Source organism: Arachis hypogaea, chromosome 2, assembly GCF_003086295.3.
Source record: "Arachis hypogaea cultivar Tifrunner chromosome 2, arahy.Tifrunner.gnm2.J5K5, whole genome shotgun sequence".
NCBI classification, from domain to species: Eukaryota; Viridiplantae; Streptophyta; class Magnoliopsida; order Fabales; family Fabaceae; genus Arachis; species Arachis hypogaea.
The window spans coordinates 11,875,969-11,948,057 of NC_092037.1; the positions used below are offsets into that span (position 1 = coordinate 11,875,969).

General features: G+C 29.8%; 3 protein-coding genes across 3 annotated transcripts; 1 reads left to right on the forward strand and 2 right to left on the reverse strand.

The window, feature by feature from the left end:
• Window positions 1–10,088: 10,088 nt before the first annotated feature.
• On the forward strand, window positions 10,089–11,371 carry LOC112737737 (uncharacterized). The gene is made up of 2 exons (XM_025787801.3): window positions 10,089–10,464; window positions 10,565–11,371. The coding sequence occupies exons 1-2, from the start codon at window positions 10,246–10,248 to the stop codon at window positions 11,210–11,212; spliced, it is 867 nt and encodes a 288-aa protein (XP_025643586.1). The 5' UTR covers window positions 10,089–10,245; the 3' UTR covers window positions 11,213–11,371.
• Window positions 11,372–18,635: 7,264 nt separating this feature from the next.
• On the reverse strand, window positions 18,636–25,541 carry LOC112737745 (calmodulin calcium-dependent NAD kinase). The gene is made up of 9 exons (XM_025787809.3): window positions 25,391–25,541; window positions 25,112–25,297; window positions 23,669–23,892; window positions 23,489–23,550; window positions 23,173–23,394; window positions 22,833–22,959; window positions 21,869–22,191; window positions 21,100–21,244; window positions 18,636–19,082 (listed from the first exon to the last, which is right to left on the reverse strand). Exons 1-9 carry the CDS (start codon window positions 25,539–25,541, stop codon window positions 18,828–18,830), a joined length of 1,695 nt encoding a protein of 564 aa, XP_025643594.2. The 3' UTR covers window positions 18,636–18,827.
• A 1,055-nt stretch (window positions 25,542–26,596) lies between these two features.
• Window positions 26,597–59,514, reverse strand: LOC112737753 (probable aquaporin NIP7-1). The gene is made up of 7 exons (XM_025787820.3): window positions 59,270–59,514; window positions 31,816–32,000; window positions 30,046–30,270; window positions 28,870–29,064; window positions 28,706–28,767; window positions 26,972–27,171; window positions 26,597–26,878 (listed from the first exon to the last, which is right to left on the reverse strand). Exons 1-7 carry the CDS (start codon window positions 59,307–59,309, stop codon window positions 26,760–26,762), a joined length of 1,026 nt encoding a protein of 341 aa, XP_025643605.2. The 5' UTR covers window positions 59,310–59,514; the 3' UTR covers window positions 26,597–26,759.
• Between the last annotated feature and the right edge of the window lie 12,575 nt (window positions 59,515–72,089).

The window sequence follows — 72,089 nt, forward strand, 5'->3', positions numbered from 1 at the left end:
TGTCTAAGACCCCTCTGTGGCTTGATCTTCTTAGACAACTCACCATTGACCTTTACTTTATAGTTGGCACTTCTGACACATTTAATTACCATTTCAATTCATTTTTCGATAAACCCAAGTTTCAAAAGCACCTTCTCGAGAAAATCCCACTCTAATATGTCATTTGCCTTGTTCATATGCAACTTGATTGCTATGTTCTAGAATCCCCCTCTTCCTTTCTTGTTTAGGCTGTGATAAATTTCTTGGACAATTGCTATATTATCTTGTATAAGCTTCCTTCCCATAAATGTACTTTAAGTTGGTGATATTATATACTCCATTAGCTCTTTCAATCTTAGCACTATAACCCTTGTTATAATCTTGTAAATAAAATTACAACAACTGATCGGTCTTAACTGATTAAGTTTTTTCGGATTCTTGACCTTTGGAATTAAAACTGTTATGGTTTCGCTAATATCTTTTCACAAACTCCCATTTCGAAAAAAATTCTTTACACCTTTTTCTTAATTATCTCCTAATATTTTTGGTAGAATAGCCCATTTAAATTATCTGGCTCTGGAGCCTTGAGACTGTCCATACTGAAGACTGCTTTTCTAATCTTCTCTTCTGTGACTTCTGAGATCAGCCCCCTGTTCATATCTTTTGTGACTCTCACTGGAATTTTGTTTAGGACTGTTTTAAAATTCTTTTGCTGTTGGAAGTAAACAAAGCTTCAAATCGTTCCTTATTGTGGTTCATGATATCTTTCCTATCCTCCATCCATGAGCCTTGCTTCATTCTTCAGCTTAGCTATTCAGTTCCTTTCTCTTCTTTGAATAGTTGTGGCATGAAAGAAAGCTGTATTCTTGTCTCCCCATTTCAACCACTTAAACCTGACTCTTTGTCCCAAAAATTTATCCTCTTGATTCTATAAAATTGTTATATTCTCCTTTATCACCTATATCCTCTCCTGCTTCCCTTGTGTTAAGTTTGAATCTTATAACTTCTTCATTTCTCCTTCAATTTATGGATTTCTTTATCAGCATGTTTAAAGGTTTTCTTGCTCCAATTCTTAATCTCCTCTTTGCAATTTTTCATTTTCTTGTCATTATTCTCCAATCACATCCGTGGACATCTTCTTTATCCCATCCTTTTCTAACTGTATTTTTGCACTCATCATGATCTGCCAAAAACGCCTCAAATTTGAAACTTTTCTCCATTCTTTGAACTTGATTTATGTCCAAAACTAATGAACAATGGTTAGAGTTAATTGCTGGCAGAGTCGTGAGTGACGCATGCTAGTATAAAACCCTCTATTCCCAATTCACTAACACCCTGTCTATCTTCTCCCTAGTGATAAATCCATTCTTCAGGTTACTAAACTACGTGAATCTTCCTCACTTTAGGTCTAAGTCCATAAGATAATTCGTATTTACAAATTGTCTGAATTCTCTTACTTGAATTTGTGGCTTTGGATGTAAACCAATTTTCTCCTGTTGGCTCAAAATATCGTTGAAGTCTCATATGAATAGTTGTGGCTCTCCCTTATTGCAATTATTCGCTATAATAGCTCTCCATTGCTCTTTTCTTCTTCCAAAGCATGGGTTCCCATAAATAAAATTGCATACCCATATCTTTCCTTTCCTATCATCAATTTGGGCTTTTATATGATTATCACACCAAAAATAAATATCAACATCATATATTTTATTCCACAAAAGGCATAGTCCTCCAAACAATCTCCAGGGTTCTATGTGAAATACATTCTCAAAATGTAGCCTTCTTTTCAACTTCTTAATCATTCCTTCTCTAGCTCTAGTATCAATTAGAAATACTATTGCAGGCTTTATTTGTCTGCACATGCTGTGCAGTTCAAAAAATTGTCGCAGGAGTCACAACCCCGCGGTAATTTCAGCTTATGACACTCATGGTTGAGTTGGGGGTATGTGTAGGCTCGCCTCCTCAACTATTGAGTTTTCTAAATCGCCTCCTCTGATTTGTGAGTGCTCCTCATGAGCTATCACTTCCATTGAACCTCTGCACAATTTTTCTTCTTGCTAGCCCTCCATATATGTGCAGCTCCCCCTTCCCCTTCTAGAAAATTTTCAATCTGCCCCTGCTGGTCCTGTTCTCTTCTTCTTTGAAGTTTCAGTTTTTTCTCTAATCTTTGAGTAAGTTCTATTTGATATTCACTTACCAATATAATTGCTTTCCTGTTTTTATGCTCTAGCTCCTCTTCTTCTTCTGCTAGTTCTACATAATAGAAACATCCATCGCTTTATGTGACTAGCTGCTTGCTATGCTGTTCTGGCTCTTTCTCTTTGATCTTATACTGTTTGATTATCCTATCAATGTCCATATTATTTCTGTTTTAGGACTCCTCTTCAACTTTTCTTTCTGTGTTTCTCTTCCTTTTTTCTTCAACCATGTTTTGGTTGAATTCCTTTAATAGTTGTCCAATAGTTAGGTTCTTCTTTTCTTCAATTGGCCCACTTTTAATTTGTTGTCTATTTTTATGGGGCTTTTGGTTGATGAAAGCTCATGCCTCTTTTTTGTACTGTCCATTCTTCTCATACTTGGACCACCTTTCTTTTTACTCCTCCTAGGAATCTTGTTGCTGTCCTTCCAATTTTCTCCTGCCTTTTCTAATTTTCTGACATTTTTCTCGTTTTCTGTTGCTATTAATTCACTGACTTGCTGCTTTTCTGAAATGACCTTTTTCTTTTTTCTTTTCCTGGTTTGCTGTCCCATTGCCTAAATTCAAGATATTGTTGCTCCCATCACCGTTCAATTTTCCTACGTCAGCCCCTTCATTTTGACCTTAAACTTCCTGTATTACCATCTGTCTCCCTCCCATTTACTCTTGTGGATTTACTAATCTGTCCAAAGATTTTGCAAAGGCATTATCTTGAGAGCTTTTTACATCCCCTAGACTTAACTCTCTTTCATCTCTTTGTGATTGTCTTTTTAGCCACTCTTTCCCCTGCAAACTTCTTTCACGCGCCTCCCATAGTTTCTCCACTCAATTGTTGTGTTCCTCCTTTCTCCTCCTGATTTCTGCCTTTCTTGCCTCACTCTCTACTGACCTCAACCCCAAAGTTGTGAGTTCTGGTCCATATATAGGAATATCTAGATTTACTAATGACATAACTAGCTCCTCAACACATGTTCTTTTATCTTGCCCGATTCTCTTACACTTATAACAATAATCATACAGTGAAGCTGATTGTAGTTTACCTCATAAATGAACAGGTTTGAGCTCCATCATTGAAGACTCAGCATATGACCTTATATTTTTCATGGTCCATCATCATATACTCTTCTTGCTTCTTCCTAACTTTTGAAGTTTAAGATGAAGAAGTTTGGTCCTGCATTGGTGATCACTAGTCTTTGTGGATCTCCCCACATATTGAGAATTGTTTTGCGCATTGTGATCGTATTGAGCACTTTTTCTGTTAACACTCGGCCAACAAGTTTCCGGTCTGTGTTATCTCCTTGTTGAGTTGGAGACTCCTCCAGATCTAGAATATCCCCTTCCAAACCTACATCTTCTGTACCTTCCATGACTTGCCTTGTTGAATTGTATCTCTTATATTATTATGTCTCCCTTAACTGTTTTGTGATTGTCATCATATTTATAATTGAACTAGGCTTGAGAAATAGATATGATTACTAGTTCCGCTTGTCGAAGCAGTAAAGCTCCACTCCTGGAGAGCGTGAAGCTCCACTTTTGGAGAATCAAAGATGAACGAAACTATAAAATGGATGCTATGGGACGTTGATGGGTTTCAAGATGAGATAATTGTGAGATTGAACCCATAATGCCTATAAATTGGGTTTGGACTAACCGACCGAATTCGATTTTAGTTTTTACATTATATAAGCCTAATTGGTTTCATCTAAAAATAGAAAATTTACACCATTGTTGCAAAATTGAGAAGCTTAAGCTATCACTGAGGGTTTTGGTGTAGTTAGAGTGGGTAGAGATAGGAATTGTTATTTTGGTGTCGGGTTGGGTTTTGGTCCGAGTGGGTTTCTTGGTCTGGATCTCATCCAAAAAAAAAAAAGAAACTGTCACTGAGGGTTCACTCGTTGTATGTATGCCAGTTCTGTGAGTTTGTGCGGATGAATTGGTAGCCAGGATTTTTGTATAATAGTAAACTTTTTATATAAATTGCTCCATCAGTTTTTTTTTATCTAGGCCAAGTATCAACAAATATCCAATCCAAATATAAACAGATACCCAAAATTCCATCCGACCTAGTGCAAGACAGAAGGTTTTGACATTTTGTATTGTGAGATTGAACCAATAATATTTACAAAATTAGGTTTAAACTGACGGACCCAATTAAATTTTAATTTTCACATTATATAAATTTAATTGAGTTGAACTTTAAAAATTAAGAAAATATAAAATTATAACGTCCTTCAATCTTTTGATATTACAAATATGAAAACGCACTTTCTAAGTTTCATTTTTTATTTAAATATTACACTAGTTTTTCTAAATCTTATTATAATTATATATGATTAAAAGAGAAATATCGAGAAAAAACTAACATAAGATAATTATAAAGTAATTAGCTATTTATATATTTATAGATTCATAAAAAAATAGTAATACAAAATAATTCTGATATAAATATATAAAATATTAACTATCAGATTAATTATTCAAATAGAACATATATTAAAATATAAAATATACATTAAAATTAAATTAAATAACATATATTTAACAACTAATTTTTTATATTCACACGACGTTTTTTAAAAATTAATAAAGGATTATATTATTATAATAAATAAGTAAATGAATATTTATATATTATTTATGATTGTAAATATATTCAGAATATTAACAAATCTAATAAAAAATAAACTCACGTTTTATAATAATGAAAAATAGACTTTTATTAATAATACTATTGAAATATTAAAAAAATTACTTAAAATTTTTAAACTACCTCTTTTAGCTTAATCGAAAATTCTCAATCATGACTCTAAGTTCCATTCCAACTCACCCAATCTATAATCCTAACTTTTCACCATTATCGTAAACTTTAAAGAAATTTTAGAACAATAGATTTTGAACGAGAGAGAGCAGAACACAAAAAAAAAGAAAGAAAGAATAGAGAAAAGAAAAAATAGAAAACAGAAACTAAAATTGAAAAATAGAGAGAGAACTAATACACACACTTCTAAAGTTACAGCAATAACGTGTAATATATATATATACACACACAAAACAAAGATATATATGACTGTCCTACACCAAGACTCACTCAAAACAGAATATACCACTAAATAAAGTCAAACTAACTACTTCTCTAATCCTGTTATGAATAAAGATTTAGAATTTTTATCTTTTCTCCTTTACACCCCCTCAAACTCAAGTATGGTCAAAGAGCAACTCACAGTTTGATCCTCAATCTCTCAAAGAAAGTAGTAAGGATATCTACAATTTGCTCAGCACCTAAAATGTGTACAATATGTAGAGAGTTGTTCCTCAACTTATCTCTAATAAAGAGGACTATGCTCAGGTTATCACAGAAAATTGTAGGAGGAATCTCCAGAGGGACATTTAGTTCATGAAAATTTTTTACAGCCAGACCAATTCACTTTCACAAGCCGCCAAGCTCTTGAATTCCGCCTCTGTAAAACTCCTACTTATAATAAACTGCTTCTTACATGACCAAGATACTAGATTAATCCCAAAATAGACACAAAATTCAGACACTGACCTTCTATCCTCAATGTCAATAATCTAGTCTGAGTCTGAAAACGCATAAAACCTTGTATCAGTGCTTTTGTGAAAGAACAAGCCAAGTTCCTTCGTTCCTTGCAAGTATCTGAGGATCCTTTTGCATCTTTCTAGTGAGGAAGAAGAGGAACATGTATGAATTGACTAATTTTTTTAACTGCAAAGGAGAGATCCAGTCGAATAATGGTAAGATATTACAAGGAACCAATCATAGTTCTAAACAATTTTGAATCTTCAAAAGCTTCAACACCTGAAGATAAAAGCTGCAAAGAAGAAATCATTAGAGTTGGCATAGGAAAAGCCTCTCCCATGCCTTCTTTGGACAATAAATTTGTTATATATTTTGTTTGAGACAAATGTAAGACTCCATTACTTGTATGTTGGACTTCAACACCCAAAAAATAATTTAGAGTTCTTAAATCCTTCAATGAGAAAATATTATCAAATTACTTAATCATAGAATTTATATGAGTAAAATTATTTCCAGTTATAACAAGATATAATCAAAGAATCTATAGTTATTCGAATAAATAAAGAATTATCAAAATTAGCACTTTTAAAACCAAACTGATTCAAAGTCTTACTTAACTTCAGAAACCATTTTCTTAAGACTTGTTTTAAGCCATAAAGGGACTTGTTCAACCTACAAATATGAATATCACTCTGTTGTTCAAAACCAATAAGTTGGGACATGTAAATAATATGTTGTAAATCTCCATTTAAAAGAGTGTTGTTGAAATTAAATTATCTAATGACCCCATTTTTAGAGAGAGCTATACTTAAAACTAATCTAATGGTAGTAAGTCAAATAACTGAGCTAAAAATTTGTTTAAAATCAAATCCCTCTTGCTAATAAAATCCTTGAGCAACTAACCTAGCTTTATACTTTTGAATAGACCCATTAGATAGTCTTTTAATAGGGTAAACTCATTTGCAACCAATAATTTTGGTATTTTATGGTATGGAAACTAAATTTCAGGTTTTTGTTCTCATAAGAGCATTATACTCTTCAATAATAGCTCTATACCAATGTGAAATACTAAGAGCAACCTTGGGAGTTTTTGGTATATAATCTGCATGAGAAATACTGTTAACAGTAGCAGTATAAGTCTTTGATTTAGAATGTTCAATTTTAGACCTAGTAGCCATAAGATGAATATTATGAGATTCTTTAATTTGACTTAACTTAGTATGTTGAGTTTTACTTTGCTCAAGAGATGGAAGTATAGGAGAATCAGTAGCTAAAGGGAAGAATTAAAATGCTGACTGTTAATGTTAGTATCAAAATTTTGATGATTGTAAGTATCAAAAGCATTAGAATTATGATTGGCAATGACAATATCATTTTGGGAAGTAAAATTAATAGCACAATTATCAATAGAAGTAGTAGTATTAGTATTATTTTGTAATAATGAAACAGGAATCATTGAAGGATAAATAATGCTTAATACTTGATCATTACTATCAGGAACTTACGAAGAATTCTCAAAAAAAGATTTGTGAAATAATTCAAGATATGAAAAGTCAAATTTACTAAACTTCACATGCCTAAATGCATAAATCCTACCAGTAGAATCAAGGCATTTGTAGCATTTATAATTTATGGCATAGCCTAAAAATAAATATTTTGTGGGATCTAGATTCAAGTTTATTGTTAGAATAAAGTTGCAGGATAACAAGAACATAAAAAATTATTATATGATTTCTGATATAATAAAACTTCATATGATGATTTATTTGTCAAAACAGAAGTGAGTAATCTATTAATTAAATATATTGAGGTAATAATAGCTTCATCCTAATAGATTAAAGGCATAGAAGTAATGGATAGCACAAACAAATTCATTTCAATGAAATATTTATGTTTCCTCTCTACACAGCTATTTTGCTTAGGAACATAGGGACATGAAAAACAATGTGAAATGCCTTCTTGTACCATGAAATTAGCAAAAACAAGAGATTTGTATTCACCTACTTTATCAGATTAGAGTTCCTTGATTTTACAATTAGTAAGGTTTCCATGAAATTTTTATATTGTTTAAAAATATATAACACCTGAAATTTGTTAACAAGTAAAAAAGTATAAGTATACCTACTAAATACATCTTTAGAAGTCATATAGTATCGATAACTAAGATAAGAGACAATAAGACATGATTTCAAACATCACTATAAATAAGTTATAAAGATGCATCATACGATGTATTAAAATCAGAAAAAGACTGTTTATAAATTTTAGTTTCAGCATAATTTTTATTAATCTTAAAAATTGAATCAAAACTGAAACTATTATAAGTTATATTACATTGATCGAGAACTAATTAAACTATTTTAATTACAGAATAACTTAAATATTTGTGTCACATATCAAAATTAGAATAAAAAATAAAAAAACATAAAAAATATTAGGAACCAATGAAGATTAAGGCACATCAACATTTACAAACTAATAAAGACCTCCTCTTCTCTAGCTAACAACAGAGAAGAATATAGTGTTACATTGACATAAGAACACAATGGTAATTGGGGTTAAAAAAAACACCCTAACATTATGGATATGTCGTAATTTAATTTGTCTTTATCTTAAATTATAACAGTTTGCTCCATCTAATATTGACTATGTATGTACAATGATATTGTATATGTCATTTGTAAACTCTAGAAAGCAGAAGATTTGCATCCCTTTTAACTTGCAAAAATATATAGACTGTAAGACAAGTCGGTGCTAATCCTTTTGTATTAATTTAATTAATTTGGAATAAGTATTATCAAGTCACCGACTATGTCAGTGCTTCAAAAATTTCTAATAAATCAATATTATAAAATAAACTTACTTCATGATAAACATAAGACACAAGCCAACAAATTTGTGAGTATATCATGTCATACGGTATGGTAAGAATATAAGATTATATTACACAATCCTTTTGATATATCATGAAGTCTATTCCATTGTGGGAAGCACGAATGAACTTTCGAGTTAATTATATTTTTGGAATTTTGTTGGAGTCAAAACTTTATTAAGAAGAGAGAGTTATAATTTAGATCAAGTCATCAAGAACCTGGACAAGAAGTGTGTATCCCATTTTTATAAATGAATAATTTGGAATTTAACCTCAATCCTTGTCATATGATCCCATTATTTTATATTTCGAAGAACAAAATTCTGAATTTATAATGGGAAGCTTACTTTTTCATATGAACATTATTATTGCAATAATCCAATAGTCCTTGGTGGGTCTCTAAGCTATGAGCTGTTCTAACGTGCACAAATGATTTGATATTTCAACTATGTAGAGAACTAATGAGAACTCAAAAAAAAAAAAAAAACAGTGATCAATGTTAGTTTCAATGAATCTCCTTGAACTCTTAATCCAAACCAATCTAAAAATGTTTTAAGTGTTACTTTTGGTAGGATGTGTCACACCACTTTCATCATTCATATTAAGTGATTCATATTATACTTAAAACTAATTGAGAATAACAATTTGTGTCTAATTCAACTGTAAATTGAATCAAATTTGTGGAATAATGTCATGAAAATAATACCTTGGCACCCAAACTACAAGAAAGTTCTGTAGAACAAAGACTTGTTACTTGCACTTTGAATTTGATACACATAAGATGGACAAATAAGAGCTATAAAACCTTTCTTGTGAATTATAATGTTTTAGGATTAAGCATAAGCTGAAATTAATCATCATTTGTTTGCTACAACCTTGGATTTTTGGAAGCCAATGAAATTTCAACCATAATAAATGTGAAAACCACACAGTGATACACATAAGTGAATACATGTTCTTTGGTAGGAGTTGTTCAACTTGACTAACATTCTAATTACAAGTTCCTTACTCAAATCTAATCAGATTTTCATGATTCTTGATGCATTAGAATCCTCTGTTAACCTATTATTACATGGTGTAAATTGATCTCACCTATTACCAAATCATGGACCTTAATTTTGTTTAAAACCATAATAACATCATGAGAAACACTAGTCATGACCATTGTGCCTTCAAACCCAAAATTCTCCAACACCACACAACCATTCAATACGCTAAGATATTCATTAGAAAGCTCATAAAATTTTCTACAATGCTCAAAAAACTTCATTTGAATCCGAAAACTATACCCCAAGTTATGATCAAATAAATCAAGGTGAAAAACACACCTAAACCAACCAATAGCACCTTTAGAACCTCATTCAACTTTCCATCTTAGCTTCCTTCACGACTCATCTTCAACCGTTAATAAATCCCCATCGAACGGTTCAGATTCAAACCCAAACTAGCCACCGATCCATGTGAAGTGAAATTCCACCAATCAAAATCAAGTATTCGGATCCTCTCCTACACACTCATAACTATAAAACCCATCAAATTTCCACCGCTTTTTATCACAGGGAAAAAAAAAGAATTTCTCACAGACCGATCCATTTCTTCATAATTTCCCCAAATTTCTCTCCTAACCCTAATCAACTTCTGAATTCCCAAATTTCGACCATGTCGTCGGAAGAGCCCACTGTTGTAGTAGCACCACCAGCTTCGGAGCCAGCACCCGAACCAACCACCAACACCGAGCCTCCTCAAGAAGACAAAACTGAACCCGAACCTGCTGCCGAAGCAACAGAAGAAGCCACTAAAGCTAAGAAAACCAAGGAGCCCAAACCTAAGAAGGCTTCCAAGCCTAGAAGCCCACCGACTCACCCTCCTTACCAAGAGGTTCGGTTGCGATCCTGAAATTCTCTTCAATCATGCAATTTGATCTGAAATTTAGATTTAATTTTGATTTTGATCCTGACGTTTTTGTTGTTAATTACAGATGATCAAGGACGCTATTGTTACGTTGAAGGAGAAAAACGGTTCGAGCCAATACGCGATTCAGAAGTTTCTCGAAGAAAAGCATAAGCAGTTTCCAACGAACTTCAGAAAGCTTCTTTTGTTCAATTTGAAGAAGCTCGTAGCTTCTGGAAAGCTCGTTAAGGTTAAAGGTTCCTTCAAGCTTCCGGCATCAAAGGCGCCAGCATCATCAGCGCCTTCGCAGGCAAAGAAGCCCGCGGCTACTAAGACCAAGACCAAGTCCAAGCCTAAGCCTAAGCCTAAGCCTAAGCCCGCTGTCAAGGTGAAGGCAACAAAAGCAAAGACAACCAAGACTAAATCGGTGAAATCAGTTTCAGCTAAGTCTAAGCCCAAGCCCGCTCCAAAGCCCAAGGCTGTGGCGAAGCCTAAAGCAGCTGCAGCAGCGAAGCCCAAGGCTGCTGCAGCTAAGACCAAAGCAAAGCCCAAGGCAGCTGCTAAGCCACCGGCAAAAGTGTCGAGGATGTCGACTAGGGCTTCGCCAGGAAAGAAGGCTGCACCTGCCGCAAAGCCTGTAGCAAAGAAGGTTGCGGCAGCGAAGAAGAGCGTGAAGCCCAAGAGCGTAAGGTCTCCGGCGAAGAGGGCTTCGGTGAAGAGGGGCGGAAGGAAGTGAAATAGATATATAGATAGATGAGGAGGCCCTAGTGGGCTTTTTGTTTTCTCTCTTTGTTGTGTAATCTTTAGTTTTGTATATGTTTTTTTAAAATCTTAATAGTTGAGGTGTCCTGTTTACAACTACATATCAATAATAATAGTATTAATTAATAAGTAATAGTAGCATATATATGGGCTTTCGGAATTTCTCATTTTAAGATTTTGAAGAAAACTGGTTTATGTCGGTGATAGTAATGTCATATAAGTTATAACCTTTAATTTGTTTATTAAATAATTTAATTTGGCATGATATTATATATAAACTAAAATTCGGTTTAGGGAAAGGAATCGATGATCTTTTGTAATTTTTGAAGCTTAGGGAAAGGGTCTTTTCGTATTCATGTTAGATTGCTTACCATATAAGCCAGTTTTCATTCATCTATGAACATTATGTCAACTAATTGGACAATCATAATTTGTCGCTTGTTATCTTCAAATGTAATTTACTGATTTTGAGAGAAAATTTTGCTTTAAATTGTTCTTTGCTTTCATTTATCTACTGGAATATCAACGTGCCTGAATTTAAAAATAGTTATCCAAGTTTAATTAACACTCGCTAGTTGTGATTTGAAAAATATTTTTTTCGATGCTTTTTTTATAATTTGAAAATCTAAAATATCTTGTATCAAAATTTTGCTTTTATTTTATACATAAAATATATTATCAAAATAATATCTAAAAATTTATATTGCTGACAAAAATAATTTTAAAAAATATTAATAAGTAAGTTTTTAAAAAATTTAAAATACAATTAAATATATTATATATTAAATATATATGCTAAATAAAATTTTAAAAAAATTTAATATAATTTTTTTATAAACATTATAAAAAAAAGTTTTTTTATTTTAAAATTTTGATAATTTTATGTTAATTGATTTTTTTTAAAAAATTTTATTGTAAATAATCATATTATTTTAAAATATTAAAAAATATATAGATCAAATTTTTTTTTCTGAATTTTGTGTGTATTTTTTAAATATTATTCAAATGTTATCATAAAATTCAGATTAAATTAATAAATTTTTTGTTAAATAAAAAAGTTCTTTTTATTATTTATAAAAATTAAAAATTATAATATTTATTGATTATTTTATGATATTTTAAAATTATTCAATAATTATTTTACTGATAATATTTTTTAAAATTTGTGTGAGGGTCTAAATTTTTTGGATATTAATTAGTAATTAATTCTTATACATAAGTTATTTTAATTTAATAAATTATTTTATTGTTTATTCAATTATAAAATTGTTTTTATTTAAGATTGTTATTAAGACTTCCAAGTAATAAGTTAATGTAAGTACTTTGTTAGAATTAGAATTGATAGTAGAAAAAATAATTTTTGTAGCATTTCTATTAGTTTGAAGTGGAATATATACACATACACATGCACATATTAGGTTAACAAACTAATAAAATACTAACTAAATCTAATAGAAAATATTTTTTTATTTAAATAAGGTTAACTAACAAACTGCAGTAAATAAATAACAATCTTAACAAGTAAAGCAAGATATCTGCTAATACTCTATCTCAAGTTGGAGAAAAAATATTAATGATTTTCAAATTGCTGATTAAGTTCTTAAACAAAGTAGGCTGCACAGTTTTTGTTAAAATATCGGTAAGCTGATGTTTTGACTTCACATGCATCAACTTCATAATACCTTCTTGTACATATTCCCAAGCAAAGTGACAATTCATTTCAATATGCTTGATACGCTTATGGAATGTGGGATTCTCAGCAATGTGGATTGCAGCTTTGCTATAACAGAAAATGAAAGGCGAATCAACTTATATCTCAATCCCGAAGCAACCTCATAAACCGCACAACTTTAGCACTGACATTGGTAAGTGCTCGATACTCTGCTTCAGCCATGGACCTCGAAACAGTGTCTTGTTTCTTCGACTTCCATGAGATTAGAGAATCGTCATGGAAGACGCAATAGCCGGTAGTGGATCGTTTGGTTTTGGCACAGCTTCCCCAATCAGCATCCCCATATGCCTTGACCGATAAAGGGAAAGAAACCGAAAAAAGCAAGCCCTACCCAAGTGCAGCCTTCAAATATCTCAAAACGTGATAGACAGCATCCAAATGAGTAGTGCGAGGAGAAGACATGTATTGGCTCAGCTTGTTCACAACAAAGCAAATTCGGGTCTTGAAATAGTGAGGTAAAGCAACCTGCCAATCAACCTCCTATATTGTCCTGTATCCTCGAGCAAAATCCCATCAGTGATAGTAAGTTTTATGTTTGGATCCAGGGATATAGAGGCAGGTTTACAATTTAAAAAATCAGTATCTTCAAGCAAAGAAAGGGTGTAACTTTGTTGAGACAAACAAATGCCTTCCTTAGATTTTGTTATCTTCAATCTAAAGAAATATTTTAAAGGGCCAAGCACCTTAAGTTTGGAAAGACCTTACAAAGTTCGCTGAGTTTGGACAACTATATCATCAAGTTTACTAGCAACAATGATGTCGTCGACATATACAAGCACCATGACAAGTGAATCACATGTTCCTCTATAAAATAGAGAATAATCTAATTTGGACTAAGTGAAACCAGCATCAAGTAAAGCAGTGGAGAACTTGGTAAAGCATTTTCTCGAAGCCTGTCTCAAGCCATAGATTGACCTGTTTAGTTGGTATACAAGCTTCTTCCCCTGCTCCCCTTTGCTGGCATATCCCTGAGGTAGTTGCATATACACCTCTTCATCAAGATCACCATTCAAAAAGGCATTATTAATATTCAGCTGCAACAATTTCGAATTCTTCACAATAGCAACAATAAGGAGTAAACAAACAGTGGTGAGTTTGGCAACGGGTGAAAAAGTATTCTTATAGTCTACACCAATTTGTTGAGTGTTTCCTCTAGCAACCAAATGAACTTTGCATCTATCAACTGACCTATCTTGCTTGCACTTCACCTTATACACCCATTGAAAACTAATGCAATGTTTTTCGATCGGAAGCGGAACCACCTCCCATATACGGTTATTCTCCATAGCTTATAATTCCATAGCCATAGCTTGTTGCCATTGAGGATATTTGGAAGTTTGAGATAAAATTGGGGTTCATAAAAATCATAAACTTACCTACAATAATCCTTGTATGCTGGACTCAATCTCTCATAAGAACAAAAATGCACCATCGCCAAAGGATTCACCACATTGTTGCAATGGTAGTCTGCAAGATAAGTAGGCATCCTATGGAGTTTCTGACTTCTTCTCAAAGGCTGTGGGGTCTCAGTTTGTGGCTGTGTCATAATAGGAACAGGTGCAACTGGAGTAACGAGTTGAGGTGTAATAAGGGAAATGTTAAGTGGTTTAGGAAGGACATGATCATCAAAAGGATCAGGTAAGGAAAAATAAGTGTTACCAAGTTTGAAGGGGAAATTCAATTCGTGAAAAATCACATCCCTTGAAATAAATAACTTTCTATTCTTGAGATCGTAGAGTTTGTATCTTTGTAACCTTGAGGATAGCCAAGGAAAACTGTTGAAATGCTCTTGGTGAGAACTTGTTTCCAGAAGAAGGTAAATTCGAAGCATAGGCAAGGCATTCGAACACTTTCAAGTCATCATATGCAGATGCCTTATTGTAAAGTAATTGATAAGGGAGAGGAGGGAGATCTATTGATCAAAATGGCTACTGTAGCAACACATTCACTTCAAAAATAAATTGAAAAGCCGGATTGATAATAAAGTTCCTTGCCACATTCAAAAGGTGTTGATGCTTCCGTTCCACCATCGAGTTTTGTTGCGGTCGCTCAACACAACTGAATTTGTGGAGAGAACATCTTGATTTTAAAAAATCAGTAAGGGATAACTCAGGTGCATTGTCAGACCGAATCTTCTTAATCACATAGCTAAACTGAGTGTAAACCGTTGCAAAAAGTTCTTTAATGATGGTAGCAGCATCAGATTTGGTCTTCAACAAATAAATCCAGGTATATCGACTATGATCATCTACTAAAGTGAGAAAATACCGCTCCCCTAAATGTGTAGCAACGTGGTAAGGACCCCAAGTGTCGCAGTGTATCAATAAGAAGCATTCAGACCCCTGATTATTGTTGGAAACAAAAGGCAAATGTTTTTGCTTGGAGAAAGAGCATACGTCACACAGTGAATTTTTATTAGAAGCTGAAGAATTATAATTCAAAGGCAAATGCTGCAAAGCAGAAAAAGAAAGATGGCCTAATCTATAGTGCCACAATTTTGCACTTATTGCATTAGAAGAATCATAAATGGCTAACGTATTGTCACAATCGGCATTATTACATGTTGGTTCATTAACATTGACACCCTTAGTCATAGAAACTGGTATGTGTGTATAAACATACAATCTGTGTTTCAATTCACCTTTTCCAATCATCTTGGAGGTCAGGTGGTCTTGAATAACAAAACCAACATCAAAAAGAAGAATATAAAAATGCTGCTTTAACAACAAGGAACTCACTGAAATCAGGTTAATTTTGAATGACGACACATACAAAACTTCAGTGAATGTGAGAGTTTGAGATAAGAAAACAGAATCAGAAGCAAGTATAGGTATGCAAGTATGATTAGGGAGAACCACAAATTTATTTGCAAACCAAATTGAAGGTTTGAAATTGTCCAAAGTACAAGTCACATGACAAGTAGCACCAAAATCTAAGATCCAAGATCTAACTTCAAGTGCAAAAATTAAAGCAGCAGCGAAGAGTGTACCTTCCCCTGTGCTTGAAGCTTCAGTAGTGATAATAGGGGGCATTGTGGATGGAACTTGTACAGATACGAGTGATATTAATTGTTGATACTGTTAAGAAGTGAACTGAAGAGAAATGTCCTGACTTGTGTCCACATGGTTGACCTGAATTGTGGTTGAACTTTGCTTCTTGTAATTAGGTGGATAACCATGTAATTTCTAGCATTTATCCTTGGTGTGGCCGAGTAAACCGCAGTGAGCACAGAACGGCTTATCTTTCTTCCCTAGCCGGGTCTTGGAGTTATAATGTGTGTTCTTTACAGTGAAATCCAGCTGCGTCTCATTGCTTGTTGGAGGAGCAAGAGTCAATCCTCGTTGCCACTCTTCTTGAACGATTAGCGAGAAAACTTCAGAGATGCTAGGCAAAGGTTTCATTAACAGAATTTGGCTCCGAACTTGATAGTACACATCATTAATCCCATTAAAAAAATGAGAACATATTCCTCATCAGCATAAACTAAAAATTCACGAATACCACTACAATTACAGCGCACTGAAGGTTGAAAATAGCATAATTCCTCCCACACACAGTTTAGCTTAGTAAAAAAATTGGGAGACGGAGAGAGAATCTTATTTTAGATTGATTAACTCATTTTGCAGTTCATAGATTCAAGGACTGTTCTTTTGCTGAAATTGGTGACCTAGATTTGTCCAAATCTCATGAGCAGAACCAGCAAAGATCAAGCTTGATGCAATCTCTTTGGAAACATAGTTGAGAATCTAAGTGCTAACGATGTCATTTAGACGACGCCAGCAGAGCTTGGAAGAGTGAGACGCACCTTCCTCAGGTGGAAAAATCGTGCCGTCAATGAATCCAAGTTTGTTTTTGCCATTAAGCGCCATTTCCATTGATCTCTTCCATGAAGGATAATTGTCGCCGGCGAGCACTTGTGTGACCAAGACAAGGTTCCGTTGATCGGAGGAATGGAGCAGAAAAGGATCGGCTTCATCGATCGTCGCCATTGCAGAAAAAAATTAAAGGTTGAGGAGAAGGGAGAAGAGAATAAATAGAAGAAGGTTCGAGAAAAGATGAAAAGAGAAAGAGTCAAAGAAGGTTTGAGAAAGAGGGAAGAGAATTAGAGAAGAACATAGAGAAGTATGAGAAATTCTTCTGATTCTCTTTCCTCTTTCTACTAACCATGTTAGAACTAGAATTGGTACTAAAAAAAATGATTTTCTATTGCATTTCTATTAGCTGGGGGTAGAATATATATACATACACATATCAAGCTAACAAATTAACAAAACACTAACCAAACCTAAGAGAAAAGATTCCTCTCTAAATAAGACTAACTAACTAACTGCAGTAAATAAATAACAATTTTAACAAGCAAAGCAAAATATCTGCTAATACTCTCCTCAAGTTGGAGAAAAATGTTAATGATTCCCAACTTGCTGATCCAGTTCTTAAATAAAGTAGACTGCACAACTTTTGTTAAAACATCGACAAGCTGATGTCTTAACTTCACATGCACCAACTTCACGATACCGTCTTGTACATACTTTTTGTTTTATTATTTTGTAATAAATATTAAACATTATTTGGCATGCTTTTTATTTAACAATAAATAGATGAACAAGAAAGTTGTCCCCTAACAGGGAACAAATATTAGTATTGTTTTAATCACAAAACTAAGAATGAGATAGCGACCAGAGCCGTTTAAATTTAAACTGATTTAAATTAAACCATTCATCCAATTTAATATAAATTAAAAATTGATTAAAATCGCACTAATTTAGATTTAATTGCATTCTATTTTTTGCAAATTACGTGGATCAGATCGAATTTTGGATCTACATCTTAAAATCGATCAAATCCAATATAAATCAAACAATGTGCTATAATATTATTATTTTATTATTATATTTATCATATTACTTATATATGTTCAATTTATTATATATTTTTATATTATTCATGTATTATTATTTAATAAATATTTTATATTCAAAATAATATTTATTTATTTATTTTAACTAACTTATAATTTTATTTCTTTTGTTATGTTATTGTTGATTTTTTAAGATATTGTTGAGACTTGTTATGTTATTGTTGGTTATTTAAAATTTGATATTAAAACTTGTTATGTATATTTATTTTTTTTAATTTATAAAATTATAAATTCAATCTAATATAAACCGATTGAAATTAGACTATATTGGATCGGATTTTTTTAAAAAGATTATCCAATCTAAACTGCACTACAAATAAAATTAGTGTTCAAATCAAATAAATTTTTGATTCAAAATCCACATCCCTACTAGTGACTAGTGAGTACCTATGCATTTCTTTAAAAATTTCAATAGAAAGAGAAACCATGTCTTTTGGGTTTATTATTAGAAACAAAATCGTAGCCTTCTATTTGGAATTTCTTTATTTTGCATCGTCGAAAACCCAAGAAACAAGAACATCAAATAAAACTATAAAAAGCCAAAAACTCGCAGAAGTTTTTGTGAGTTGAATTGTTTGATTTTCATCAGATTTAACCGTCATTAACTAATTTAAATGCAGATGGTTTTATCAATTTTTCAGACGAACTAATCGGTCCAGTCTCGTCTCATACACATAACATGGCCTCCCATAATCACGCCATGAGAGATTGATTAAGAGATATCTTTAAAATTTTTCAAAATCGGTATATACAAAAAATGTACTTTCTCATATCTTAATTTAACTGCAAGCAAAAAAAGAAATGATACACTTTTCAAAATCAAGATTTTAACTATGTTGTTGGTGTAGTTTGTACAACATAAATTGAGTTTTGCTCTTCTACGAAACTCCAATAACCTATGAAATCTTAATTAAAGTGTAGAAGGTTGAAAAAACATTATCACTCCTTCATGAAGTTATCTTTGAGTCTCTCAATTTTTTGGATAGAATACTTAAGCTCTTGTTGGATGTTGAGCCTTGAAGGGGATAATACAATGTCTTTCCAAATTGATCCTGCTTCAAAAGCTGGATTAGGATGCTTGTAAAGCTCATATATGGATTCAGCATCTTCATTCAACCTTGCAACTCTCCTCAAACAATCAATTTCATCTGGATCAACAAGTAGTGTCTTGTCTCTATCTTTCCATCCTATCAACTTTACACAAAACTTATCAAGTCAATAGAGATTCACATTTTGTTGTAATGGCAAAGATGGAGGGAAAAATGGTGGATCCTAATTTCATGTTAGACAACCACCAATACCAATTAAAGAAATTAGATTAATATTCAAATTATTTCAATATGTCTAGGTGGTAGAAAAAAATGATCAAAATCACAATTTTGTGTCTAACTCATTTGTTGTGATAGTCATCAAAACACTATGCAAAAGTTATCTTAATACACACATCATGTGATATTCTTAAATTAGTTCACGAGTGATTTTAGATATAAATTTAGTTTCAATATATTATAAATGAGCATTTAAGTACTCGATGTATTATTATTTAAACTTCAAAGTGAAGTCATAATTGTGTTATTAAAATGTAAAGGTTAAAACTAAAAAGAAAAAGAATAAAAAAAAAAATAAGAAAAGAGAAAGATCTTTGATTGGTGAATGATTCCTTGGTGTAGCTCAAGCTCGACTCGTTAATAATCGAGCCTATTTCCTAAATTCAAGCTCGGCTCACCGAAAGCTCACGAGTTGGCTTGAGCTTACGAGCTGGCTCAAATAATAGAAACATAAATACATAATCTATAATTCTATATCAATAAATTATAATTTATATATTTTAAAAAATATTTAAAAAGATCAATTTTATATATTGTTATCTATCAATAAATTATAAATTTTTTATTTATGTCCTATATCAAAATTATATGTAAAAAATAAATATAAAATTTTAAATAATTAAGATCATTAATATATATATATATATATAATATTAAAAGTATAGATTAAATGCATATAGGATATGTGTATTAATAATTATATATATATATTCGAGTCCACTCACGAGCTAAGCTTATCCAAGCTCAAGCTCGGCTCATTTAATTTATGAGCTCAATTTCAAGCTCAAACTTGGCTCACTAGCTCACGAGTTTATCTTATCGAACTATTAACGAGTCAAGCATGAGCTAGCTTGACTCACTTCCAACCCTAGTGTTTCATCGTTTTGCATTAATGTAGTAGGTGCATAAACAAATTGATGGTTGAATAAAAGGAACATAGATTTGAAGGCTTTTTTTTCAATCAATGACTATATATATAGGTGTAGTCTATGATGGCTACAAGTTTTGGTGTTTATGGTGGCTATGGACTTCACAAAATGATATTTTCAACCAAATAAAACGAAAAATTGAAGCACGTTTCAGTTTTATTAATAAATAATGACATGTTTATGAGTGTAAATAAAAGAAAAAAATTAGACCATTTATCATATTTTTTGACAAAAAAATGATCTATCGTTTTCTCTCGTCGTCGGAAATGGAGTCGCTACCAATGCCCAAAATTTAAAAAATGATAGTATCTAAAAATACTTACATTGCATTAAATTTTTTTCTCACGTTAATAAATAATTATTTATATCTTTTATTTTTAATTAAAATAATCATTTTATTCTGCAATAAAAATTTTGAAGTCTAAAGTTATTGTTATTAATTAAATTTTAATATTAGTAAAGTGAAATTTAAAATTATTAAGTACAAAAAAGAAAAGTATAAGTAGATAATGAAAATATTAATGCAATGTAAGTATTTTTAAATACTATCATTTTTTAAATTTTGGGCATTGGTAGCGACTTCATTTCCGACGACGAGAGAAAACGATAGATCATTTATTTTGTCAAGAAATATGATAAATGGTCTAATTTTTTCCTTTTATTTACACTCATAAACATGTCATTATTTATTAATAGAACTGAAACGTGCTTCAATTTTTTATTTTATTTTGTTGAAAATATCATTTTGTGAAGTTCATAGCCACCATAGGCACCAAAACTTGTGGCCACCATAGACTACACCATATATATATAGTACCTAAAAGTTACTGTCTAATTACTAAAAAATATTAAAAAGTTAATTTTTAATTTAAAAATATAAAATAAAAAATTTTAAATATTTAAAATTTATTAAAAATGTAAGTAGAGCAAGACTGTAAAGAAGTTTGTGTGTACCTTGGGTGGGCCTTCCAAAGCATTGGTACTGTATAACCTGGCATTGTCTACTAGGTTACAATATGTCATAAATGCATCAGCAAACCTTTTGTGAGATTTTAATTGAGATTTCACTCTTACTCCTCTTCTACACATGATAGCTCTCCTGTGTTCCCATTTAAAATTGCTTATTAGCATAATTCATTTACACTGGAATAATCATGCCAGATTTAGTATTAAAAAAAAATTAAAATTATGACTAATTTTTCTTTGCTAGAAAAAGGAGTTAGATTTAGTTGTCTTCTGTTCTAAAATAAATATGCTTTTACTGTCTTGTTACATTGAAAAATTGAATTATAAAAGTTAATATTCAAATTCGTCTTTAAAAGATAATTCGGTCTTCAACTTGATTTCGAAAAGATTTTCTAATCATATTAATCTCTGAAAAATGATAACCGTAAGTCAAAGAGATCATTTTACCAGTTTCATGATAACGTGTCACTTTAGATGTCACGTACACACGTGTCACAAAATAATTGGTTGACGTGTTAAAAATACAACCAATCATTTAGTGACACATGTCATTTAACATGATTCGTCGTCGTGTTTCTAACTGACGAGATGATCTATTTAGCTTACGATTGTATATGTCATGTATTAATATGACTAAAAAACTTCTTTAGAGAATCAATTTAGAGAATAAATTATCTTTAACAAATTTGAGTATTAAACCTGAATTATAAATTAAAAGGATTGATTGAAATGGATGTAATAAGATTGTGAAACAAACCTTATGCCTCTAATGACGGCAAGGTAAGCATCACAAATTACTCCAACCAACTCTATTCTATATGGTTTTCTTTTTTTCCCTCCAACTTGTTCAGGTTCTTCATCATCAATAATTTCCCAATAGTTTTCAATTACAGATCCATCACTGTTCAACTTGTAGCCGACACCCATCCGGTAACGCTTCCGATGGACGTTTCTGGCCATGGTTATTGTTTGCACTACAAATGGTACCCAAGAGAGTGTTCCATCCATGATCACATCCCTCCCTTCATTTAGTGCAGTTACTAGGAGTGATGAGGCTGCATCTGTGGATGATTGGTGAACCTGTTTTCATCAATCATTTTATCATGCTAGAACCCAAACCATTGTCAAACTATGGGAAAAAAGTGCTAATTTTATCTAATTTTATGGCTAGAATTTAGGTTTTTAGGCGGACTAAAATGTTTATAATTTTGAAAAAAAGGCATGTATCTAATTTTTAAGATTGATCAATTTCAAATCATAATTTCGACTCTTTTTGTAAAAGTTAACTATATAGATGGTATCGTCTCTTATGGTAGACCAAGTGTATAAACAAATAATAATCAAGGTTATGAAGTCAAACTGGTCATTCAACATGTAGAGTTAGATGTTTAAAAGTTTAAAAATTCAACCGAGATTTAATCACTGTTGAATTAAATATAATAAAATAATATGTTTAGTAAGATAAATATATTTTCTAAACACGATTTTTTTTATTTTATTATTTTTAAACCATTTAATCACTAAAAATTGAAAAATCGAGCCAATTCGACCACCTAGTGTACTAGTTTTATGACCAATTTTTACCAAGAATGGGACCAATCTGGTAGCCGATTTCTGGTTAATTCAATCGAGGTTTGATTCTCAAAACTATGATAATTATAATTAAAGAAAAGTCTCTAGAATAAGTATGAAATCAGAGAACAATGTTATAACAATCTTACCAATTCAGCTGTTTGAATCATGTCATGATGCCCCCTTGAACTAAGGGCTCTATAGATAACATCTGATTCTTTGAAGGCATCTGCCTCAATGATAACAGCATTTCCTGCCGCTCCGGCCCAAAAAGGTCTGCACAAATTTCTCTAATTACAACCATTTCCATATGCACATAATAATTTATCTTATATAGAAAACTTATGCTTGTACTATTTTCTGTGTACATAACTATATCTTCTGTTACTTCTTATCAATCACGTTTAATACCAAAAATAAAAGATATAAAAACGATTTACAAAAATAGTACATATAACATTCTTGTTATGTATATATTTGGTGTCTTACTCTTTAAGAATGTCCTTGAGCACAGTGCTCTTGCCGGCTCCCATGCCACCACCCATGAAGAGAAGCACCGGGCTTCTATCGCTATGAGCCACTGGAGCCATTACTTCTGTGCATCTCGAGTCATCGGTTGTTACAAGTCCCATTGCTTTCATCTCTTCTACTAAAGTGTTAAAAACTCTAGCCACCTTCAAATTCTTTGTTAGCCTCTCAACCCTTTGTTCTCTGTATGTTCAAAATCCTACTATTAATTTAACTTCGAAAGGGGAGGAATAAAAATAATAGTAACACACACGCACACGCGCGCGTACACACTCACCTAGTTGCGGCCATAACTATGTGCTTGAGCTTCTTTTTTGCCTCATTTTCAGAGCTCAATATCTGCAATATAGGAAGGAAAACACTTAGTGGTATAAATAAACAATTCAAATGCAGAGGATTCCAACATTTTTTTTATGTATTCTCTTAGAAATAACTAAACTAAACTCTTCACTAAGACCTGACTTATCAATAGATCACCGTAGCTCCAATGGAATGAAAAGTAACTGAGAATGCATCTCTCAAACTCCTCCACAAGCTTCACGAAGAGCGAATCTGCATCCGGTTCGCCCTCGAAGAAGGCGTACATATCGTCTTCGCATCCGTCGGCCTTCCTTATGTATTCAGAAGCTAATTTACACAGATGAGGACAACTCCTCCTATCTTTGAACCCCATTTGCCTAGCTGCACCAAATCACAAAAATCAATAGTCCAATTCATATTTAGATTGATAGAAATGTACTACCTCATCTAATTGAATTTTTCATTATCTTTCACTGCCATTTATAGAAGGAGATTAAGTGTTAGCAGTACTTATTAAAAAATTTTCAGGGGAGGCCAAGTTAATTAATAAGAAGAAATAAAGATCTGAAACAAATTTATAAGTGATGTAAAAAATTTAGAGGCAGCCATTTCCTCGTATAATACAGTATAAGATCCACCATTGCTAAAGTTAATCACATAAACACAATATATTATTGAATATGTATCTTCTTGTCACCTTAAACTTTTAGAATAAGTGATTTTCTAACATAGTAGCAGAATTTCTCCAAAAAAAATTTAAAATTCGATCCTTGTTGACATGTTAATCTATTATGTTCTTGACAATTCACATTGTCTATATCATTCCGTCTCTCCTAATTGGAGGGAACTACACTAAATCCTCCAGTGATGGTTGTAAATAAACCAAAAGGTTAAGTACGATTTTGGTCTCTAAGGTATAGGTCGAAAATTTTTTTCGCCCGGTCGTCCCAAACCTTTTTTTGCATACAAAATCGTCCATAAGGTTTAACTTGGTTTTAAAATCGTTCTTATATCAAGAACCAAAATCGTATGGAGGTGATGGCAGAAGCGAAGACAGAGATGGATCGTAGACATGTTTTTCTTCTTCCCTTCCCCCTTCTTCTTTTCTTCCCTTTTTGCAGGAGCAGAAACACTCTTTTTCTCTTATTTTTTCTTTTTATTTTATTTTATAATTTTTTTTATTATGGATAATTTGGTCTAAAATTTTAATATTTAAGTAGAAAGAACGATTTTAAAACTTGGTTTTAAACCTTAGGAACGATTTTGTATACCAAAAAAGGTTGGAGACGAAAAAAATTTCGGCGCGTATACTTTAGGGACCAAAATCTAGTTAACCCTTAACCAAACTAAACTAAACTAAACAATTGGAGCTTCCTAATAAAACTTTTTTGTTTTCTCAAAACTCTAATCAGATACCACTAGCTAAGGAATCAAAATGACTATTTTAACCAATCCTACTTGGTAGTGGGGTGGTATACATATCAGCATTTATGGATCCATGTAAAAGGGTGTGTGAGTGTGAAGAGGATCATCCAACACAAACACAAACACAAACTCAAAATTTATGATAACTAATTTGATTTATGATTATTATTATTACCTACGTAATGAGAGAATCTTTCAAGCCTTGGAGTATGCTTGCCTGCCCTTGAAATTCTCAAAAGTGGCATTATCTTGCGATCTCTCATAACCTTGATCCGATAAGACATTGCCACAGCAAATATCAACCCAATTGATGAAGCCACAACGATCTGTGTAACGCTTGGCTTAACATTCCCATTATAATCTATAAAACATTTCAATTTCGATCAATCAATGAATGTGATGAATTATTAAAGAATGTGATGCATTATTCACTTTGTGTTAATTCATTACATACCTCTCTGCATTTCTCTTGGATGGAATTTATTACCAAGAACAAGAACAATGAGATAATGAAGGAATGTGATGAATTGATTGTGTTCTTGCGGGGTTTTTTCTCTTTGATTTCCGAAGAATTTGATTGTGGTGTTGAAGGAAACTCTATTCATTCCTCTTTCTTTGCCTCAATTCATTACGTACGGCTTTTGCATGCATTGTAAGCTAATTGACTTACACGTGTCTCAGAAATATTTTGCCTTTTGCAAAAATAAAATAATTTTCTTGCAGTATATAATTAATTTTTCTATGAATAAAAATTTAGTTATTATTTATTAATTATTTTAATTATAAATATAAATTTAATTTAATTTAATTATATTATATTATCTATAAAGTTGATTACAAATATAAATGTATAATCATTCTGCATTGTTATATATATATATATATATATATATATATATATATATATTTATTTATTTATTTATTAATGATTAATTAATAACTAATTTTTTATATAAACAGTAACAATGTTTTTTAATTGGATAAAATATATTTTTTGTCTTTGAAATTTGACAAAAATTTTAAAAATATCTTTAAATTTTATTTTGTTTTAATTTTGTCCAAAATTTTTTTCATTTGCATCAAATATATCCTTAACAGCTAATTTTTCAAAAAATTTAAGACTAATTTAACAACAATTTCAAAAGAACAATCCTCAACACTAACAAATCAAGCATAATTTTCATGTCTTGAAAATGACGTGTTGATCTCCGGTTGATATTGAGAGATGCAAATACAATAATAAGGACCATTTCTCTTCAAATGGAGCTTTCGTTGTCTTGGAAGGAGTTTAAAAGTAGTATTAAGCGAAACTGCCTTTTTAAAACAATTTCTTGTTTATTTTTATTTCTTTCTTTGTTGTTGTTGTTTTTTTTTAAGTCACAACAAAAGGCATAATTTTAATGTATTGTTGTTAAATTGGTCTTAATTTTTTTTAAAATTTAGCCGTCGAAAGTATATTTGATGCAAATTGAAAAATTTTGGAACAAAATTAAAATAAAATAAAATTTAAGAATATTTTTAAAATTTTTGTCAAATTTCAAAAACAAAAAATATACTTTATCCTTTCTAATTTCTAGTAATAACATTATACAATTGTTACATAGTTGAATAAATTGTTTTTTTTTTTTTTATAAAATTTTCATTGAATTCACCATTGAATTTAAAGCTTATATTTCATAAATTGTCTCCGTAAAATTTCATTAAAATTATTTGATATACTTACATACTCGCAAATCAATGTTAACATGTTTCAACGGCAAACTATGACAATAAAATAGTAATTAAAAAAATAAAATAGTAATTAAACATTGTGATCCACATGATCATGTGGTATTCCCTTTTTTTCCTAAGACATATCTTTGTCTGAACCCTTCTACTCTTTCAGATAACAAGCTCCAATTTTTCTCTACCACCAAAATCATGGGTCCATTTCCATTTCTCCCTAGGGACACAAAAACAGGGTTACAATCAACAATTCACCTTCTTTAATTTTCTTTCATTAGCTTGTTTTTTTTTTTTTAATTATTTTACTAACTTGAACAATAGGGTATGGCGTGACCAACATCGGTGTTGCAAGGTTGGTCCTTATTAAGGCGAAGAAAACGAAGGGTTTGAGCTCCTGCTATGGCTCCACCACTTGGTGCTATCATGTATATCCAAATGTCCTTGAATTTCCATGAAACAATTGCTGGTCCTAATGATCTTGCAGGGTTCATTGATCCACCTGACACAGGCCTTCAATTCCACACATACAAAACAGAGCACTCTGTTATTCAAATAAAAACTACTATGTATATAGTGGATGTTATCTAATAAGATAAGATTTAGTATATGTTATTAAAATCAATCATGCTATATATATGCGCACAAAATTTATAAATTTTATGTTAAAATATAAAATACATATTAAAATAAAAAAATAACATATTGAAATGTCAATAAAACTCTTCCAATAAGATTTTGGCGCTGATTATATGGGTTTGAATAAAAAAAAATCTAAAAAAAAAATTTTGGGTCGAAGGCAGGTCAATAAGTTAAAATCCCTAAGTCATTTAAATTGAGACGGTAGTTGTTTAGAGTTGCTCGATATCTTCAGATGAGTGTCTTGAGTCTTAAAATAATTTGGGATCAACTCTTGAACTATCAGGACTAATTTTAATTTTTGTTAATTTTTTAATTATATTTTTTATTATTATATTTTCTTTTCAAATTTTTTGAATAAAAAAATAAAAATAAATTAGACTTTCATAATTTATTTTAGTTTATCATCAAATAAAATATAAAGATATTAATTTTTATATTTCTATTCTTTGTGTCTTATTTTTAGTGTCTTGTCATATCTTGTCCTGTTCTTAAAACCAGACGAAGCTATAGTGACTAATTTTTTATATATGCATAATATTTTTAAATTAAAATTAATTTAATTATTTTAAAAATCTCTATAATTCTAACTAACTTTAAACGGTTTTCTATCGTTTAAAATTTTGTATTTAAATTTACTATAAAATTATAAGTCGATTATCTATATAGATTAATTAATTATTTATAATTAAGTCTCCATATCAAATAATAAATATTTTCTCAATCAAGCTCAGAGTCTTTCGTGCTTAAATTTTTTATTCTATCCCTATACTATAGAAAATTTTTTAAAAAAATATTCAACTTTTCATCTGGGTTTCAGAATAGGGTTTGATACTTTGATTACCATATTTTCAAACCATAGAGATATAGTTAAAAAAAATGTTTGCACTTGGCACAACCTAGTAGCTTGTATTGAAATATTTAACTCACAGGATCAAATTTGATTAAAATAATTTTTAGAGTAAAGTATATTTTTTGTTCCTAATATTTATGATTTTTTTTAAAAATATCCGTAATATTAGTTGTATTTAATTTTGTCCTTAACGTTTTTTATTTGTATCAAAATTACTCTGTAAGTGTTATAATTCCATGTATATTATTAGGGACAAAATTAAAAACCTTTAATAATAATTTTGACACAAAGCGAAAATATTAATTACAAAATTAAATAAATCAAAAACGTTAAAAACAAAATTAAATGTTAGAATTATTTTTGAAAAAGAAATTCACAAACATTAAAAAAAAATTTACTTTACCCTAATTTTTATATAGACCACAGAATTAATCACAAGTCTTTAAATTATATAGACCTAATTGAAATTTGAATAAAATTAAAGGATCTCAAAAATAATTTAACCAAAAATAGGGAGCAAAAAGGAGAATTTGTTAATAATTTGTAGTTAATTACCCTGTGATTAGTACAGCAAGACCAATTGCAATTCCAGCAACAAAGCCAGATAAATGCCCAACCTGCATAAATAGTTTGTCTTAAGTTTCAGCTTATTGTAGATAAATGTAAAATAGTTTAATAATTAAAGAACTTAATCAATAATTTAATTATGTATTCCTTACTGATTCATACTCAGATGTCAAAGCTGCAACAAGGAACATGATGATGAAAGTTGCAATGAGTTCAACCCAGAATGCAGAGTTGCAACCTTGGATTGGCCTTGTGATCATAACCTCTGATTTTATGCCATAAACAAGGCTACCTATAAATGTGGCAAATATAGAACCTACTATCTGTGCTATTATGTAAATTGGAACCTGTTCAGTTCAACAAAATAAACAAAAAAGAATAAATTATGCTAGCTACCTGAATTTTAACGGGGTATATTCTCTTGCTTTTATTTAGGTTATTATAGTTTAAAAATTTATAATCAAATTCTTATATCTTGTATAAAAATTTTCATTGAAGTAATTTTCAAATGAAATTATCATATTGTATAAATGTTTTTGGGTCCAGTTTCTTTAATATAAAATTTGTGATCAAGTCTGTATGTCGGATTGATAAATTACTATTTTATATGAATTTTTCTTAACAACGGAGAAATCTTATATCAATTTTTTTATACAAGATTTTCAAAACTCGAATAGAAAGAGTTAGAAATTTAAAAATTTAAAAGTTCCATCGTAATTTAATCGAAATTGAATTAAATATAATAAAATAATATATTTTTGTATAATATATATTCTTAAAAATAAATTTTTGTATTTTATTATTTATTTTAAACTGATTAATTTTTAAAAGTTCAAATCAATTTGACCGATTTATCAATTTTTTTAAGGTGAAAATTGAAGTGCAGTCGACTTCACATGAAGTTGATAACAGAGAGCTGTTAGATGAAATTTTAGTCAAATCAGTCAAATCATCTAATAGCTCTCAGCTATCAACTTCACATGAATATAATATAATATAAAGTTTAATTTTTGATTTACTACACCTGAGTTTTTACCTTTTTTTAATTAGAATTTTCGATTTTTAACCTAATTTTTTTTAATTTTGGTTGATTGACTCAACCAATTTTTATCCTGAATCAGATCAATTTGATTACTGATTTTTAATTAATCTGAATAATTTGGTTTAGTTCTAAAAACCATGGATATAATATAATATAAGGTTTTTCTCGAAAACTTTTCTTATATATAAAGTCCTAATCACAAATATATAAACTACAAGGATGAAACTAAAAATTGAGTGAAGTTATAAAAATTTGAAAGTGATTGAATGTTTTTAAGGTTTAGTACCTTGTACCATGGAACATGACCAATTGTGGCAAAGGCAATTGTGACAGCTGGGTTGACATGTGCACAAGAAATTGGTCCTATGGAGAAGATGATAACAACCACTGTTAATCCTGCTGTGGCTGCATACTCTAGAAGCCCCACTTCACCACTTTGGAATTTTGTGCTTGCTATTATTCCACTTACACAGAACATCAAAATAAATGTTCCAATCACCTCTGCCATCACCTTTATACATGTAACAAAAACAATTTACACTTCTCATATAACAAAAACATTCAAAACCCAATCACATTGATTTTCATAATACATATAACTATGTAAATATGAAACATGCATAATGGGCTAATTTTTCAATTAATAGTATTGGACTTAGCCATAGTAGGAAATAGTGAATAGCTAAGTCATTCCATTCCTAAATCTCTTTTTCTATCTAACTTCAAAAAAAAAAGCAGCTAGAGTAGCAGTTATATTTTTACATATAATAAAATTTTGTATCCTAAACTATTTCTGTAAATACTTGTCTCATTTTTATTCGTTCTTATAATTTTTTAAATTAAATTTTTTTATCAATTTTATATTATTTATTATGTATATTAGCTTTCATATTATATATATATATATATATATATATATATATATATATATATATATATATATATATATATATATATATATATATATATATATATATATATAAGGACAGGTATCCGGTATGCCTATAATTTGACTCCGTTTTGTCCCAAACAAAAACCCTCTCCACTCAAAATTCACCCTCTTATCCATCTCAATCGAGTAGGGAGAGAATAGATATCCATGCAGGACGGATCTAAAAATTTAATAATGGAGGAGCCGAAAATTAAAATTTTGTATAATTAAATATAATGTCATATATATGATTATGTCATATGATTGTGATTAGTTTTTTAATTAAAAAATTAATGAATACTTGTCAAATAAAAGAATTATCTCTGTCTTTATAATTTTTTTTATAATTTTTTATGATTTTGCATCTAACAAAATATAAAATTATTTATTTTTAAATATTTTGTTAATTAATTTACTTTAGTAAGTATTTATGTGCAGCGAATTAAATTTTTATGTTTTATATCATCGTAAAATATGACATAAAATAATATAAATAAATTTCACTAACAATTTTGTTGTGTGAATTTAAAATATACTAAAGTATTTTTATATAATAATAGGGGTAAAAACTAGTAAAAAAATAATAAAAAAAAAACAACTAAATTGTCAATTAAAAAAAGAACAATATTGTTATAAATAATATTAAAGTATTTTTTATATGATTATAGATGTTAAAATTAATTTCAAAAAAACAAATGTAAAAAGAACTCTAAATCAAATAAAAAAATATAAATAATATAAATGTATATAGAGAAATTTAAACTCTAATACATGATGAATAATAACTCTTTTTATTATTACTACACTATTAAATTTTACTCTATATAATGCATTTATTATAATCTCAAATGAGTTTAAATTTTTTTGGGCCAAGCCACTACTTGCCCCTGGAGTCCGTCCCTGTATCCATGAATATAAAAATGAGTTGCATTGTCATCCTTACTTAAATTCTTCGTTTGTCATATACATCTAAATCTAATTCCAAAATACATCATACAGTATTATGCAATACAACTATGTATGTTGAAATAAAATTGTGCTAAGATTACTTCGGAAGATTTACCACAAAATGATGATGAGATTGCTAACTCTAAATAAACATAGAAAGCTTGAATATTGACTTACCATACGAACAAAATTGAGATCAATTTTGAAGGGAAAGCATTGAAACCAAGAATTGCTACCCAAAAGATATAAATGCTTTGATTTTGCAGCTCTATAACCAATCCCTTTATTATCATCCCCAGAAGAGATTCCACTACTTGATGCATAATTTGAGACATCAGGAGATGCTTGATTCTCATACATGTCTGCCATATTAATTATTATTATGATCAACAAAACTATAGTCCTCCAAAAAAAAAAAAAAAAAAAAAACTACACTACATAATAAAGTCCTTGCTTAATGTGAGTGAAAGCAATAAGAACAGAACATGGTACCTTAGAATAGTTCAGTTTAACTATTGTTGGGAATTTTTTGTTGATCACACTTTTTTGGCTTCTTATAAAGGCATTAACACACGGTTCATGTGTTATGTGGTAGTGAAGTGTTATTAGAATATTAGAAAAGGAGAGCAATTTGTGCTTATTAACTGCTTCAATCTAAGAAAGTTAACCATTACTTTCCTACAAGTGTAACAAAAAATCTTTTTATGATCATAGGTAATTACCCTTTTTCTGTTCATTTGATGACTCTTTAGAATCCAAACTAAAAGCTATATCTCAACCACTTTCTCATCACTATGATATTAGCATTTTGTTTGATATTGGTAATATTAGAGAAATAATAACTCAAAGTTATCTTATTCTTTAATTCAATATCTATAATTTTATATATATAATATTTATTTATTATATCTAATATTATTTAATTATTTAACCTATTATATCGTACTTAATGGAATAAATCAGCGATAGAGACTAAAATTAAAAAAAAAAACCCTTATAAAAATTTTACTGGACCAAAACTAAAAGTAAAATTAAAAATTTATAAAAATAAAAAATTATTATATAAAAACTAAAAACTTATTTAAACAAAATATTTAATATTTAAAAGATTTGGGCTAACTACAAAAGGAAAAAAGAGCTTAAAAGCATTATGGGCCAGAGAGAGAAAGTTTTATACTTTTTGAATTGCACCGTATAATGAAAATAAAAATATTATAAAATTTAAGCTATGTGATTTAAATAAATTAATATGAAATTATACTACTCTTTTAATCAAATTTTTTCTATAAAGATATTTTTTTTACAGAAGAAGCATTTTATTTATAGAATAGCTATACGACACTTATAGATAATAGAAAACTTTTTCTTCTGTTTTTTTTTTTTTTTCAAAGTAAGGTATTGTTGACTTTTAGAAAAAATAAATACTTTATTTTTTTCAATAAAAGTATTTTTTCTAAAAGATGTATCCAAATAGGTTTAAAATTAAATAAACGTACTTTATTTTTTTGAAAAAAAATTTCATTCAAAAAAATTAATATAAACTAACACTTAATATTTTTCTAAAGAGTTTAATTTTAATAACATCACAAACTATTATTCAAGATTAAAAGATAAATGAAAGAGGCAAACAAAAAAGGTGATAAAAGAAATAAGGTAAGAGAAAAGGAGAAAGAGACAACATAAATGATGAGTGAAAGGAGCAGTAGGTGAGGGGAGAAGAGGGTGAAAGAAGGAGAGGGAAGGCCATCGCTAGCTTACTAGCAGGTTGATGGCGATGCTAGCTTTCTAAGTAGCAAAAAAACTTCAAATTAGCACTAGAAAGATGGCTTTAAAGGTACGACAATTACTTGTTCTTCAAAAAGGTATGAGAACTGAACACAGAAGTCTAAATTCAAATAAAATATGCAAAACACTTAGGGTCAGTTTGGATTAGCTTTTGAAAAAAGTACTTATTTTTCTATTTTTTTTAAAAAGATCTTTTTTTTCAATAGACAAAAATTATTTTACATTTGGATAAATTTTTTAAAAAGAGTTTTCAAGTATTAAAGATGTCTTTTACTTCTGCTTTTTTTTAAAGCAAGGTATTATTGACTTTTAGAAAAAAGCAAATACTTTACTTATTTCAGTAAACGTATTTTATCTAAAAATGTATCTAAATAAGTTTAAAATTAAATAAAAGTATTTTATTTTTTTAAAAAATATTTTTTACTCAAAAAACTAATATAAACTAACACTTAATATTTTTGTAAAGAGTTTAATTTTAATATAAACTAACACTTAATATTTTTTTAAAGAGTTTAATTTTAATAACATCACAAAGTGTTATTCAAGATTAAAGGGTAAATGAAAGAGGCGAAGAAAAGGATGGAGAAAGAAATAGAGGTAAAAAAAAAAGGGAAAGTGATGAATGAAAGGAGTAGCTAGTGGGTACCGGGAGGAGGGGGAGGAAGAGGGTGAAAAAAGGAGAGGGAATGCCATCGCTGGAAAAAGCGACAACCTAAATGATGAGTGAAAGGAGTAGCTAGTGGGTGCCGGAAAAAGCGACAACCTAAATGATGAGTGAAAGGAGTAGCTAGTGGGTGCCGGGGGGAGGGGACGGAAGATGGTGGAAAAAGGAGAAGGAATGTCATCGCTGGCTTACTAGGTTGATGGCGATGCTAGTCCTCCAAGTAGCAAAAGAACTTTAAATTAGCGCCAGCGAGATAGCTTCAAAGGTACAACAATTACTTGTTCTTCAAAAAGGTATGAGAATTGAACAGAGAAGTCTAAACTCAAATAAAATATGCAAAATACTTAGGGTCAAATTGGATTAACTTTTGAAAAAAGTACTTATTTTTCTATTTTTTTAAAAAAGGTCTTTTTTTTCAGTAGACAAAAGCTATTTCACATTTGAATAGACTTTTTAAAAAGAGTTTTCAAGTATTAAAGACGTCTTTTGCTTCTACTTTTTTTTTGAAAGCAAGGTATTATTGACTTTTAAAAAAAATAAATACTTTACTTTTTCAATAAAAGTACTTTTTCTAAAAGATGTATTCAAATAGGTTTAAAATTAAATAAAAGTACTTTATTTTTTAAAAAATATTTTTTTCATTCAAAAAAGCTATTATAAACTAACACTTAATATTTTTGTAAAGAATTTAATTTTAATATAAACTAACACTTAATATTTTTGTAAACAGTTTAATTTTAATAACATCACAAGGTATTATTAAAGATTAAAGGGCAAATGAAACAGGCGAAGAAAAAGGTGGTGTAAAAAAATGGAAATAAGAGAAAAGGAGAAAGCGACAACATAAATGACGAGTGAAAGTGTAAGAACCGCAATTAATCGAACCAGATAATTAAGTGGTTATATTGCCCAAATTTGATTCCGAAAAGTCAGAGTGAGAATTTGAGGTTTTAAACATCATTTTTGGACTCAGTGGGTCGTTCCAAGTCAGAAAATGTGCTTTCTGCGAAAAACTGTGAAAAATCACAAACCGACAGTGAACCGGTTGAACCGGTTCAAGTATGCTCGGTGCTGCGCAAGAAAAAGTTGAAACAGTCAAAAACCTTAGAAAGACATTAGAAACAGAAAATCAGGCGTTAATTTTAAAGGTTTGGCCCGAAGTTGGGCCAAACGGACTAAAAACGCTAACGGGTTGAACCGGGTCCAAGTTTGGCCCAAGTCCAACATATATAAAGGTTCATTTAATGAACCCTAGCCTCCATAAATACACACACTTCAGATTTGAGAGAGGGAAGGAGAGGAAGAAGAAACCCTAATCACCTCAATCTTTCCAAGCTCATATCTTGAGCTATATAGCTCCGATTTGCGTGCCATCAGTGGCTATGCGTTCTTTGCGAAGAGTTCTACAAAGCTAATTCAAGAAATTCTAGAGGTAAACTCGAAATTCTTCCAGTTCTTCTCTTCAAAATTTTGGGTACCTAGGGCTTGGGGCTAAGTGAGTTCTTGTGATTCTTGGTGTTTAGGTTCACTCTAATCCTTGCTTAACTTTGGGTTTTGCCATCCAAATCTATTGAAAAAGGTAAGTGGCTTTGATCTCTTGTGAACTTTTGATTTATGTTGAGCCCTAGGTTAATTTTGTGGTGATTTATATGTATATAGCTTGATTATTGTGAGTTTGGAGCTTGTTGGTGCTTGTTGGAGTTACCTTGGTGGTTGCATTTTGGTTGAAAGCTCATTTGGTTCATATTGGAGATCGATCAAGGTATGGTTTCGATTTTCTCTATGTAGTATATAATATTCATGGACACTTAGGCTAGTGACCCATAGGATAGGATTGGATTTGAATGGTTGATGAGTTGTTGGATTTAATTGTATGATGATGATTGATGAAATGATAAATTTTGAGTTGATAATGATGATTAATGGTAATATATTGAGGATGCATGATTTGTGAAGTTGAGTAGTGGATTATGTTGATAAATGTGATATTGGTGTTGATTTATTGATAATATAGTTGGAAATTTGTTAATGAAGTTGGATATATGAGACATATTGATATTGATGTTGTGGATAAGGAAAAATGTGGTATGTTTGGTGTAATATACCACAGAGTGTTGAATTTGAGGAGAATTGGAGTTTTGGAGTGGTTTGGGTTGGTTTGGTTGTATTTTATGAAGGAATTGTGAAAGTTGTAATTTTGGATAAAAGTAAAATTTTGATGAACTTTGCTTGATCATAACTTTTGCCTCGGTTTTCAAAATTTGTTGAAAATGGTTTGAAATTAAAGATTTTTGAAAACCCTTTAAATCAATATAAAGTTTGTAAAATTTGGAATTTTGTGGAGGGAGTTATAATCAATAAAAAATTTGTGTTAAAAATTGGAAATTTAGCAAAGTTACAGAATTCTGAGCTTTCTGATATGTGCGCACGCACATTCTGCGAAAATTTTGATCTGTGCGTCTGCACAGGCAGAGGAAGGCGCTATGCTCACAGTGCTGGCATAGCTTGTGCGCGCGCACACCAAAGGGAGAATTGCGACCTGTGTGTACGCATAGATCTGTGCGTACGCACACGTCGGGGAGGCCAGTCTGTTGAAGGCGCTCGCACAAGTTGTGCAAGTAGACAGACCCTTTTATGTTTTGACACCTGTGTGTACGCACACCCCTGTGCGTACGCACACTTCTAAAATTTCTTAGGCGTGCACACGCACACCTCTGTGCGGACACACATGCCCTGTTTCTCAACTTTTACTTTGTTTTCAACTATTTCACCTTCCCGATGAGGTTGTAAGCTTCTATAACACTATTTTAGGAATTTTGGGCCTAGTCTTGAGTATTAGAACATGGGACATAACTTAAGGGTTCTAGTACATTATTTTATGATAGATTAGAAAACGGAGGCCTAGGTTTCTGGTGTGCTGAGAATGGTTTGACGCTAGGCGAAGGATGATTGGTACATGAGATGAGAAATGATGAACTTGATATTTGGAAACTGAGTCATGAATGGACAGTGGTTGAGATGAGTCGAGGACTCGGATTGAGATGATGGATCTATGTATACAGAAAATGTTTACTAAAATCACTGATATGTTATTTTTACTGTGATTATGAGACGCTATGTGCCCGGCGGGGACGGTGGTTAATCCCGCATGTCGAGATAGCAGCGGCGGCGTAAGGACGGTGGTTAATCCCACTTGCACTTAGATGTGAGGACGGAGTCAAGAGATCCCGCTCGCATCCCTTCGGGTCTATAGGGCGTGCAGGCGCCGGTACCTAGACAGTGAATCGAGCATTATATCTCGGAGGTTCCCATATGAGAAAATTCGAAGGGCGACATCTCCATGGAGATGTGTCGGGTTGGTAGTTGAACCGACAATGTGATATCACAGCCAGTAGGGCAGGCATTCATCATATGCATTTTCTATCTATTTGTATGCTTTGATTACTTGTAATGGGTTGTCTAATTGAATAACATGCTTACCTGCTATTTGACTTAATTGCCATATATGCTTCTACTTGTGTTTTACTTGTATTGTATATACTTGCGTTTTCACTGGGATTGAGGAGGTTCGGAAGGCGGTGGCGATGGGATCGCATGGAGGATCAGGTGGTGAAGGCTGTGGGACAACGGTGTTTAAATAGAGTAGAAATCCCCTAAGATAGTTTACCCTGTTATGGTACTATGGTTAAGTTGTGTTAAGGAATTACATATTATACTGTTTTGGTTTAGTATGCTTTAAGCTTGCATTCTTGTGATGGATATGGAGTCTAGGATTGCCTTTGGTATTCTGGAGTCTTATATCCTACATCACTGGGCACTGTTACCATACTGAGAACCTCCAATTCTCATACCATATTTTGTTGTGTTTTTCAGATGCAGGTTGCAACCCACCTCGGTGAGTTGTCTGGTTGGTGACAGAAGCGGAAGATTCAGATACTTCTTTTGTGTCTTTGATGTATTTTGAATATGTCTCTCACTTTTGTACTTTGTTTCACCTAGTTGCGTGTATTTGAGAGAACAAAACTTGTATAAGTTGTTTTTACTGTCTGGGTTCATACTTGGTCTGTATATGGTTAGTTGGCTTAAACTCCATGAGTCGTGGCTAGCGTCTTATGATACTATACTATTATACTATCATGTTTGGTTATTCCATATTTGTTTCTTATGCTTCCAGTTAGTAGCTTTGTTAGTACGTTTTGCGCTTTGAAATCCTAATTTTGATCTATATTCTTCATCGAGCTTCTAGATTATACTATTCTTTTTATATATCTTATATGTATGAGCTTAGAACTGTCTTAATCTTTGATTAACCTTAGCTTTACGACGCGAGGTAAGGCTTAGGCTAATTAGGGTATTACAGAAAGGAGTATTGGGTTGGGGGAGAAGAGGGTGAAAAAAAGAGAGAGAAGGTCATCGCTGACTTACTAGGTTGATGGCGATGCTAGCCCTCCAAGTAGCAAAAGAACTTCAAATTAGCGCCAATCACTTGTTCTTCAAAAAGGTGTGAGAATTGAATAGAGAAGTTTAAACTCAAAATAAAATATGCAAAACACTTAGGGTCAGTTTGGATTAGTTTTTAAAATAGTACTTATTTTTTTTATTTTTTTAAAGATTTTTTTCAATAAGTAAAAACTATTTTACATTTGGATAGACTTTTTAAAAAGAATTTTCAAGTATAAAAAACATATTTTGTTTCTACTTTTTTTTAAAAGTAAAGTATTGTTGATTTTTAGAAAAAGCAAATACTTTCCTTTTTTAATAAAAGTACTTTTTCTAAAAGAGGTATCTAAATAGGTTTAAAACTAAATAAAAGTACTTTATTTTTTAAAAAAAATATTTTTTTTACTTAAAAAAGCTAATATAAACTAACACTTAATATTTTTCTAAAGAGTTTAATTTTAATACGCCGAGAATATAAAACATTTTGCATATTTATAACTAGTTATATTTGTATTTTATAAGACTATTAACCTGGTCAATATAAAAAAGTTATTTTTTGACGTGAGATTATATAGTTAGATGTATATATAAAATTATTTTACACTAAAAATACAATAAAATTAATCTTCTTAATTTACTAAATATAAAGTAAAATATTTATATTTTAACAAAAAAATACAAATACCTCTCTTTTTTTTTGGTATACAACCGGGGTTTGGGCCCAACAAACAAACTAATCACTTATTAAAATAGGAGTTACAACTCCCTTGACATCCTCTTACAACAAAGGGATCAACTTCTTAGGCAGAGAATTTACAAATTCAACTTCTTAGCTTCTTCTCTTTTAACACTCTCTTTTGCCAGCCAATCTGAACACTTATTGACTTCTCTATTCACATATCTGAACCTTAGTTTCCATGGCCTTTTTTTGTACATCTCAATAATGTTTATCATGGAATTAAATTGTGTGCTTCTCTCTTGCTTTCACAGATACATTAAAAAACTTTCAAAGAATCCATTTCAATTATCATTCTTCTCATCCCAATTTTCAAGCCGTTCTAATGCCATGAATCACGCCCCATAATTTCGCCTGAAACACACTGCAACTTCCCACATTTGCCCGAAGCCTCCAACCCATTCTCCTGTGTTGGTTCGAATCAATCCGCCGCACCCAGCCTTACTTTTCATCTCCTAAACCAATCCGCCTATATTAAGCTTTACCCACCCTTGTGGTGGAGCTTCCCACATTGTTCTACGGCTAGTTCTTCTCAAGGTAGGCTTAATAATACCTTGTTTTTCAAACGCTTTTCTGTTTCTGTGAAATATTCTGATAATTTCAGCTGTATTTGGGTGTATGATAAATGGAGGAGAAAATAGTTCCTCGTTCCTCCAATTCTAGATCATCCAACATGTAATAAAAAAAACATTGATCCAATTGAAATCTGATGACCTTCTTATGTTGTTCTGCAGATTAAATTCAGTCCATTGCTGAAGTTGTAGGTTGAATAAGACATTAATCACACTAGGACTGAGGAGCTGGATCCAAATGGCTTTTGCTCTTGGGCAGTCCCGCAGGACATGGATAATAATTTTCTCAGAATTTGAGCAGTTGATACAATTTGGGTTTGTTCCTAGAATTTTGGCTTTCTTTTTTGCAGTTAAAATTCTACTATGAGCAACTCTCTAAATAAACATTCGAATTCTTTCTGGTCCTTTTCAATACCATATTTTTTTCCATTTAGCCTCTCTTGTTGCATTTACCTGCTCTAAATTTTTATAAGTTGAGGCAACTGAAAAGACCCCATTAGATGTGTGTCTCCATTCAATGCTATCCTCTTCCAAATCATCTTTTGGTGTTGGCAGGACCCTAATTTTTTGAATTGTTGTTTCAGGAAGAAACTTTCTAAGTAAGGGAGTGTTCTACTCTCCCCCCTCATTCACAAAGTCTTTGACCATCCTGTTGTTCAGATTTTGTGGAATCTGACAAGTAGCCTGTTTCTCAAGGGACCTTCTCCTTTAACCCATACATCATCCCAGAAGTCAGTCTTTCGTCCATCCCTTATCACCCGTTCTAAACTCCCTCTCATGATTTGTCATAGTTTTGAGAGTTCCCTCCATAGAGGTGAGTCACTCTTTTTGCTATTCAGGCTTATATTACCCATGTCTTTTCTTCTATATTTGCTTAGTAAAAGCTGTGACCATAAGAAATTGGGTTCTGTAATTAATTGCCAAATAATCTTCAACAAGAATGATGTGTTAACTATTTCCAGTTTCTTGAAACCAAGTCCTCCTTGCTGTTTAGGCAAACATAGTGTCTTCCAACTCACATGATGCATTCTTCTCTGGTCCTGAGCTTCCCCCCAAATAAATCTCCTTTGTGCCGTTTTAATTTTAAGGCAGATTCTTTTGGGAACTCTGTCATGCTGCATCTCAAAGTTAGCAATGGGGCCAAACACAGATTTTGCTAGCGTGATCCTTTTGGCTAGGGATAGGCATTGCGCCTTCCATCCTTTTAACTTCGATTGAAATCTCTCTATGACATTTTTAAATTTTTTCTTACTGGCTCTATTGTTATTGATCAAAGCCCCCAAATACCTCCCCAAACATGGCTTTTTTTTATAATTGCATATATTTTTTTATCTGGTTTTTGATGTTCTATTTTACATTATTAGAGAAAACTACCGTTGTTTTGGTGGGACTGATTTTTAATCCTGAAACATTGCAGAATTCTTTCATAGTCACCATCACATTTTCAATTTGATCCACTGTGACTTCAGTAAAGATAAGGAGGTCGTCAGCGAACAAAAGGTGGGATATGGCCGGTCCCTAATTCTTGATTCTCAAAGGTAACCATCTTTCTTCTTCCACTCTATCTTCAATAAGTTGCGATAGTTTATCCATAGCTATAACAAAAACATAAGGGGATATTGAATCCCCTTATCTTAGGCCCCTCATAGGGTTGACACTTTGAGTCCTACTTCCATTCCAAATAACATCATAGGAGACTGATGACACACACGCCATAACTATATCTGTAAATTGATCTAGTAGCCCAAACTCCTTTAAACAATCCTCCAAGAATCCTCACCTAAGTCTATTATAGGCTTTTTCAAAGTCAAATTTTATGGCCTTGAACCCCTTTTTTTCCCTTCCTCATTCTCATTGAGTGGATAAGTTCCTTTACAAGATATTATCTTGAATCCTTCTCTCCGGCACAAAACTGGATTAGAATGGTGCAATTCGCTCTTCAAGAGTCAGTTTTAATCTTTTCACTAAAATCTTCGAAATGCATTTATAACTCACATTACATAGAGCAATAGGCCTAAACTAGGATATAAATTATGGAACTTGAACCTTAGGGATCAATGCAATTAGAGTTTGGTTCAAAATATTTATCTAATCTGAATTCCTCCAAATCTGCCAAACCATCTTCTTCACACTATCATGAATCTCTTCCCAGTATTTTTTATAGAACAAGGCTGGGTAACCATCATTGTCCGGTGCCTTCAAAGAACCTATGCTAAAGATAACCTTCTTTATTTCCGTAGAAGTAGGTGTATTATACATGCTCTGTTTTAATTTATCTTCAAGCTTTGGATACGATTTGTTAGTGTATACGTGGTGATGTGCTGCTGGATCATCATTGTATAGGTCTTTAAAAAAATTGATGGTATGAATGATGAGATCTTCATTCTCTAGCCAGTTTCCATGACTATCCTACAATTTGAGAATCTTGTTTCTACGCCTTCTGATGATGGTGCGAGTATGATAGTACTTTGTGTTTCAGTCGCCTTCAACTATCCACTGCTCTCTTGACTTTTGGAGCCACATCACTTCTTCTTTGTCCAGGATCTCCTCTAATTTTTTCTGTAGCTCTTTCTTCAATCTGTCCAGAAAAAGGTTTTTACGATAGCTGGTAGCACGTATTCCTCCAATTCTATTCATAAGTCTTTTCTTCAGTTTTCTAACATGCCCAAAAGTTTTTCTGTTCCATTTTTTTAGCTTATTAGTGAAATTTCTCAAGGGTGGTGGCAAGGTTAGTTGCCTTTCCCAGTTTTGTTTTACAAAATTCTTAAATTCTGGGTGAAGGTTCCACATGGCTTCAAAATGGAATGGGCGTTCTCTTCTGTTATCTTCTCTTGGTTGAGTGTTAACCAAGATGGGGTGGTGGTCAGAGTTGATGCGCAGCAAAATGTCAACTCTAGTCTCTGAAAATCTTATTCTCCAATTCGCATTCACTAGTGCTTTGTCTAACCTCTTGAAAACCCTCTCATGACCTTTCCATTGTGGTCCCCTCCAGGTGAACTTTGTGCCCACAAAACTCAAATCAATAAGAGAACAATCATTAATCCAGTTCTTAAACTTCTGGCAAGCATTCGAGTCACTCTTGCTGCCCTCTTCTTCTCACTCACACAAGCAATTTCATTGAAGTCTCCCGTCAACATCCAATCTCCACTCATACCTTTTGCAATGCCCTTTAAATCAGTCCACAAGCTTCTCCTTCCTCTTTCTTGGGGACTAGCATAAACTATAGTAAAAAACCACCCGTTTAAACGTCCCTGCTTTATTTCTGTATGTACAAATTGCTCCTTTGATTGAATTATATTTTTGCTCAGATTTGGGTCTCTCCAAAGAGGCTAAATTCCTCCACTAAATTCTCTAGCTTTTTCTATGTGAAAATAAGAAAAACCCAATCTCTGAACTACCCTTTGGGCTTGGTCTCCACTGCATCTAGTTTCTAGAAGAGCTACTAGGTTTGGATAATAAATCCTAGATAATTCCTTTAGAGTGCGATAGAATGCCTAGCTAGCCGCACTCCTACAGTTTCATGTCATAATAATCATGATCAAACAAGGTTGTTTAAGAAAAACGTACCTCTTCTTAAGCTAAGTTGGCAACTTCACTTCGGGAGTTTCCTGTATTGACCTCTATCTCCATGCTGCTGCTTTCTTCACTTTCTTTATTTTTTTTGCTTTTGCCCTTGTCTCTCTAGGAGTTCTCTTCCTCTTTCATATTGCAATACTGCTTTCAACATTATGTCACTATCAATAGAGTTCATATCAAGAGGTTTACGATTAAGTAGTTCATTCATCTCTGCTTCCATTAAAATTATTTCAGGGACATAAGTGTCTGACATATTAATATCCTGTGGTATTTCTAGGGTGGGCTGTGTGTTGTCTTGGTGTATTGGGTTATTCTGGTTGAGACATGGGCTGGCATGTAGGTTACAGGTTATATTGCTAGGATCATTTTTGTTTGGGTTCTGGCTATTTGTATTGGGCAGGGATGAGGCTGCATGTTTATTTTGGTTATTTGGCTGTGTTAGGTTTTCAGAAGAAATAACTATTATGGGGGCTCAGGTGTGATTTTTGGACCTTGAGTATTACTAGTCACATTTTGGGATTTTGGGTTTTGCTATTTTGGGCTTGAACTTTTCTTTTGGGTGAGTTTGTTTTCCTTCTGATTATGCAGTAGGGTATTTCGCTGAGGTTGTGCTTATTTTGTTTTTGTCATTTTCTGCTTTCATTTGTGCCTCCTCATTGGGATTCGAATCTTCTTCTCCCAATATTGCAAACCTCGTACCCTTTGTCCCCTTTTGCAATTTCTTTCCACTACTCCCATCCGCCCCACTACTTGTACCAGCTGTGCTTTTTCCTGATTTTCTTCCCCATACAAGTCTTTGCACTATCATCCATGGGCCATATGGTTCTCCTTCTACTGAATTTACTTGTTTATCCTTCTCCATTTTCTGTTTCTCCAGATTGCCCTTTCTTTCTTTTGTTTCATTGCTTATTTTCACTGTTTTTCCAGCTTCAACCCTTGTGGTCACCGGTTGGTTCTGTGTCGGCTGTTGTTCTATTTGCTTCCTTGGGCACATCTCTCTCTCTCATGACCAAAGAGCCCACATGAGAAACAGATATTACGGAGGCCCTCGTATTCAACATAATAGCGAGTTCCATTGATTGAGTATTGTGAAATGAGGGATTCATCCAGGTTCAACTCTACACATAATCTAGCAAATTTGCCTCTGCATTTGTCAGCTGTGTGGGAGTCAATTCTAAGTGTGCTCCCAATTATGTTACCAATTTTGTTCAACATACTTTCATTATAATATTCAATAGCCAGTTCTGGGAGTCTAATCCATGCTGCTATTTTGTCAATAGTAGCTTCAAATGGATTAAAATCTGGTTTTCAAAAGCTTATGACTAGGTAATGATCCATAATCTTCCAAGGTCCTTCAGTCAAGACAAAATCAAGATCTTCTTGGGAGAAGAACTTCACTATGAAGTATTCATTTTCCAAGTCAATAACTTCCAAGATTCCTTTCTTTCCCCACATGGCTTCCAATCTTCTTGTAAGAGCTAGAAGAGAGATTTTTCTTCCCAACAGTTTAACAATCAAGGTTTCCCACCAAGGTCTTCTAATGCTTTTCATCGCTGCCTCATTAAGGACGAAATTAACAATCCCTCCAACCTTTTCAACCTTAATCTCTGATTCTTCAGGATCATCTTCTGCTCTGTTTGTATCTTCGTCTAATGAAGAAGAAAAACTATCATCCTCCTCCATGACAATGGGATTCTTTCCTCCTTTAACTACTGACACAAAAGACTTTTTCTGTTGAACCTCGTTGTCTTGGTCTGCAAGGTCTTCTACCATCCGTACCTCTTCTCTAGGGACTAAGGACATGTCCCCTGAGATACCTTCGCCTGCCTTCTTTACTTTCTTCACACTTCTTTGTGTATGATCTTGCTCTTGCCTTGAAGAATACCCTAGATCTTGAGCTCGTGAATGTCTATCTTTTACATATCCACCTCTCATGGTGGTGGATGGAGCTTGTTGGTAGAGCAGTACGGAAAGAAAAAGAGTTTTCTAAAGAAAAAGGCTTCTCTTATTAGTAATTTAATTTATTTAAAAATACAAATACCTCTCTAATAAATTTTATCTAAACCTTCGTTTGGCTAGTAAAAAAAATTGTATATGATCCAATAAGTGCAAATGGGTCATGATTAGCCGAGTCAGCCCACCTAACTCAACAAAAAAAAAGCAAGTTAAAATAGAAATTTGAGCTCTCTAAAATAGAAATTCACCAAATTCGTATTGCTTAACTCGTAATGTTTGATGAGCCGAATTAGTTCAATGGATTAGTAATTTCTTAAAAGTATAAACGCCGAAATTGATTTTCTCTTTGTTTTTTTTATAATTTGAACCTCTAAATGCCAAATTGGCATAGAATACTATTAAATTTAAAAAAATAATAACAATTATTGGATGATGATCAGATATTATTATTTTAGATTTAAAAATCTAATTATATGTTTGATTAGTTTGTTTATTATGCAGAAGATTATTAAAATCAAAATAGACCCAATAACAAATTAACAAAGCCTTAAAGTGATTCAGATCCATAAATATTCATTTAAATTAATCATGCTTCAAAGGAATAGTTGATGACCACTAACCATAATAACACATTTTTATTTGAACTAAAGCAATTGTAACCAAATTAATTCTCCCTCTTCTCTTTTTTCCACCCATGTAATTACTTCAAGAACAAGCAAGAAAAAGGAAGCTCTAATTAGGCTCAAACAAAAAAAAAGTAATTACCAAAATTAAAAAATAAAAGAGAAAGAAAAAGAAAGTCAGAAGTTAGGACAACAAAAAAACAATGATCAAATCCAAGGTGATTCAAAAAATAATTTTCTTTTTTATGCTTCATTAAGTAGCTTGTTAAAGATGCAATTCTCCCTCAAGCATCAAACTGAAAAATTAAAGAAATTAGAAGTTATGAAACTCTGTTACAAATTAAGAGTTAAGAATCAAATTTGGAGCCAAAGTATTAATGAATAGCTCAGATCCTTGAAAAAATTTTAAAAAGAAAGAGAAGAAGTTAGGTAAAAATGCATGTAAACTTTATTCATTGCTACTGTGTTATCTCTCTTCTCCGCTATTATTGTGTTTGGGGAAGAAGTCAACTGTTCAAACTAAGTTTTATACTTTGAAAATTTTACTCCTCTATTAAAAGGATAAACGGTAAGAGATTGATTTAAGGAGCGAGCACATAAGGTTAGGTCTTCATAGCTTTCAAGCTAACCCTTCTTCTCCTTCATGAGTTTACATTAAAGTTTCTGTTCATCAGTGTTCATCTTTCTTTGTTTCATTTCAATGAAAAAAGGCTATAAATAAGGAATCAGTAAAAGCCATTAAAGGCAAAGAGAGTTATAAGAAAAATTCAAAAAATTATGTTAAAACTCTTTTATATGTTATCCTGTTTTGTACACATGATCTTGAGGGAATTCTCTTATTAAGTTGGGTGAGTACTTATTGGTTATATCATGATCCTAAGAGGATTCCCTTGCTAAGTTGAGTGAGAATTTAGTGGTTGAAAGTCTAGGGAGTGAATCTAATCAAATCTAGTTTGGGTAGAAGTTAAGTTTATCCCAAATAGGATTGGGTTGAATCCTAGAAAAATTAGTGTTTGTAATTTTTGTGAAAGATATTAAAAATTCATCTATTATTGTGGAGAAGATTATATGTAGTTCACAGTGCATAAAGTGGCTGAATCAGAATACATAATTGCAGGGACAGATTCATGTTCAAGAAAGTGGGGGCAAGTACCCCAGTAGAATTTAAAAATCTTTTAATTAATATAATAATAAAATTTATTTACCCCCATTATATAGTTCAATTTGACCCATTATAATTGAACTTTACTCATCATCAACTTTAATTATGTAAAAACAAATGGTAATATAATTCAGGATTCAAATGAATTTGTTATAATAACCTTTAAAAAGAAGGAGTGAAATAATTATAAATTTATTATTTTATAATTGTAACTAATAAATAAACCTAAAATTTAAAAAAATATGTTTATATACTTAGTGAATATTATTATTGTGTCGTCTATATATATTATATATATTTGATTATTTGTTCAAAACAGAGATAACTACTAATTTGATATTCAAAAAATTTAGACAAAATAATCATTGAATGATTTGAAAATATTATATTTATTAAAAGTGACAAAAAAAAGTTCGTATTTAATAAATGAAGTCATCCATTTTATCTAAATTATTTTGTCAACATTTAAATAAATATTTAGAAGATGCACAAAAATAGTTAGAGCAAAATTTGATCTCTAGATTTTTCTTTTTTATTTTTCAAAAAAATTTAATCATTCACAATTAAAAATTTTTTAAAAAATTCAGTTGACATAAAATTATAAATTTTTGAAAATGAAAAGATCTTATTTTTTAATATTACTTATAAAAAATTCATCAAAATATGATATCTAAAGTCTTTTTTAGAATATATATTTAATATATTTCTAGTTCTTCGGGACTTATTATTTGTTGTTAACATCTTTTAGAGTTATTTTTTATTAGAGATGTAAACTTTTCAATACTATTATGATTGTTTATTCATTTAAAATAATATATTTTAAAATATTATTCTCTCTTCTATAAATTACCGCTAAATTAGCATCTTAATTTTAAAACAATAAAAATATTTGATAATCAATAGAATTCAGCTCAATATTTTATTAGATTTGATTATAAATATATAAAATTATTCTATTAAATTAATTTTAAATTAAATAAATTATCTTATTAAACTAATTTTAATATTAAATTAAAAATAACTAATAAAAATATTAATCTTATATTATTGATTATTAAATAAAAAATAGTTAAATAATAATAATAATAATAATAATAATAATAATAATAATAAAAATAACAAAATCAAAATAATACTGTCTATTCATTGGTGTTTTTTTTAAGTTAACTTTAGTGTTTTTTTTTTTTGACAACATTAGTTAAAAAACCCTTTTATATATGAATATTATAAAGAATCGATTTCGTAATCGTATAAGAGATGAATTTTTAAATGACTATTAACGATATATATAAAAAAAGAGATATTTAATTGTATTGACAATGAAATTTTAGATTTAATTGTATTTAATCTTTTTAAAATATAAAATCTAAAAAATAAAATTTTAATTTATATATTATTATTTAAATTATTATTTTAGTATTTTAATTTGTTGGTTAGATAATTTAAAGACTAATTATATTTTATAATAACAAAGTATAATTATATTATGTATATTTTGTCCTCACTCACAAAATTTTCTGAATCCGTTACTAATAGCAGTGGGATTTTTTCTTTTTTATTCTTTTTCTGTTTTCTTTTAATACGAGACAACATAAAAATATTTTCTGCATTACTTACATCACAGAAGTCACAGTTGTTCAAAAACAAAAAATTATTCTATTCTAAAATATATCGTAAAAAGACAATAAAATTATTTTTTAAATTTTAACTTGACAGACTTAACAACAATTAAATTCCAATTCAGTTAAAAACAAATAACCAAAAAAATTAAAAAATAGTGATTTTAAATTTAACCTTCCTTCTCTAAACTATTCACAGACCTTTAAATACAACAAACAAATTTAAAAGATATACAAACACAAACACCATTACAAACAAAAGATTACAAGCACGTTTTTTCTCGTTATTGTTCACTCTCACATGCCACCACCATTAACCCACTTTCTCTCCTTTCAAAATGACCTTATCATGTCATCATTCCTTCATTTCTATTTTTTCGAAACATCTGTAAATCCATTCTATTTTGATTTTTGTTCTTGGATTAGATTTTTTATTTTCACTTGTTTAAACTAAAAAAATAGACAGTGGGGAATTAAAAGTAGAAAATTTTAATTTTAATTTTAATTTAAAAAATATATTTTTTTGACAAGTCAACCTACTTTTTCACATACTTGTCCTATTTGCTAACAAGAAGAATGATTTGACATTTTTAATATATTTATCGAGATAAAACGAATCGATTATCACATTTGGTGAAAGATTTATTAGATAACTTAACATGATCATTTGATACCCTTATCTAACTGATTATTGTGTGAAGTGCCACATAATGAATCACACACGAAAATGACATGAATATGGATTTGAAAATTTTTTGCACGTTGCTTAAAATGTGTTTTTTTTTAATTATTTTTCTAAAAAAACTTTCTTCAGTTGCAAAATATTTTTTAATTATTATTTGTCTTACGAAAAAGCTTTTCTCAAAGTGCGAAATATATTCTTTTGTGACTAAAAACCTTTTCGCAGAATACAAAAACAATAATACTGGTATCACTGTAAATCACCTTTTCTTTTTTTATCTGTTCTTCTCCCATTCAATACTAAAAGGGTGCCCTTAGGCAAGTCATGTTCAAATTCTGCTTCTGGGGTGGGTAAAGTGGTAAACCACAAAAATTGTTACAATAAAATTATGAAATCGTTCAAGTTATGTTAGACTGTTAGTGATTAATATTTGGGAATGTGGAACTCAGAAGCAAGTACTGAAGGTGATTAACTCTTGATTATGGTCCGTAATATGAAAACAATATTGATTTATCATATAGGAAAAAAATTATATAAATAAAAAAGTTATTTATTGTTTGTACTTATTAGTTTTTGTGCCTATATTGATTATGCATTTGATAATATTTTTGTTTTCATGTATTTATATTAATTATCTTGGTGGATCTCCAACTAAATAGAATTCACAAGTTAAAATAAATAAATAAATAAATAAAGTGACTTTTAAGCCACGAAAGGAGAGGGAGAGTTTTGAGACTCTCATTTGATAAAGAAAAAAAGAAACAAAACAGGAGCTCGACAGAGAGAAGAAGAAAATTTAGAGAAAAATGATATGTCATTTTTATTCGATTAAACTAGTAAACTTGTTCCATTTCTTATAAAATTTTAGTATGTTATTTTTAGTGTAGAGATGAATATTAAGATATAACTTACTAGTTGTATTACCTTCTCTTTTTATTTGATTTGAGATACCCACTTTATAGAAGGTTTATGTTGATTCCATCAATTTTGATGATGTATTTTGTTGATTGTTGAGATGTCCTAGTACTACTAGAAAGACTGATTGTGTACCCATTATTTCGATAGTGGAAGATTTTACTGGACTAGGTCCCGTGGGTTTTTTGTCCCTCTTTTGAAAATTTTTCCACGTAAAATTCTGGTGTTTGATTATTTATTTTCTGTCATTATATTTGCTGCTTGGAGTATCTTTAGTATTGTCTATTTAATCGCACAGATTGTAGAAAAATTATTTTTGATGCTTTTGCTATTAGACAAGTTTTTATTGAACCTCAATTTTTCTAACAAAGTGGTATCTAGAGCTTTGGTTGTTTATCTCTATGCTGATTAAATGGAGGAAAATACTCATAGGCTAAATATGGTCAAATTGAATTCCCAAAATTACTCAATTTGGAAGACCCTCATGGAAGATATGTTGTATAGGAAGGACTTGTATGATCTTGTGGAGGGGGATAAATCCAAAGGTACTAAATCTGATGCTGAATGGAAGAAGTTGAATCGGAAGGCAATTGCTTTGATTAGACAATGGCTTGATCTTAGCGTGTATTCACATGTTGACACCAAAACGAATACCGAGAAGATGTGGAAGAAATTAAAGGAGTTATATGAGAGGAAGAATGTGCAAAACAAAGCATTCTTGATTAGGAAGCTTGTCAATATAAAGTATATTGAAGGTAAATCAATGCCGGAGCACTTGAGCATTTTTCAGGAGACGGTGAACTAACTGGCAAATAATGAAATCACTTTAAATGATGAGTTGTAAACCTTGTTGTTGTTGAGCTCTTTGCCTGATAGTTGGGAAGTTCTAGTTGTGACACTGACTAACTCAACTCCAAAAGAAAAGTTGATGTTAATAATGGTTAAAGAAAGCATGTTAAATGAAGAAGCCAAAAGAAGAGAGCGAGATTTGATTAATGCCTCCTCCCAGTTAGAAGCACTTATTTTAGAGTCACGGGGGAGAAGTTAAAGTAGAAAACCTCACAGTTTTGACAAGTCAGAGAGTCATAGCAAGTCAAGAGAAAAGTACAAGCGAAGAAAGGAGTTCATTTGTCACCATTGTGGTCATCCGAGGCATATCAAGAGATATTGTAGGTTCTTGAAAAGAGAACAATCAAGAGAAAGAAACGAAGACAAAGGTAAAGATAGTGATAAAAAAACTACTGCTGTTCTTTATGAAGATGTTTTTATCACATATGATGAAAATTATGTGAATCTTATCTGTGATGATTCCACTTGAATTATAAATTCTGGTGCCTCATGCCATATCACTTCGAAGCGTGAAAAATTCACTTCCTATACTGCTGAAAATCTCGGCAAGATCAAATTAGGAGATAAAGGAGTGTGTGATATCATTGGTATGGGTGATATGTGGCTTGAAACTAACATAGATTGCAAGTTGCAGTTGAAGAATGTTAGGCATACGCTAGATATGCGGTTCAATCTTATTTCAGTGAAGGCATTAGATCAAGAGGGGTATTGCAATTTCTTTGTTAGTGAAAAATACAAGATTATCAAAGGGGGCTTTCATTACTGTTAAAGAAGACAATAGTCTCGCCACTCTCTACTGGTTGCAAGTAAAGTTGTGCAAAGAAGATGTGAATGTAGTTGATGATTCCTTTTCTGATTTGTGGCATATACGTCTTGGTCACTTGAATGAGAAAGGACTAAGCGTCTTAGCCAAAAACACTCACTTCTCGTGAAAGGTACAACTTTAAGTACTTGTACTCATTGTTTTATTGAAAAGAATGCTAGAGTATCATTTCATAGTTCTAGACCTCATAGGAGATCACATTTTCTAGATTTAATTCACTCTATTGTTTGCACTATGGATGCTAAGACACTAGGCGGTGCATCATACTTTGTTACTTTTATTAATGATTATTCTCCAAAAGTGTGGGCTTTTGTTTTGAAATCTAAAGACCAGGTGCTCGATATCTTCAAACACTTTCATGTAAGTGTTGAAAGAGAAACAGGAAGAAAACTGAAATGTGTTTGAGCAGATAATGGTGGTGAATACAGGGATCCGTTTGAAGAGTATTGTAAAGGACATGGGATCAAGTTTGAGAAGACGGTTCCTAAGACTCCTCAACATAATGGAGTTACAGAGAGAATGAATCGTACTATTAATGATATAGTCAGGTGTATGCTCTCTCATGCAAAGTTGCCTAAATCCTTTTGGGGTGAAGCGATGAGGAGTGCGGTAGATTTGATCAACCTTTCTCCTTCAGTTCCACTAAATGGTGATATTCCAGAGAAAGTTTGGAGAGAGAAAGATGTCTCCTATAGTCACTTGAGAGTGTTTGGCTACAGGAGTTTTGTTCACATTCCAAGAGATGAAAGGTCCAAACTTGATGGAAAGTCAAAGCAGTATATCTTCATGGGTTATGGTCATGAAGACTTTGGTTACAGATTATGGGATCCGGTGAGCAAGAAAATAATTAGAAGCTGAGATGTAATTTTTCTTGAAGACCAAACTATTGAAGACCTTGAAAAGATAGATAAGCCAACAATAACTGTTAGACGTTCTGCTGATGATGAACTTGGTCCTTCCACTAGACCTCCTGTTGATGGAGGAGATGTACAAATTGATAATGATGGTGATGATTTGTATGATGAACCTACACCTCAACCTGAGGTGCCAGATATCGAAGTTCCACCAAATGTTGAAGTTTCACCTGAACCACCAATTGAACCTGAATTGAGAAGATCTACTAGAGAGCATCATCCTTCTCAGAAATACTCTTCTCATGAGTATGTGATGAACACTGAGATTGGGGAGCCAAAGAGCTATCAGGAAGTTATGTCTGATGAGCATAAGGAAGATTGGTTGAAGGCTATGCAAGAAGAAATGAAATCCTTGCATGAGAATCATACATTTGAATTGGTGATGCTACCAAAGAGTAAGACAGCATTCAAGAATAAATGGATATTCAAATTAAAAGCGACTGAAAATATCTCATGCCTAAGGTAAAAAGCTCGATTAGTTGTGAAAGGTTTTGAGTAAAAGAAAGGTATTGATTTTAAGGAGACTTTTTTCTCCAGTTGTGAAGATGTCATTTATTCGAGTTGTACTTGGATTGGCGGCTAGCTTGAATTTAGAGGTTGAGCAGCTTGATGTGAAGACTGCATTCTTTCACGGTGACATAGATAAAGAAATTTATATGGAGCAACCAGAGGATTTCGAGGTTAAAGGAAAGGAGCATCTTGTATGCAAGTTGAAGAAGAGCTTATATAGGTTGAAGCAAGCGTCAAGATAGTGGTACACAAAGTTTGATTCCTTCATGGAAGATCATGGGTATAGTAAGACTTCTTCAGATCATTGTGTGTATTTAAGAAATTCTCTGATGGTGATTTTATAATTATCTTGATTTATATTGATGATATGTTGATTGTTGGTCATGACACTAAAAAGATTGAAAGTCTTAAGAATGACTTGAACAGATCTTTTGCTATGAATGATTTGGGTCCTACAAAGAAAATCCTTGGCATGAGTATCACTCGTGATAAGAAGAAAAGAAAACTGTGGTTATCGCAGCAGAATTATATTGAGAAGGTTTTAGAGAGGTTTAGCATGAATAATTTCAAACCTGTTAGTACTCCACTTGCTAGTTATTTCAAGTTGAGTTCACGGCAATGTCCTACAAATAAGAAAGAGAAAGCAAAAATGAAGAAGATTCCATATGCATCTGCAGTTGGTAGTTTGATGTATGCTATAGTTTGCACCAGGCCGGATATTGCTCATGCTGTTGGAGTTGTTAGTCGATTTCTCTCTAATCCTGGCAAGGAACACTGGCAAGCAGTAAAGTGAATTCTCAGATACCTTAATGGCACTTCCAGAGTTTGTTTATGCTTTGGGGATGGCCAACCTGTGTTGGATGGTTACACAAATGCAGATATGGTTGGGGACTTGATTCAAGAAAGTCTACTTCTGATTATATGATGACTTTTGCAGGGGAGCTGTGTCGTGGCAATCTCGACTTTAGAAATGTATTGCTTTGTCTACTATAGAGGCAGAATACATTGTTATTGTTGAATCTTCTAAGGAACTCTTGTGGATGAAGAAATTTTTACAAGAGTTAGGCATCAATCAAAAGAAGTTTGTGTTATTTTGTGACAGTTAGAGTACTATCCATCTCAGCAAGAATCTGACGTTTCATTCCAGATCGAAGTACATAGAGGTAAGGTATCATTGGATACGTCAAGCGCTTGAGATGAAGTCATATACGCTTGAGAAGATCCATACTGATGATAATGGTTCAGATATAATGACTAAAAGTTTACCTACGGTGAAGTTTAATTCCTACAAAAAGAAAGCAAGCTTGGTGGAGCAGCCTATTTCCACTTGAATTGGTGAGGGAAGATTTGTTAGTGAGTTTCTAACTAAATAGGACCCACAAGTTAAAATCAAATAAATAAATAAATAAATAAATAAATAAATAAAGTGGCTTTTAAGCCACAAAGGGAGCGAGAGAGTTTTGAAACTCTCATTTGAAAAAGAAAGAAAGAAATGAACAAGGAGCTTCGATGGAGAGAAGAAAAAAATTTGGGGGAAAAGGACATGTCATTTTGATTCGATTAAACCAGTAAATTTGTTCCATTTCTTATGAAATTTTAGTATGTTATTCCTGGTATAGAGATGAACATTAGAATATAACTTGCTAGTTGTATTGTTTTCTCTTTTTGTCTGATTTGAGATATCCATTTTAATTTATGGAGGGTTTATGTTGATTCCATCAGTTTTAATGATGTATTTTGTTGATTGTTGAGATGCTCTAGTGCTACTAGGAAGACTGATTGTATACCCATTATTTTGATAGTGGAAGATTTTACTGGACTAGGTCCCGTGGTTTTTTTATCCCTCTTTTAGAGGAATTTTTCCACGATAAAATTCATATGTTTGATTATTTACTTTCTGTCATTATATTTGTTACTTTAAGTATCTTTGATATTGCCTATTTAATCGTACAAATTATTACAAAAAATATTTTTGGTGTTTATGTTGTTAGACAGATTCTTATTGAACCTTAATTTTCGCAACAAATTGTACATTACATAATCTTATTTTTCTTTTTTATGTATCTATATAGTATATGTTGAAGATTATTAATTAAAAAAGTAATGTTAAAAATACTAAGCAGTCAAATTTTAATCAACACTATAATAAACTATCAAATAAGTTTAGTACTAATTTCTTTATTAAGTTTGAATTTTAAATTTATTTTAGTTAAAGTTTAGATGTTTTTATTTTTATAAATTTTATATATATATATTTTTTATCTTTGTTCTCGTGCGATAGTTAGGATATAGCTCGTTCTCCAATAGTCAACAAAAGAGAAGATATCTGCAAAAAATACTTCAATACTCAAGTTAGTAAATGTATAAAAAATTAGGTGAATATTATAGTGTCTTTAACATTGTGATTAAGTTACTAAAAAAATAATAGATAATATTTAATAGATTTTAAATAATTTATTTTTTGCTTTAAATATTTTTTATTTTAAAAGATAAATTAAACAATTTAAGTACCACAATAAAAATACTATAGAATTCACCAAAAAATTATGTCTCTTCTCTTGATTTATAAAATATCTGATTTCTCTTATATGTGAGGTGAAAAATTAGCAGTTAATTTTAAAAATAATTTATATTAAAAAAATAATATCATATTAAGACAATGTTATGATATTCGTTTTAGTGTATAAAAACGAATTATAACATTTGACCAAATTATACTGTTTGACCGAGTTATACAGTGATATAATATTAAATTTGACCGTAATATGGATGTTATATCAAATTTCTGGCCAGGTTATTACAGATTCACAATAACATAAAACCTTTGCAGAAATTCTAGCATTTTCAAAATGTATTACAGCCCCTTTTTCCAGTCTTTGTGTGAACAGTGGTAGAATAATCTTTTGACCGACCAAAGTCACATTAATGGCTTGTAACTTGTGTAGACTGATTTTGTCTTTTGACTAAGAACTAATCGAGTGTATGTTCATACCAGGTTTTCAACGCACACTTTATGCCGCTTCTAGTTATATTACACCTAACTTTATGTAAATTAATAGCCAAAAAACCTTAAATAATTTAGTATATTTAATTAAATTATATTTTCAAATATTATATAATTTTGATTGAATAATTTAATCAATAATTCAGTATTGTCGATTCGAATTTGATAGATAACCCTAAATGACATTAATATCTCTTATATATATTTTTGGGTTAACCACCAAAAAGGTCTCCAAATTATTTAAATATTTACAGAAATACATCTAAATTTTATTATCGACAAAAATACTTTTAAATAATTTAAATACATAATAACAATACCCAACAGTAAATATATATTTTCAAAAATTATTTTTTAGAATGAATTTTGATGTGATTTTTTACAAAAATAATTAAAAAGATGAGATATTATTATTCTTAAAATTTGATAATTTTTCTCTAAGTATATATTTTTTGTGATTTTTTAAAAATATTATTAGTTGTTAACAAAAAAATTACAAGAAAAATATATTCTCAACAAAAAATCACCAAATTTTAAGAATACTAATATCTCATTTTTTTAAATCATGCTTGCAAAAAATTGTATCAAAATTCAATCTCTAATATATTTTTTGAGAAATACATATTTGATGTTAGATAATCTTGCAAAAAAACTAACATTAAATATGTATTTCTCAAAAAATACATTAGAGATTAAATTTTGATGCAATTTTTTGCAAGCATAATCAGAAAAACGAGATATTATTATTCTTAAAATTTAGTGATTTTTTGTTAAGTATATATTATTTTGTAATTTTTTAAAAGTATTATTGGTTGTTAACAAAAATAATTATAAAAAAATTATATGCTTAACAAAAAATTACCAATTTTTATGTATAATAATATATTATTTCTATAATTATTCTTGCAAAAAACTGCATTAAAATTCAATTTTTAAGATATTTTTTGAAAATATATATTTACTGTTAGATATTGTTGTTATATTTTTAAATTATTTGAAGATATTTTTATCGATAATAAAATTCGGATGTATTTTTATCAGCGTTTAAATAATTTAGAGATAATTTTTGTGATTAACCCATATCTTTAGTATTTGTTTATTAATTAGTATCTTATTTTATTCTGTCACAAACCAAAAAGGGTAATGAAGGTGGTGTAGATTTTTAATTTTCATTGGAAGGTGAAGTGAATGGGAAAAGTGATACTTTCACAATCCGTTGGACTAGACTTACATCACTAGATGTTCCTGATTCTGCTGCCATTCCTGCAAAGATGATGCCAAAGTATCCAAAATGCCCTTCATTATTCCATCATGCAACAATCTCAATGTAATACATATTTATAATATTATTCAATTAGGTTTACTTAAATAAAAGAGATTTATTTTTCACATAATATAATACGTATACACCAAAATCAGTTACTAAAGTTAGCAATTAAGATAAAATATATATTAAAATATAAATATACATTAAAAATAAATTAAACCACATATATATTTATACACAAATAGTGATTAATTTTAGTAGTTGATTTTAATGTACAAATAATATTTTTTATAAAAAAAATATTTAACATTTATATTATTCTTTTGTAATTTTGGAATAAGAAATTTCTCTCACTATGATTCATTTACTCTACTTTAAATTTTAATGTAATTTATTGATGCTATATATCAAAATAAAATAAAAAGATTAGAAACTAATTTTTTAATTAATAATCAGTTAACATTTTTCTTTAAATTTATTTTCTCTTTCTACAAATAACAATTTAAAACCTTAGCATTTCATTTTCCATTACTTTAATTTTATTGGCTAATTGTTAGTTATAAAAAATAGTAAATTTCTAACAAACCGCTATGGAAATTAGGTTCGAATATCATAACCCAAGAATTGCTTCATATTATATTATTTGTGTTTTCATATTTTCATGCAATTCATGCAGTAAAAAAAAAAAAAAAAGAAGAGCTAATTACAATTTTCTGTCTTTTCTGTTTGGCAATAATCTGTGTGTCCTGGCTTGGATTACATTATTCTAAGAACTATTGCTTCACAATTTTTTCTCTGTATCCACATTAATAATATGCAACTACTGTTGAAGATTGAACACTCTCAATCAAATTCAGAAGTCACAAATGATTGGGTTCATAACAGCACCACACGTCCACACCTAATCATTCAACTAATAATAATATATCTTTTAACTGTATCATCATCATTGTGTGTCAATTTTATTTAAATATTCAATTCTATAATATTCATTAGGTGATGACTCATCATTATGTTCCTAACAAAGCCTTCCATTATTTGATATATATCTTTAATAATTTGTCTTCTGGACACTATGCTTTTTTCATGTGAGATTATTATTTTGGTTTTATGAGTAATTATCTAATTAATTTAGCTAATCATTTTAAAATTAGTTACAATAATAACATAATAAGGACCATTTTTAAATTAATTTAATAAACCAGCAGAACTCTGACCTTTAATTTGTTAAATTTATTTATTTATTTTAAAGTTGAAGTATATATGAACAACAAAGCTATAGTAATAAAAATAGTTTAGAATTAATGAAATATATGTTATGATGAATCTGGGAGAAGATTAATGAGATTATTGATGACTATTTCCTACATATATAGAAGAACAAATACCAATAATTTCTTATTTTTTATTCTTTTCTCTTTTGAAAAAAGAAATTATCATTGAAATCCAATTCACCTATTCATCATATCAATATCAACAGAGTAAGCAACATATGAAATGTAATTAAGGAGTTGAAAAGATTGATATGTAGAACCTGGAAGCTTTGCAATTACCAATTTATCCTTCATATGCATAGTAGTGCATACCGTGTAATCCTTCTTCGATCAATATTGAATTTTGCCTGAGGAGACCATTTTTCTATACACTTGAAATGAAGAAGAAGATAATAGGAATTCGACTATAATAGCTGAGGGGAATGAAGCCTGGTCCGAAATCATTTTTTATCCTGCTGTACCATATTTGAGATGATGAATGATTTCGAACCAGACAACATTCCCCTCAACCTCTTTGTTTTCCATGTATGTATGGCAGACAGAAGAAGAGATTGGAAGAGGGAGAGAGAGCAAAAGAAAATTAGGAGAGAGAGAGAGTGATGGCTAAAGCTTTTGATATGTCCATGCATTATTTTTCATGGGTTGTTATTATATAATTTATATATACGTAAGTTTAAGTTGAGACTATTGTTGCTAGCGCTATTATTATTATTATTATTATTATTATTATTATTATTATTATTATTATTATTATTATTATTATTATTATTATTATTACATGTCTTAAATATACATATATACAGAGAGATAAAAAATTTAAAAAAATGTTAGAAATTTAAAAAAATTTATTATTTTTTTTGTTAGTAATTAATTAAATAATATTTAAAAGTGTGAATTAAAAATATATTATTAAATTATTAAATTAAAAAAATTAGATTAGTAACTAAAAATATTGAATAAAATAATAAATTTTATTAGTTATTAAATTTTTTTCAAAAATTAATATGTTCATCTTATATTTGCTTTTTTTTTGGGGTCGTTACAATGAGTATAATATATATATATATTCTATGTACTAATTAAGGAGATCCTTTCTTTAGTCACATGATTTGTGAGTCCACTTTCTACACTGCTCCTAACTTGCTTTCCACACGTAGGATTTTGCTTGTTTATTTAATAGTAAAATTATTAAAGTTGTTTCCATCTCATATATATTAGAAAATTAGTTGTCTCTTTGAACAAGTTAAAGTTTCTTCTGCATGTTACTAATTTACAAATCAAATATATATATTTGTACCAATGAACGTATAGCCTAATTGACGGTGGATTATACTAGTTTAACTAGAGATTTTTTTTCCCAACTATTTCCGAAACTCTTCAAAAATTAGAAGATAAATTATATTATGTTATGTATTATTGTATGATGAATTTAACTATACACTCTATGCATGCAATAAATATCTCTTTGTATATTTTATTTGAATAAGAAATATTATTTTGAATTAAATTCTACATAATTAATTTATTGAATTGCTTTTACTTATATTGAAAAATCAATCTTGATAAATACTTGCATAATTTTAGAGTATATTTAATGATTTGTCCAATTTTAACTGAGAGTTAAATTATAAACTAGAAATGTAATGATTTTATGCTTTAAAAGTATTTATTGTAGATCTATCATGAAATTATACTCAACAAAAAGTAATTTACTCTATATTTTCTAGAAGTACCGAAGCAATTGTTTTTTTTTTGTTTATTTATTATATTAAATTATAAATGTGCAGTTTCAATGTTAAGATTGGAAAGGGAGTTATAAGTTTGTCACTCATAAAATATATGCTATAGAACTTGAAAAAAAACCCTTAATATATATATATATATATATATATATATATATATATATATATATATATATATATATATATATATTCGAAAAATACAAAACAAAAACAATTGTTATTGCATTGTTTCCATTTCATGTATAAATAAAAAAATATATATAGAGAGACTAATTTGTAGTTTTTTGTGTATATAACATTTTTGTTTTTGAATATATCGAAAAACAAAATATTATAGTCACACATAAAATTAATTACCAACTCAGTACTATGTGTTTGTGTATAAATGTATATGATATGTATTTAAATTATTTTCAATGTATGTGCTCAATTTTAATATATATTTTATATAAATGACTAATTTTATAGCTGATTTTGTATATATGTAATATGATATGATTGATATGAGAGAGAAAATTATATTAAAAATTCAATTACATTTTTTTACCTGAGTTATTAGTTAGATTCCTAATAATAAATTTAGATACCTATAATAATGACCAGAAAAAGAAATTAAACAGTACAAATATTAATTTAAAAAATACTATATGTATATTAAATATTAGTTATCAAATCAATCATTATGTATTTATGTATAAATATATATGTTATATAATTTATTTTAATATATATTTTATATTTAAATATTATTTTATGTGATGACTATATATTAATTTAGTAACTTATTTTTGTTTTATATATATACACATACCATTACTGATACTCAAACTCATGTTTTTTGGAAAGGAAAAGAACTTGTCTACTACTCTTTTGATATGTTACAGTTTTATTTCATCTTCATGTTACTTAAAATTAGAGAAATCTAATTGCTTTTGCATTGGGATTATTAATAAAAGTGTGGAAAATGTGTTATCATCATGTAATGTACCTAATTATTTTTGTCTGATCTTATTAGATGGCTAAAAACCTTGACAAATTAAAACCCTACTATATACTTAAAGTTGATGCGGCACTTCATTTTACTTAATTGACTAATGACTACATGAGAGTGATACTAAGAAAAAGTTGTAATGAAATTGATGGCACATGTAATAATATACCCTTTAATTAGTAAGTTAAAGTTTTGATATTCTTAATCTTGTTTTGATTCTTTTGAAGGTTTTTGACATCATTGGATTATTTCATTTTTTCTCGGATCTCTCAAGTGCTTGCCACTAAGGTAAAGAGAAGTTACTAATTGTGATTTATCATTGACGATATGACACCACAAGAATATGCCAAACTTGATTACCAAGCTTAGCATATAACAGAAAAGAAATTAAAAATATGTTACATTAATTAAAGCAGATCCTATACCAGTATTGTGCTTGATAGTCAAATTATATATGATATAGAAAATTAATTTTTAATTAATTAATATTAGTTAATTTTTATTGTAAAAATATTTTTTAATTCTCATTTTTTGGAAGATCTAAGCTAAAGTTTAGGATAAGGGTTAAAATTTAAAATTTAGGATTAAAAAAAGTTAGTTGATATTGATTGAAAAAAAATAATTTCCTAAATAAATATTATAAATATTATTCAAATATGGGTGAGTTTCAATTATATTTCTCATAAACATTGTTTCTACTTTCTACTAATTAATGGTGTAGATATGTTTTGGTTACTATTGTAGTGAATTTTATATATTTACACATATTTGAAATCTTTTAGTTAATTTCAATTATACGTAGTTACTAATTACCATGTTTCATCCATCCACAGGATATTTTCCTCATATGATAATCGATCAGATACAATGATGTTATTAAAAGCAAATATTTTAACCACTAGTTAGAGATTAAAAGAGAAATGGTTGAAGAACCTGTTTAGAAGTTTCAAACGTTATTTTTTTTAATTTTTAACTTATGAAAAATAGTAGTATTAATATTTGGTATAATTTTTAAAATTAAATTATAATTTTTTAAAAAGTTATTTAAGTATTTATAGAGAAATTAAAAAAATAACTTCTTTTATAATAAATTTTTTTATCATATTTCTTTTAAAATAAATATTTTTAAAATTAAAAAAATTAAATACAAAATAATTTATTTATAAATTATTTTTAATATAATATTTATTATTTAAATTATTTTTTTTAAAAGAATTTAATTAAACTATTTACCAAAACAGAATAATATATACGTTCAAACTTGGTCTACTTGGTATTCATGACTATGTACTAAGATAATAAGATGTTGAGACATATGTGAGATACAGCTAAGAGGGAAGTATCCACCGCCACATTCTTGTGGACACAACTCTTCCACCATTAATAACTTTTTATTATCAAAATAGCTATCTTAACAACATTTATATTTTATTTATTATTAAATTTAATATTAATTTATTTAAGTGAGATTTTTTTATCTAATTTCACATAATATTTTTTCATTCAAAAAAAAAAACTCGTTGAGTGTGTTATTTAGGAGACATAACCCTAATACAATTAAAATCTTATTGTATGGACCGGAAATCTACCTTAAGTGTTAAAAGACTTCAAAAAAAAAAAAGGAAATTAGAATTATAAATAGGAAAAAAATGTTTAAGTCAAAATGAGCTTTAAGGAGAAGGGGGATGCATGGAGTTGTCCACAAATGCTGGCAGAATAAAGTTCATAGATATAACTTCCAAGAGCTATAGATAAATGTAACACTAAACTAGCCAAACAGAAAATGGTGGATGGAAATCATGACCTCAATGCAAATTAAATCAGAAAAAAATACAAATTATTTAAAAAAAAAAATAGAACATGGTGTAAAGTGTGAAGCATCCCTACAAGTCAAACTACCTTTTAGTATGGTTTTCCTTGTCCACATTTCAAAGTATCTTCACCTAAAAAAAGGTGTCTCTCAATTTTTAAAATTTATGTACGAGATGTGTCATTAAGTCAATAATTGAGACAATTGTACCGGAGAAAACTTTTACTAACTTGTTGGAAGCTATGTCCTAAGGGACATTTTTTTGTGCTAGAGTTTAGAACTTTCATATTATTGTTTGGCGGCTAACCGTTATTACATTGACCTTACTTTAATTTCTGACTGGAAAATTTGTGTATAATAATCAATTAATAGTTAAATTCATCTTAAAAGATCACTCATTCTTTGAATTAAGTTTTTAAAAAAATTTTTTAGTCATATTAGTCTTTAAAAGATAAAATGTAAGTTAAATTGATTCTTTCGTTAGTTAGATGATAACGGATGATGACGTGTCACGTTAAATGCCATATGGCAAAATATGATTGGTTGACGTATCAAGTTAGTAACACCTAACATGTCACGTGTCACTTGACGTGTAAAAAAATTATTTATAATTAAATAGTCTCTGAAAGTTTAGACGTAAGTTATTTTCATCCTTAAAATTTTTAAAATTAATCAAATTAGTCTTTATATAAATTTTTTTTTCATAATATTAAATTTGAAGTATTTTTTATAGTACTAATTTTAATATTATTCCTTAATAAATAAAATTGTCTTTATATAAAATAATAAAAATAATTAAATTATTAAAAAATTATTTTATCATTTGTATTTTAAATTTTATATTTTCAAATTGTAATTTTTTTATAGCAAAATTTTTTATTTAAACGAATTTATCAAATTATTGTTGATTATATATTTAAAAATTTAATATTTTATATCTTACTATATAACATTATATTTATTTTAAAATTTAAATCTTTTAAATTTTTTAAAATTATAATTTTTACTATTATTTAATATATATAGTAGAACTCAATAATTGAAAAAATCGATTTGTGGAATCACTTGTTGAATCTTAATATTTTAATATATTTTTCTAAAATAACTCCTATATTTATAGAGTAAGATATAAAGGTTTAAAACATTTAAAAGAACTATTATATTTATTTAGTGAAATCCAAAATATAATTTTAATATTTTAGATTTCATTAAATAAATATAGTAGTTATTTTAAATATTCTAATCTTTTATATATCACTAAATAAATATATAGTAGTTATTTTAAAATATTAAAAAATTAGAATTTTAATATTTTAAATTTTACTAAATAAATATAATAGTTATTTTAAATCGTTTAATCTTTTATATTTCACTAAATAAATATAGTAGTTATTTTAAAAAAATTATGAACTTAAAATATTAAATTTTTATATATATAATCAACAATAATTTGATAAACTCGTTTAAATAAAAAAATGTCACTATACAAAATTACAATTTGAAAATATAAAATTTAAATACAAATGACAAAATAACTTTATAATAATTTAATTATTTTTATTATTTTATTTAAATAAAATTTTATTTATTAAGGTCTAAAAAATAATATTAAAATTAATACTATCAAAAAATACTTTAAATTTAATATTATGAAGAAAAAATAAAAAAATTTATATAAGGACTAATTTGATTAATTTTTAAAATTTTAAGGATAAAAATAACTTACATCTAAACTTTTAGAAACTATTTTGATTATAAATAATTTTTTTACACGTCAAGTGACAAGTGGCATACTAAGTGTCATTGACCTGACACGTCAACCAATCATCTTGTGACACTGGCATTAACCTACCACGTCATCATGCCGTTATCATCTAACTAACGGAAGGACTACTTTGACTTATGTTTTATCTTTTAAGGACTAATATGACTAAAAAAATCTTTTGAGGACTAATTTAAAGAATGAGTGATCTTTCGAGGACAATTTGACTATTAACTTTTAATTTATTTGATTGCATCATATAATTTTATGTATAATAGATTATTTATTTGAGTGTCCCATATGTGTACTTATTAATTAACTAATAACAATACAATACGTAAGATATATATAAAATATATATTAAAATAATATTAAAATAGATTTAATTAATTTATGTCTTTAGAGTATATATATGTTAAGATTATATATTAATTTTTTTAATTAAAAATACAAAAAATTAAAATTTTTAATACATTTATTTTGTATTTATTAAAAAAATATTTAAAATTTTTTACTAATAGTAGTTTTATTGTGTGCTATTAAAAAATTAATTTGCATTGATGTAATGGTTAATTTACTATACTAGTCCGTTTAAGTAAGTGTTGATAGTTTAAATTCTGTTTTACGTGTAGAGGTCATGTATGGGTCAGGGGCGGAGCTACACATATGGAAAGGGGGCAATGCCCCCCAAATTTTTAATTTTTGTTAAAAAAAGGAATAATAGATATAGCCCCTCTTTTTTTTATTTCTCAGCCTCCTCTTTTTTTTTTGGATACACTTTTTCAGTCCTCCTTTCATTCATAAAAAAAATCAGTCCATTTTTATATAACATTAACAAAATAAAATAATTTTAGGCTTAGTCTAATAGTTTACTTTATTTAAAAAATAAAATAGAAATTTTTTTCTTCTCAATATCTTCATTCACTCAAATTTTCCACTTTTACTTTGCAGCAAGTAATAATTTTAGTAAATTATTAAACACCGCCCTCCTAAATAGTTAGTCTAGCTCTGCCCCTGGGTGGCAAACGAAGAAGTCCGTCCGGCCCCACAAAAGCCTACTAAATCTTTTTTTTAACTATTAAGTATTAAATAATATATATAATTTTACAACTATTTTAAAAATTTATAATTTCTAAAGACATAAAAAAATTATAATTTCTAAATTCACAAACATTAAAATTTTTATAATTATAAATATGTAATAAACTAATCATAAATTAAGTTTTTTGAAACAAAATAATAAAACTAACATTGTGCAAAGCAAAATAAATATTATCCAAAATATATAATTAAACATCTACAAGTTCAGAATATAATCAATGAAACGTAAAACATAATTCAAAATACTAAATTAGAACAACTTCAATTCTTATCTTCATTCTCTTGTAGATCAATAACATCATTGGATCCAACTCCTGAAGAATAAGCTTCTCTTTTTACAATATCTTCCTCATCTAAATTTTTCTCTAGAAAAAAGTAAATAAATATATTAGAAAGATAATACATAATAATGAACAAAATCACTCAAGTAGATATGTTATAATTTCGAGTGAAATCACAGCTTCAACATTATCTAGCAATAAACGGCTTCTATACTTATTCAAAATATGAGAATCCATGCTAAATGCAGATTCTGAAATCACGGTGGTAATAGGAATGCTCAACAAATCTCGTGCCATTAGTGATAGTGTTGAAAAATAATGATAGTTGTCTTTTCACATTGCAAAACATCTATAATTGTATCATTGCAAAACAATGTTGCCTCACTAAAATAAATACCAAGTTAGTTCTTTCTACTTTTCACTTCAGCTTTTTTATTACGGGACATCAAATTCTTTGGATCGTAAACAATATATGAATAAAAAAGCATGAACAATAAAAAATACATATAACCAAATAGAATAAATACAAGAAAAAAAAATACTTATACCAATTATTTTAATAAGCTGAGTTTCTATTGCAGAAGATATCGCTTGAGAAACTATTCTTGGAGTTTGAGAAGCACTTTCCACAATTGTGAAGGAATTATGATGATAAACTTCAAAGAGTTTGTATAACATACTCTTCACATACTCCATCTTGTCTTTACCACTAATAGGATCAATCTCATTATAGCAATGAGCCAAACTGTTGAGTTTAAATTTAGGATTAAGAATTGTCCCAAATACAAGAACAATATTATAATCATTCCAAACTTGTAAAAATGCAAGTTGAATGTTGAGTAAGAAGTTCCAGACATTAACTTAGTAGTTTCATAAAATGGTAACAAGAAATCACATATCTTTTCAGTTCTTTTTCACTCATCTGATAAAGGACAAATATTCCTAAATCTAACTTCTTTCACTTTATACATTTCAAAAGCTTTCTTATAAGGAATAGCACTTGCAAGCATTACATAAAGTGAATTCCACCTAGTAGGAATATATAAACATAATGTATTTGTATACTCAAGTCCCTTAATATTTGAAAAAAATTATTTAAATTTAACCATCCGACTTTTAGATTTTCTCATATGCTTAATACAATCTCTAATCTTATGCACTGCATCACCAACTATTTTCATTCCATCTTTAACAATAAAATTTAAAATATGAGTAGAGCAACGAATATGAAAGGATTTATCACCACATAACAACGAATCATGCACATCCAAAGTACTTTTCAAGTTATCAACACAAGTATCATTAGAAGAAGCATTATCCAAAGTAATAGAAAAAATCTTTTTGTCAAATTTCTACTCATTCAAAAATGTAAAAATTTTAGAAGACAACTCAAATCCTATGTAAGGAGGAGGCATATGACAAAAATTGAAAATTTTACTTTGTAATTTTTAGTTCTCATCAACAAAATGTGTAGTCAAATATTTAAACCCCTTATTATTTATGGATGTCCAAAGATCAGATGTTAAGCAAATTCTATTTGGAATGGAAACTAATTTTTTTTAAGTTTCGTAGGTTCTCTCTTGTGAACTTTTACTATGTCAGACTTAATCGTATTCCTAGTAGGAAGTTTCAAAATTAGACGTATATATTTCACCCAATTTCTAAATCTCCTATCATCAACCACATTGAATGGATTATCCCTAGCAACTACATAAGAAGCAAACATATTTCTAGCGACTTCTGAATCAATCTTAAGTGAATCCATTTTATTTTGTAATTCCTTTATAATCTCACCAATATCTTCATGCTTAATTTAAGTACAATTATCAAGATGTCATTTTAAAGTAGATGTGCCACATCGCTTATCTCTAGCCTTAAACACCTTCTTACATCCTTTACACTCAGAACATTCTACTCCATCCTTATTTGGACTGAGTTTTTTGAAAAAGTTCCAAATATCAAAAGTTGCTAGACTAGCCCTTTTCAAACTAGGTTCATCAACCTCGACCTGAGCAGCCTCAGAACCAGCTCCAGCAGTAATAAGATTACTCATAGTTTTAGAATTCATATTTTCTAAAATAAAAAACAAATGTTAAAACAATTATTATACATTCTAATTTAGTTAAAATCATTATCAAACAAAAGAAAACACAACAAACAATAAAAAAAATCTGCATCATATTTTAGATTTGTCAAAATAGTAAAATTTAATCAAAGCAAACAAACTTAAACTTATCTAAATATCTGATATGATACAAACCTAAACTTATGCTAATGTTTAATTTAATCATGCACACTATTTTGTAAAAAGATAAAAAATTCAAAACGTTAACAAAAAAAATCAACATACCAGAAATCCAGAATAACAGCGGCGAGCCGGCGACGACCAAGACAGAGGAGGCCATGAGCAGCGGCGACGGCTAGACGACAGATCCAGAGAGAACAGAGGAGCATCGCCGATGGCCAGGAGCTCAGGACCGACGAGCAGCAGCGACGATGGCTAGATGGAGCAGTGGTGGCGGCTAGGACCCAGGAGGACCGAGGAGTGACGGAGGGAGCAGCTTATGACGAAGAGCGTCGCAACTATGGTGTCAGATTGCTGGGTGCGACTGTGCGAGACTGCGAGCGTTAGCATGAGAGAAGAGTAACCAGCCAATGGCACCAGTAGGGACGCCGGACGCTGGACGTAGCATGGTTGGGAGCGACGGCTGGTGTGAGTGTGACTGTGGGAAAGGCTCAATGTGCTGTGAGTTTGAGTGAGTGAGTCCGAGGGAGTAAGTAGGGTCAATTAGGGTCGATAGAATTTTTATTGGGTCGGATCGAGTTAGGAAAAGCTGGGTTTTGGGACAAAAGAATGCACCTGGCCAAAAAAATACTAAACTCGTTGGGGAAGCCCACTCCACCCTGCCAAAATTTGTCAAAGTCCATGGTTTAAGTGGTGCGGGTTAAGCGGGCTTTTGATGTGTGGCAGTCTCACTTTTTCAGCCCAGTCCATCTTTTTTGGAGGGTTACGCTGGCTGGCCCGACGGGTTTAGACCCGTTTGCCACTCCTATTTACGTGTATGCAGTAACTCATTGACTAACAATAAATGCTTAAATGGAATTTAGATCCATAATAAATTAATTGTTGATCTCTCAAATTAAAAAAATACCGTAAGCAATCAATCAATCATATATTCTTGTGTTCTTAGCGCATATTTTAGCTAAAATTTTTTTATTAACTTATTGTGACATTAAGATTTTGTTGCATTAGCTCAAAATGTGTACTTTATTAAAATGTAAAACACATGATTACATTTGCATGCATTAGAGAATTACCAATAAATAATCATATAATGTTGGCATCTCCTTTTTTTGTGCTACAAACAATATTATTAATTGCCTTAATTACCTTTGTAAGTTCAAGTTCTTCAACAAAGCCATTAGACCATAATCCTTTGACTTATGTTATTTAGCATCATGCCCTATTGGCCGTACAAAATCTACAATAATTAGTGTAGTTAGGACCAATTTTTTATCATGTAATAAGCTAAATTTTTTATGTCATGGTCTAATAATTTGACTTATGTTATATTTAAATTTTGTTTAGAATTTATCTTTTGCAGTATTTTAGATGTTAGCTATACAACTAAACAAAAGTTAGAATTTATTTAATTGTTAAAAGAGAAATGACAATGTCATTTCTAAATTGATAACGTTATTTTTTTATTTTTATTATTTTTTATTTTTTTCTAAAACTATCCTCAATTTATATTTATTATATCAATATTTTCTAATATTTTTTTTGTCATATCCATAAAGATTATAGATAATTTTAGAAGAAAATAAAAAAATGTTATTATCAATATAAGAGTGACATTATTATCTCCTTTGTTAAAAATAATCTATTTGTTTTCTTATTTAGTACCATCAATGATAAGGTTGCATTATTGTCATCGTTCCCACTATTACCGCTATTAGCACCACTGTCATCTATCGGTTTTATCACCTACATTTTTTAAAAGTTTATCCGATCTATTTTAACATTTCTAATAATAGTGTCACTATTTGATTTTTTTAGGGAGAAGAAGAAGATAAATGACGAAAATAAAGCTAAAATTAATATAAGTTGAATGTTGATAATATTTTTAAAAAATATTTTCAAATAATATGTAAAAAAAGCACTTTATCCCCCTTATTTATTTGTCTCTAATGCACTGAGTTGCTTCCTTTCATGGTTTTCTTTGTTCTTCCTTTCAAACAATATATAATTGCATGGAAAAAACAAATAAAGTAAGAAGTAAGGAGACACAAATACACAAAGCATCAAAATTAAAGCTTGAAAGGTTTGTATTCCTAACATCAATTATTAAACTATAGGGTAGTTAATTAGAGAACTTTAGAGAGTGATGGGGGAATATAAGCACTAACCAGTACAACACACATTAAACACAAAAAAGACAAAAATACTTAATAATTTTGATTGCAAGTTGTTTGAATTAAAAAGGGATATTAATGATGACAACTATAGTCCTACTTGGCATCATATTAGGGAGTGCTTACAATCACCAGAATCTTCCCAAGAGCAAGCTATTTTTTTAATGGTGATTAGTGTCTAAAAAGTAGCGTTTAATTTATTAAAAAAAATTAATATTTAATTTAAAAATATAAAATAAATAATTTTTAAATATTTAAAATTTGTTATAAAAAATAAATTATATAAAAATTAAATACCAAATAATAGACACTATAAAATTCAATTTTTTTTATGTCTTGCTTGATCTAAAAGAAATTGATGTGGCGAAAGGTTATTAGAATGACAAGAAAGTCTTTAATTAGTATTAGAAGCAATTTCTTTGTGTCACTAAATTGTTCCTGTATTTGACAATAAAGTGATGGAATCATGATAGTTAGAACTTAGAAGGTTGAACACAGAACACAATAATAATAACTTGATCTTCAAAAATTCTGCCAACCCAGCAAGTGGACAAGTCTCTTTTGCTGTTGTATTTGACTTTAGAAATTAGAACATTGAAATTTTCATTATTATCTTCTTTTCATTTTAGTTTGTCTAGTGCAATAATTTGAATATAATATTTACAAAATTAATATATTTTCATTCAATATTAAATAAGATACGAGATGATTTCTTATTCTAATAACTAGTTGTGTATGAAAGCATAGCATTGTACGTTTTTGTTCTGCTAAAAATTTGTTTAATTTTAAAAGTTAAATAAAAATTTATATATTTTGTATTTAAAATATAAAAATAAAATGTACATACATTTAAAGTTTTCTATATTTAAATAGTAAAAAATAATAAATAATTATTTAAAATTCTTGATCATTTCTCTTTTACATATAAGTTTACAAATAGGGTAAATCATCCTTTTAAATTATTTGGCATTTGATAT

What these genes read in the sequence shown, in the direction of transcription:
- LOC112737737 (XM_025787801.3), top strand. Translation starts at nt 10,246, where the DNA reads ATGTCGTCGGAAGAGCCCACTGTTGTAGTAGCACCACCAGCTTCGGAG. An exon ending in CTCACCCTCCTTACCAAGAG is followed by an intron (nt 10,465 to 10,564) that starts GTTCGGTTGCGA and finishes TGTTAATTACAG; the next exon opens with ATGATCAAGGACGCTATTGT.
- LOC112737745 (XM_025787809.3), bottom strand. Translation starts at nt 25,541, where the DNA reads ATGAATAGAGTTTCCTTCAACACCACAATCAAATTCTTCGGAAATCAA. An exon ending in TCCAAGAGAAATGCAGAGAG is followed by an intron (nt 25,298 to 25,390) that starts GTATGTAATGAA and finishes AATGTTTTATAG; the next exon opens with ATTATAATGGGAATGTTAAG. An exon ending in AAGATTCTCTCATTACGTAG is followed by an intron (nt 23,893 to 25,111) that starts GTAATAATAATA and finishes GATTTGGTGCAG; the next exon opens with CTAGGCAAATGGGGTTCAAA.
- LOC112737753 (XM_025787820.3), bottom strand. Translation starts at nt 59,309, where the DNA reads ATGCATATGAAGGATAAATTGGTAATTGCAAAGCTTCCAG. An exon ending in GTCATGTTCCATGGTACAAG is followed by an intron (nt 29,065 to 30,045) that starts GTACTAAACCTT and finishes TGAACTGAACAG; the next exon opens with GTTCCAATTTACATAATAGC. An exon ending in CTTGCTGTACTAATCACAGG is followed by an intron (nt 27,172 to 28,705) that starts GTAATTAACTAC and finishes GTGGAATTGAAG; the next exon opens with GCCTGTGTCAGGTGGATCAA.